The sequence below is a fragment of the Gopherus flavomarginatus genome, chromosome 24 (genome assembly GCF_025201925.1).
Source record: "Gopherus flavomarginatus isolate rGopFla2 chromosome 24, rGopFla2.mat.asm, whole genome shotgun sequence".
Taxonomy (NCBI): domain Eukaryota; kingdom Metazoa; phylum Chordata; order Testudines; family Testudinidae; genus Gopherus; species Gopherus flavomarginatus.
The window spans coordinates 10,817,792-10,877,702 of NC_066640.1; the positions used below are offsets into that span (position 1 = coordinate 10,817,792).

Below are 59,911 nucleotides of genomic sequence, written 5' to 3' on the forward strand. Positions count from 1 at the left end.
GGTGATTGTAGTGGGATGATGCAGGTTGTAGCATGGGGGATGGCTGTAGTGGGGTGTTGCAGGGTGAAGCAAGGGGATGACTGTAGTGGGGAGGTGCAGGGTGTAGCATGGGGGATGGCTGTAGTGGGGAGATGCAGGGTGTAGTGTGGAGGATGGCTGTAGTGGGGTAGTGCATAGTGTAGCACGGGGGATGGCTGTAGTGGGGACATGCAGGGTATAGCTCGGGGGATGGCTGTAGTGGGGTGATGCAGGGTGTAGCAAGGGGGATGGCTGTAGTAGGGTGATGCAGGGTATAGCTCGTGGGATGACTGTAGTGGGGTGATGCAGGGTGTAGCACGAGGGATGGCTGTAGTGGGGTGATGCAGGGTGTAGCACGGGGGATGGCTGTAGTGGGGTGATGCAGGGTGTAGCAAGGGGGATGACTGTAGTGGGGAGATACACGATGTAGCATGGGGGATGGCTGTAGTGGGGTGATGCAAGGTATAGCAAGAGGAATGACTGTAGTGGGGTGATACAGGGTGTAGCATGGGGGTCTATGCATGAGCATGCATTTGGGCTCATGGCTGGTGCTGTGTGTAACTGTATCTGTGTGTGACGTAGGGGGCAGTGTAATATATGGGGGTGTGTGTATGGCAGGTCGGCAGCTTCTCTCCTTGCCACACAGGTGGCAGCGTGCGTGTGAAATGCAGCTTATCCCAGATCCACAGAATCGGTGCTGCGGCCCCAGCTTTGGAACAGTCTCTAGGAGGAACCCTTCAGTGGGCCAGACACCCAAAGAGTGTCCCTATTCCTCCAGGGTAAGTCATGCGGCTTCACCACCTCCTTGGACTGGACCTCTGGGCCTTCGGCGCCCCTGCTTCCCACCATGAGCTCTGTTCAGCCAGCCCGACTGGGACAGATTTGTCCACTCGTCAGGGATTAAAGCAGCTTGCCCAGCATTCACAGGGGCTTGCTAGTCACCTGGAACCCAGCATGGGAGGTCCTTAGGGTAGCACAGAGAACTGAAGGTTAAAGCATGGTCCATTCTGATGGGCCCAGAGCCCAGCCAAGCTGTACTGAACCCCTTGGTTCCATCTCTGTCCATCTGACCTTCGCACTCAAGGGAGAGCCCTGGCTCCTTCCAGAAATCAGATCTTACCCCTCACCGCAACCTGCCAGTCCTTTGATCTCCCTCTCCCTCTGGGTCCTTGGTTGCTAGGTGCCAATGTCCTAGCATTTGGATTTGCCACTGGCTTCTCAGCTACTCCGCTGGTATGGACACTAAGGCCCAGGGAGCTAGGCGACACCCACATCTATGTCTCCTAACCTTCCCTGAGAGCAAACAGTCCCCTGCCACCCACTGGGTAACAATGCCGCCTAGAGGGGAAACTGAGGCATGCACAGGACACACAAAACTATTCCCACTTTGTCACACAGCTTCCAGTCTGGTTTTGAAGAGTCCTGTGGCACCTTATAGACTAACAGACGTTTTGGAGCATGAGCTTTCGTGGGTGAATACCCACTTCGTTGGATGCATCCTTTCGAAGTGGGTATTCACCCACGAAAGCTCATGCTCCAAAACGTCTGTTAGTCTATAAGGTACCACAGGACTCTTTGCTGCTTTTACAGATCCAGACCAACACGGCTACCCCTCTGATACTTGACAGTCTGGTTTTGTGTCTCTGTGTGATGCGAGGGCCAGGCAGACTGGTGTCTAGGTCCTGCGGTGGTGGGTGAGCTAGCCGTGCCCTGAGATACCTGCCCACGTGGTCCTGGGATCCTGCTGTGTGTCAAGTCATTTTCAGTCTTCCCTGTCCAGCAATGGCCACTCCCTAGGGCTTCTCACATGCTGCTACAACTTGGCTTCCTTTCTCTTGGCTGAAAGACCCCTGAGCTTCCATGCCTGGGCCTCTATCCCAGGACAGGAGCTGAAATTCTCAAGTCGCTTTCCCCACTGCTCTGTCCAGACCTCTCAGAAGCTCAGACTCTTTCCACAAACAAAACCTGAGCTAGGAGGCTCAGTGACTAAGAGTTTGATTCCCAATTACTCCTGCACCTGGGGAGCAAGGATGGGCTGGGGACAGTTTAAAGTGTCTTTAAGTCACCTTTGCTCTTCCCTTATTCGGGGGCTGTTCAGAAACCTGCCCGGCCGCCAGTCACCACAGGGCTGATCTAACTCATGGTCTGCTTCCCTGGCCTCTCTGTGGGTTCTGGGAAGCAGAGAATAGGGAAATATGCTTTGGTCAAGCCCCTGGAGCAGTCCCTCCACCAGGGCCTGAGAGCTGGGCCAGTGTAGATCCCTTGCGCCTGTTCTGCACCAATTGGGAAGGCTATTTCCATCCACTTCAAGACCATAGGCGTAGTGTAATCACTCCTATTGTTTCCTACCCGGCCCTCAGTCTAAATGAGAGCAACCCCTGGGCTGCTCTAATCTACCCTCTGCTTTCTTCGTCTCCCTACGGCTAGCAAGAATTTCGAGTCTTTCAGATGAGATGTAAAAACTAAGATCCTGACCACATAACTCCATTCTGGATCCTGCCTACTTAAAATTAGACAGGCCCAGCCAACCTTCAGAGTGTTCAAAATCAGGCTCTGGCTCTGAATAGTCCAGCTTGATCCCCTGATCTCTAACTACCCACCCTCACCATGGCAGCTTTTAATTCCTTCCTTGTTCTAATTCTCAGTGGGAGGCGGTGATAGGGAATTGCTACATCCCACCATGAAAGCAGCTGTATGTCAATGGTGGGAGTGAGGCAATTCCTATGTATGCTTTGACTGTTTAGTATTGTTGATACTAAACTGTGTTAACCCAGACAAAATTCTGTAACAAACAAACGAGAAGACTATAGCGTTCAGGAAACAGACCAGGCATTGTGCAGGTATATACAGTGATCGATCCAGTTTGATACCTCACCCTGCCTATCCCTGGCCATCTAGAGAAAGGGAAAATTGGCTGACTAGTTCTTAAAATGTCTGTAACCCTTAAGGACCATTTACACATTGCACCATAAAGAAAGCTATTCATCTCGATTCCCTTCCAACCCAGGCCGGGTGGGGAATCTGCAGCAGAAGGTAGGGCTGTGAGATCAGGCTGTGAGATGCAGGCAGATTCCCCTGGGAGCTATCAAGTGGATGATTAACGCCCATCGTTCAGCATTCGACCCCAAAATGGCAGCAATCCTCCATAAAATGCACTTTTCTTCTGAACTGGAGCCACTCAGCACACATGCAAAGATGGGCAAAGGATTCATATAAAACTCCAGGTGTCGGAAGACGAAATCGTCTCACAGTGTCACCTTTTCCTCAAGCCTTAGCTGTTTCCTAGGTCCTCTGATTAACTCTGAGTACTACAGCACCAGCAGGCAGTGCCTAAGGATCTGCAAGTGGCTTCCATTATGAAACCTGGGTTTTATGGGTCAGGGTCTCAGCTGCAAAAGTTGATGTGATGGTGAATGAAGTCCCAGCCCCCAGCCGATCTGGCTGGTTTTAAGTCATCGAGGGCATCAAACAAGGGGAAGGTCAATACAGGGTGTGTATCTATCTATGAAAGTGCAGACCATATTGGCTCTGTGTGTGTCAGAGAGGGTTAGTTTCTTAGCGTGAAATGGCTGCTAATCCTGTTCGCTCTGCAGAGCAGAGAGAGAGAGGCAGTGAACAGTGATCTGCACTAGGACAGAGGACTCTTGGGCTGTCACAAACTTCCTGTGTGACCATGGGCAAGTCATTTCCATTTCCTGCCCTATGCCTCAGTTTCCCCATCTGTAAAATGGGAAGAGTGATGCTGACCTTTTGTAAAGCACTTTGAGATGACAGATGAGCACTTTATCGGGGCTGAAAAACATTATTTTTTTGCTTCATGCACCATCAAGAAAACTTGTCACCTAAATTCTGGCTGCAGAATCATCTGTTCCTCATGGCAGTGAGGTCAAACACTGCAGAGTCTCCAGTTTTCAGGCTGAGTTTGCAGAGGGTAAAGTTAATTTAGGGTTGACAAATGGAGAAAAATTGGTCTGAAACAGCCTAGAGAGACCATGTGGGACTCCCACAGCAGGGCAGTGTTCAGAGAGTCACTTTTATAATGTTCTGGGCTTGTGGATTTCAAAACTGGGTTTGTTTATTGTTTTAAATGGCAAAGTTAAGATGATACCAACTCTTTGGCGATTAAGTGACCTGCCCAAGGAGACTGTGACAGAGCCAGGAACTGAATCCAGATTTCCTGCATCCCAGTCCAGTGTTTTAGCTGAAAGACCAGATAGGGAACTATTACTCACGCAGAGTAAGTACATTTCCCTGTAAGTACTTTTCCTCTGAATATTTCCAACACTTAGACCCTGGGCACAGAATGCACAGCCTCCGGCCCCTGCAGCTCCTTGGCAGGCCTCCTCTACTGCTATGATGTAGCTGTCGTTTTAAACAAACATTAAGGAGAGAAAGTCAATCATAGTCGCTGCGAGGTATGGCATGAATGGGCCTAGGCTAATGCACTTTGTTGAGGCACAGACAGCAATTCCATAATCCCCCAGCCTGCCACTGAGACCCCTGCAACTCATAGCAGGCGTGTGGTGGGAGGTGTCATCCTTAGCACCCCTGGACCTGGTCATCTGTGCCTCCACAGGGGTTTAGGACTCATGCACAACATCTCAGCTGCTCGCCGGGAGTGGGGAGGGGGCTGTGCTGCATTGCTAAGACCCAGCAGCAAGAGGGGACTCCGGGGGGGACTGAAGGCTCAAACCTGAATTCTTTTTCCCAGCAGAACTTCTGCATCTCACATTTCCCTCCCCCCTTTTCTCTCTTCTATCCCCTCTGCCCATCCCTCCTGTGTTGCCTTCCTCTTCCCCTGCCCTCATTTCACTGTCACAAGCTGCTTTGTTATCCTCCTGGGTCCCTCCTCTCTCCTTACTTTCTCCCTCCAGCTTTCCCTTTCTCTTTGCCTTTCCATTGCCCCCCCTTCCCCTTTCTCCTGTCTCTGTCTCTCTCTACGTTCCTTTCTTCAGTGTTATCCCCTTCTTCTGCCTTACTCCAACCCCCCTCCACCCCTCCTGCCTCCTTCCCTCTCTCCCCATCCTTCCCCAACCATCCCTCCTGCCTCCTTCTCCTCTTCTCCCAGTATCTCTCTCCCCCTCCATCTCTCCTGCCTCCTCCGCTCTCTCCCCACCCTTCCCCCTCCACCCCTCCTGCCTCCTTCCCTCTCTCCCCATCCTTCCCCCTCCACCCCTCCTGCCTCCTTCCCTCTCTCCCCATCCTTCCCCAACCATCCCTCCTGCCTCCTTCTCCTCTTCTCCCAGTATCTCTCTCCCCCTCCATCTCTCCTGCCTCCTCCCCTCTCTCCCCACCCTTCCCCCTCCACCCCTCCTGCCTCCTTCCCTCTCTCCCCATCCTTCCCCCTCCACCCCTCCTGCCTTCTTCCCTCTCTCCCCATCCTTCCCCCTCCACCCCTCCTGCCTCCTTCCCTCTCTCCCCATCCTTCCCCCTCCATCCCTCCTGCCTCCTTCCCCCTCTCCCCATCCTTCCCCCTCCATCCCTCCTGCCTCCTTCCCCTCTTCTCCCAGTCTCTCTCTCTCCCTCCACCTCTCCTGCCTCCTTCCCTCTCTCCCCACCCTTACCCCTCCTGCCTCCTTCTCTCCTGCCTCATTCCCCTCTTCTCCCAGTCTCTCTCTCTCTCTTCATTCCTTCTCTCATTCTCTCTCTCCCTCCATCCCTCTTGCCTCCTTCCCCTCTTCTCCTTGTCTCTCTCTCTCCCTCCATCTGTCCTGCCTCATTCCCTCTCTCCCCTTCCTTCCCCCCTCCATCCCTCCTGCCTCATTCCCCTCTTCTCCCAGTCTCTCTCTCTCTTCATTCCTTCTCTCATTCTCTCTCTCCCTCCATCCCTCTTGTCTCCTTCCCCTCTTCTCCTTGTCTCTCTCCCTCCCTCCATCTGTCCTGCCTCATTCCCTCTCTCCCCTTCCTTCCCCCCTCCATCCCTCCTGCCTCCTTCCCCTCTTCTTTTTGTCTCTCTCTCCCCTGCCTCCTTCCTCTCTTCTCCCAGTCTCTGTCTCTCCGTCCATCTCTCCTGCCTCCTTCCCCTCTTCTCCTTGTCTCTTTCTCTCCCTGCCCCCTTCCTCCAGCCGCCCCCCGCCCCCCGGTTCTCCAGGCTCGCTCGCTCTCCCCGCCCCTCTCCCCGCCCCCCGGCCGGGCTGGGCTCGCCGCTCGCCGGCTGCGGCTCTCGGGCGGGCCGGCGAGGGAGGCTGTGGCTGCAGCATGCGGACGGGCAGCGGCGGGGAGGCGGCGGCCGGCGGCGGCGGCGGCGGGGGGGCGCCGGGCCCGGAGGAGCGGCCGGGCCAAGGGGCCAAGCGCGGGCAGCGGCAGCTGCGGGGCGGCAGCATGAGCGGGCGGGCCGGGAAGGGCTCCCCGAACGGGGAGTGCCGGCGGGGGGAGCCGGAGGCCGAGCCCCAGCCCCCCCGGGAGCCCAAGGTCTCCTTCTCGTGCAGCGGGGCCGAGCCCGAGGGCGGCTCCCCCGGGGGGCCGGACGGGGCCGGCGGGGAGGAGGGCGGCGAGCCCCGCGGCAGCCAGGCGAGCTTCATGCAGCGCCAGCTCGGGGCCATGCTCCAGCCCGGGGTCAACAAGTTCTCGCTGCGGATGTTCGGCTCCCAGAAGGCGGTGGAGCGGGAGCAGGAGCGGGTCAAGTCGGCGGGGGCCTGGATCATCCACCCCTACAGCGACTTCAGGTGCGGGACCCCGGGGGGGCAGATCACCCCTGCAGCGACCTCAAAGACGGGGGGAGCCCTGGATGGGGGGAGAGTGAGGGGCAGAGAGCCCGGGATGGGGGGGGGAAGAGAGGGGCAAGGACCCCGGGGGTGGGAGCCCCGGGATGGGGGGAGAAGAGAGGGACAGAGAGCCTGGGTGGGGGGAGCCCCGGAATGGGGGGGAGTGAGGGGCAGGGAGCCCGGGATGGGAGGGGGAAGAGAGGGGCAGGGAGCCCAGAAGGGGTGTGGGCCTGGGATGAGGGGGGAAAGAGAGGGACAGGGAGCCCAGGATGGGGGGGGGGTGAGCCCAGGATGGGGTGACAGAAAGAGAGGGGCAGGGAGCCCCAGGGGGGAGTGTGAGCCCGGGATTGGTGGGGAGAGAGAGGGGCAGAGAGCCCAGGTTGGAGGAAGGAGCAGGACCATCCACTCTTACAGCGACTTCAGGTTCTGGGGGAGCCAGAGGGTCAGGGGAACCTATTTCATATCCTCCCCCCGATCCCACTGACCAGCCCCTCCGGGGTGGAGAGGAAGCTAAGCGCCAGGGGGAGAGGCCAGGGCTGGCTGGGAGGCCGGGCGATGCTTTGTCAAGAGGGCACCTTGAGCTGTCTCTGGAGGGTGGAGGGGCTGAGCGGAGCCCGGGCTCTGCTTTACACCTTCCCCTCCCGTCTGGCCATGGGGGCGCGGGAGCTGATCCCCAGCTGAAGCCGCAGCCCCATCTGAGCGGGCACCAGGCCTCCAGCTTCCCTTGGGGACAGGGAGTGAGGAATCCAAGCTGGGTGCCTTTGACAAGGGCATCCCTCAGCCCTTCCCCAGGGCTGGGCTTCTCCACCACCTAGGAGGCCTCTGAACCTCTTAGCCCTCCCGCCTGTGACCAAATGGGAAGCCATCACAGTGACCCAGCAGTGTTCAGAGACCCGGCTTTGTCCAGGGGTCGCTCCCAGAGAGGCAGAAATGGGAAGGCAGCTGCAAGGAGCAGGAATAAAATATGGCCCAGGCCAGTGGGCAATGGTGCCCCGCTCCTCTCAGTCTAACATTCCACAGCTGGTGCAGGGGAACGGCACTTCCCTGCCATCAGCACTGGGCTGGCCACGTAAACAGAACGGTGGAAGGTCGGGTGGGCATAACAGCGGCCGAGGATCTGGTCTCTCCCCTTATTTAAACATCAGTGATGCAGCAGCTTTGTGTGTGTGTCTCTCCCCTCCTGCACTGCAGGGTGTTTTAATGAGGCCAGATTGTGTTCCTAGCTTTAATTCCCCAGGTTGGATGAAGCCAGGTCCTCGGTGCTGAGGCTTCCTAGCAAGATTTTCATCCAGCACCGTGGGACTAGGGCCCCTTGGGACTCACAAAGCAGAAAGCAAGCTACTGCAACAGTGTGTGTCGTTTCCATCTGGCGCGTCATACGGTATTCTGTCCCCCTGGCCCCAACCTCCTCTGCCAAGGCCCCGGGAGAGCTTTGTCTGGTCCCAGTGTTTGCAGAGTTAAATTCAAACTGCCGGGGGGAGGCGTATGAGCTGATCAAATATTGTACAGCTATGTGGGGTTTTGTGGGTGTTGTTATTGGGGGCTGAAAAATTGCACATGACCCACACTCTCCAAGGCAAAAGACTGTGCAGGGGATGCGGCTGTCACGAGACATCTGGGTGCTCAAGCCAGCTTGGGTACCATTTTCTTCCTCCTTCCCTTGCTGTTCCTGCTCTACCTGAGTCTCTCTCCAGCAGCATTTTGCAAGTAGCAATGCAGGCTGTCTCCACCCCTGGAGAGTAGGAGATGCAGAGCACCCATGCGGCAGACAGAAAGTCTTGCAGTTAGTTCCAGCCCCTCTGTCGTGGTAGCGACTTAACCTTGTTTCCTGAACCAATGGGTTGTTTTATTCCCTTGATGGTTTTGCTGCTGCTTTCTGTCGGTTTATATGGGCATTTCATGAGAGGATTGAACTGAATTCCAAAGCTGTGTGTGGGGCTGTGACGAAGTGGGAATGTACTTACTGTTTTCTTTGGATACTGAGTGGGGAGTATTGACCTGGGAAGGTTGCAGGGGAGTTTTGCTGGGACTGGCTGCATTGGGGATGGCAGACTTGCCTTGAGGGAGGATACCTGAGCACGTAACATGAGAACCCAGGGCAGGGGTTGGCGGTCAGGTTACACCTCTGCCCAGGAAACTGGACAAAGGCTGGAGGAGGAGCCGGGGGGAGGCTGAGTGAGACGGCTGGAGGGAGTTTCAGTTTGGAGCTGGCTGGGAAAAGGGAAGGGAGCCCAGATGAGGGTCTTGCCTCCCAACAGAGCTCTGGCCTCCCTGCCCCTCCATTGACCTAAGCTAACCGGGGCGGCAGTGTCCTGTTGTCTGTACCTGCAAGACCAGGCTTGGACTGTATTCCAGTTGTCTAAATAAACCTTCTTATTTACTGGCTGGCGGAGAGTCATGGTGAGTCGCAGGAAGCCAGGGGTGCAGGGCCCTGTCTCCCCCACACTCCAGGACAGGGAATTTTGGAGGATTTTACTTATTTATATCCAAACAGCACCTACAAGAGCAGGGCCCCGTGGTACTAGGGGCTGTACAAATATGTAGTGAGAGATTGTCCTTGCCCCCAAAGACAGGGCAGACAAAGAGTGGGAGACGAATCCGGGGGAAATGGTTTGGCTGAGGTCACACAGCAGGTCAGTGTCAGAACAAGGGATGGAACCTGGGTCTCCTGACTCCCAGTCCAGTGCCCTGTCTCCATTGGATCGGGCTGTGTTTATTGTCTGGTAGGTAACCTCTGGTTACATGCTTGTGGTAGCGCGTGTCAGTGTTTCTGTCGTGTTTCCCCAGTTCAGAAGACTCTAGCTCCTGTCCGCTGACTGCGATTCCTTACAAGAATTCTCCAGCAGGGTCTCATCCAGTGGATCCCCTTCCCCCACTCCCCATGGAGTGGGTCCCTCTCAGGGAAGGAGTCGTATATGCTGCAGGGCTGAAACGTGCCCGAGATACTCAGAGGAAAGGCTCCCTGATATATGGCCTTCACTAATCCCAGTCTAACAACCTGTAGGGTCATTAATCTTTTTCTATGAGTCTCTGATGTAGCGAGCTCTACCTTTCCCCTCCTTGTCAATTACCACCACACATCATTTGTCCTGAGGCATTAATGCAGAATAAGCAGCTAGCATAAAGAGCGTGATTCGCATCAGTGTAGAATGAAGGATCAGTTCCATAGAAATCAGTTCAGTCCCAGTAGTTTCAGGTCAGAATCTGCCCCTGAATGTCTCTCTCCCCTGCCCTCCCGCCCCATTCCATTTGTCGTAGCTTTGTTCTAACGTTATCTGGGGTGGTGCGTTTAAATGGTATTAAAGCATAACTTGCATTGACATCTCTTTGTTTCATCTTGACATCGTAGTGTCATCTCCATTGTCTGTCCTGACCTTGTCATAATGAGATCACTGTGGCAATGCTCGGGCTGTGTTTAAGAGAATTAGGAATTACCAGTGCCATGAAGAACACGCTTGCTCCCCACAGGCTATTTCTCGCAGACGGACACTGGGGCCATTTCAAAGCATTTCTTTTAAATTGTGTTTTAACAAGAGACAAGAACAGACAGTGCCTTGCACGTTTGCGGCGCTTTTGGTCAAGTCTCTGCAAACGCTATCCATTGTGCATCTCCGCTCCCCTGTGAAACATCTCCTCCTCCTCTATCCCATTTTACGGCAGACAAGTCACTGAAGTCCCCGATTCTGCAATGGGCTCTGTGTCTGCAAATCCATGTGCTGGTTACAGAAACTGCTGAGGCCAGTGGAGTTCTGCCTGAGTACCAGGCTCTGCTCTTTCAGAGCTCCTGGCAGAACTGAGGACTAAGAGATTTGCCCAAGATTACGCAGTGAGTCAGTGTTAGAACTGGGAATAAAAATCCATGTGGTGGTTGTTGTGATGTGCTTCAATCACAAGGTCGTCTGGTAGGCAGCAGCGAGGGCAAAGAACTAGGAGGCGTGAGCCCTGGGTTCTGTTCCCAATCCTGCCACCAAACTGCTGTGTGACCATGGGCACGTCACTTCCTCTCTGTGTTTTTTCCCCCTCCCATCCTTTGTCTGTTTTGTTTATTTAGGCTAGAAACCCTTTGCGGACAGGGACTCATTTGTTAGTATCGCTTGGGGCATTTAGGTGCAGAATAAAAAGAATTAATAACAAATCCATCCTGTTACATTCACAGATTTAATACCTACACCCAGAGAGCAAAATCCAGAAAGAATTTATCTTAGAAATCATATCAAGGTGCATACGGATTTGGCTTTATTTGATTTCCACTCTCCACGTAAATGCTTATGCTAAATGATATTTCTCATCCCAAAAATCTGATCAGGCTAATGCAATATGTTTCCAGCAATGTTTTCCTTGCAAGATCCATTTTCTCATTTTGAGATAAAATCATGCCCATCTGCATATGTGACATCACTTCATAATCGCATCCATTTGGAGAATGTATCTCATCACAGGCAGAGCACTATAATTATTCATGCAAAATGCAAGGGGGAGATATGCTCCGGGAGCTAAAGGTCCTATTTACACAAATATTGAATTACTAGGAGGCAACAGGGTGGCTGTTTCCTATCACTAGTTGCAAATCTGATAAAAACCTTGTAAATTACATGCTGAAACATACAATGCAGAATTGACCCACCCAGTGATGAGCTGTCTTGTGTTACCCTCTCCATGTATTTCCTGTTCCTGTGCCTTTTTTTAAATGTCTAGTTTGCGCTTTTATCCCCAGTTGAAGCTAAACTGTAAAGTTAAGATGAGGGAGAACTCATGGGTTCTATTCCCAGTTCTGCAGTGGCTTTGGGCAAATTGTGTAATTTCTCTAAGCCCCAGCTTATCCCTCTGTAAAATTGAGACATAGGAGGGTGAAGAGATGTAATACACCAAAACATGTTTGTGAAATGCTTTGAGATCTGTGGATATAAAACACTAGAATAGCACAGAGTTTGTTATAAAAGAGTTTTACATCCAGCTGATAGTAACAAACATACTGGGCAGACACAGGGTCTATCTAGTACAGAATCTTGTTTCTGACGGGCTAGTGCCTGGTGCTACAGAGGAAGGTGCAGGAAACCCCACAGTAGACAGATGTGGAATAATCTGTCACCACGTTAGGATGCGTCCTGATTTCTAGTAGATAGAGCTTGGTTTAAACCCTGAAGCATGCACGCAACCTGGGAATGTTAGAAACGAGAGCAAACACACTTTGCATGAGTCAGTTCATTGCGGCTGCAAATGCGTGTGTGTCTCTCTGTGTATTTGCTTTGGGACTGTCAGGTACAGAGAAACTCAGAGTTCAGGCTGAGGATCAAAACATGCCTAAGGAATGACTGGGACTGCTGTAAGCTGACTCAAAGGCACCATTTCCCTGCAACTGCAGATGGGAAATAAACCTGGGCAAGCCGCAGGTTTTTATTTCCGGTGAGGTCCTGCTGGTGGAGCAATAGCTGCTGAGCTCCCAGGCAGGGATATGTCAAAGCAAGTGTTATGGCAGGTGTGTGTTTTAGATAAACAAGTTTGTGCCAATTAGCTGAAACCTTTGTACCCATGGCAAGTTGCCCATGTGGCTTTTGGTGCTGCAGAGCGTGCAGCTGCTCTTCTGGTAATTTTACCAGAATTTGTATTGCTTCCCTGGGATGTCTGGCCTATTGTTTCTGGTGGTGCCTTTTTAAAATGACACCGTAGCTACATATTTATATGATGCCTTCTCTCTGTGCGCTAAGAGACCGCTCTGATGAACTGGTTATTACTGAGATCCGTGGTGATTCCCCCTTGCTATGGAATTAATGCAAAGTGGTCATATTTGGTAGATGGGAGACAGACTTTGTAGTTTGTTCATCAGCAACTGCTGCTTTGGGGGCAAGTTTTAAGGGTTTGGGAATCTTTTTGGATGACGGCTAAGAACGCTGCAAAGCAATCCCCCAAAGGATCCCTACAGGAAATTGGTGGCCAATGAAATGGCACACACAGCTGTGTTGGTATCCTTGCATACTTGACTCTTTGAGATTGAGTTCAATAATGTAGGTCTCACGGGATCTTAAATACTCGGGCCAGCTTTTCAAACCTGATTTTTACAGTTAGGCTCCCAAACCCACTTAAATAAGTGCCCAATTCTTTTTTTCAAAAGTGGTGCTGGCCCACTGCTCCTGTTAACTTCCGTTGGGTATGTGAGTGTGCAGCTTTTCTGAAAAACAGGCTGTTTATACGTAGGTGCCTCAATATTGATTTAGGAGCCTCACCTTAGACAACTCGGTATGACACTTTTGGCCTTAGGGCCTGATCTAAAAGGTGCTGAGCACCCACAAAGCCAGTGGGTGGCAGTGTAGGATGTGGGTGCTCAGCATCCCTGAAAATCAGGACCTTGCTCTTTATGTCTTTAAATCCTTATTTCTCCCAACGACTATTAACCTTCAAACAGCATCATGACTAATTAAATGTTGAATTGGTTAATGGTGGGGGGATGCCGGTTCCTTCCCTGCTATTATACGAGTCATGTGTTTCTTGTTTACTCTCTTCACTCGCCCTAAAATTTCTGCTTTCCGCACTCTGGTAACGAAGCATATTCTAGGCTGGGCTGGAAAAATATTTGATGGTTGCACTGTTTCATTTTCTCTGGCATTCTGCTGCTGGGGATCAGTTCACAAATGTTGTCTGCGCTGAATCTCTGACCATGGTGAGCTATCTGTGGTGCTGAATTCAAATGAGCTCGAGATTTCTGCCTAGGAGGAATCATATCGTAGAATCATAGGACTGGAAGGGACCTCGAGATGTCATCTAATCCAGTCCCCTACGCTCGTGGCAGGACTAAGTATTATCTAGACCATCTCTAACAGGTGTTTGTCTAACCTGCTCTTTAAAATCTCCACTGATGGAGATTCCACAACCTCCCTTGGCAATTTATTCCAGTGCTTAACCACCCTGACAGGATGTTTTTCCTAATGTCCAATCTAAACCATTCGTGCTGCAGTTTAAACCCATTGCTTCTTGACCTATTCTCAGAGGTTAAGAAGAACAGTTTTTCCCCTCCTCCTTGTAACAACAGTTTTCAAGCACATAAAAAGTTATCATGTCCCCTCTGAGCCTTCTCTTTTCCAGACTACACAACCCCAATTTTTTTCAATCTTCCCCCATAGATCATGTTTTCTAGACCTTTAATCATTTTTGTTGCTCTTCTCTGGACTTTCTCCAATTTGTCCCCATCTTTCCTGAAATGTGGCACCCAGAACCAGACACAATACTCCAGTTGAGGCCTAATCAGCACAGAGTTGAGCAGAAGAATGACTTCTTGTGTCTTGCTTGCAGCACTCCTGCTAATACATCCTAGAAGTAGTATTTGTAGGAGGAATGGGGTTGATCTGATTGTTTGCCCTGTTGTTGCATCTGCAGTTTTGAAATTCCAGTGGCAAAATTTAAAAGGATTAGTGCAGACGTCTGCAGCAGGCTTCTGTGCTGAGGGAGTTTAGAACTCTCAAGCCTCTGGGACACGTTCTCAGGAAATGCAGGAAATGGTGGTAAGGGAGTTGCACTGGCATTGGCAGTGCTGTTATTATTTATGTTTTGTATTGAGGTCGTGCCACTGGCATGGGCCAGAGGTTGTGCAAACACACAAAAAAAATCACAGACCGTGTCCCACAGAATTTACAATCCATTGTCGTCTTAATCTTGTATTCTCTCCTGATCGTTGGGTTCCTGTTAGGTCAGGGAGCAGAGTACCTTATGGAAGAGGTGCCCAGAATTAACACGCTCAGATCCCACCTTTAATTGCTTTTAAAGCTATATTTTAAGTAACGTGGAATGGATCCCTTCTTCCACGCACTCACTGTCCCCTGAGGAATACTTACTAAGTTGGCGTTACCCATCTCTGCTGCGTGACTACACAGGATAGCTCATATGAAAACACAGTAGGTGATCAGGGATGCTTTGTCAGTCTCAGTGGGCCATATTTGGCCCCTGATTCCCATGGGGTTGTAATGGGATTCAGGTCAGAGTAGACTTTTGCCCAGTGTGTCTATATTTATTCGCTCAGTTTTTCACAGCCCTTGGCAATCTGGCCCTGAGCTATGTTGGGGGATCTGCCCCTCTGTTCCCCCCCCATCAAACGGCACGATATTTCGTTCCTTCCCAGGGTGCTGTTACACTCAGTGAATTCTCTGTAAAGCACTTAAAGATTGGCTCTGCTGTATTACTATGGGAGTTCTGTTCCTGGCCAGTAATGCAGGATGTTGCCCCCTCCATCTCTATTTCTTCCTTAGTCTAACAGCCGTTTCGTTCACCCTAGTCTTTCCAGCTCTCAGCTGGACCTACCAAGTGCCAGCCTGGAGCCACTGCACCTCCGTAAACACTCAGTCTGCAAGAGCTTTTCCATTGCCTCCACTGCTCGCCTCGCGGCTTGGCAGCAGCAGCAGCAGAGCTTGCCCTGGATCGCCCAGGCCAGCGAACGCTGGGGGGGCCTCTTGGTGTTGTGTGACCGGGGCTGGCTGCAGGCGACGCTGAGCATTGGCCTGTGATGGTGCCAGTCAAGCGTGCCAAGAGGCACGCAGGTGCAAATCTTGCATGCAGACCCCGTAGCGCAGGCAAGGACAGAAAGTTTTGCTTCGGCTGGGCCTCTGGAATCCTGAGCAGTTGCTGCAAACTCGCCGGGCAGAGCTACCCTCGAGAGTCTTAGGAGTGTTTTGGGATCTAGCCTGTAGAATCTGGGGCAAGATGGCTTGTGCAGTTGTTAATGGATTTGGGGGCCTTTCTCCTCCATCAATCTCCCCCTACTCCAGTGTTCCCTGAACTCTAAGACCCCACCCTGAGACCTTGAAGAGGAAGGTCTTGTGGTTAAGGTGCGACACGGGAACTTGGAAGACCTGGGTTCGATTTCCTCTCTCTGCCTCAAGTGTCTGTAGGTAGAATGGGAATAATACCTGAGTCACGGGACTAGCTTGACTAATACAGGTGAGGCACTCGGATTACTGTGATGTCTGGGTAGGTGGAATCCCCACCACCTACTTGCTCCCTTAAGAGGTCCCGGTGGAGCTCTCTTGTCCCCCGTCGCTGCCTCCTTGACTGGCCAGAGGGGGACCTGAGACACAGCGATTAGGTGACTTGCTCAAGGTCATACAGGAAGGCTGTGGCGGAGCCGGGAATAGAACCCAGACCCTCAATACACAGCCACTAGACCATACTGCCTGCCTCTCCTCTCAGCGCATGTTTCCTCTGCATCCTGGGAGGATAATTGAAGGGTACCTTGGAGACGCACCCTGCGCTGTGCTCTGAAGTCATAATTGTGCAGTTGTGACATCACTAGCTGTTGCCATGGAAATGTCTCAGGTGCACGCTGTCACTGGAGAAAGGTCAGGAGGCTGGCTGCAAAGGGAGAGCTGCGTTTCCTTTTGAAAGATGCAGGTTTAATTCCATTCATGTGCCAGCCTTTATGGAGGGGAAAGGAGAGCCAGCACCTCACCCCCACGCACAAATATATACTAGCCCCTTAGCCAGGAGTGACCATGTATATCTGTCTGCTCCCCCTCTCCGGGTGTTCTGTGGCTTGCACCTGCTTTTGCTTCGGTCCTGCAGCTTTGAGACCTTTTGTGCGACAAGGTGCCCCCAGGAACTGGACGAATAAATTGCCATCCTTAGAGTAAGCGATGAAATACCCGCTGTCTCCCATGTAGAAATGAGGCTCTTCAGAGCAGCAGCCTCACCCGTGCTGGCAAAAAACACATCCCGGCCCCGTGCCATTATCTTATCGAGCAGGGTATCTGGTGCACGAGGACGAGAGGCTGGGAATTAGCTGCCCCAGCCAATTGCTGAGAGACACCCGGAGGTTAGACAGAGGGACCACGGGAGGATGCAAGGGGCCCACTGGCTGTGTTCCTGGGGACCGAGAGCATCGGGCTGTTAAACCTGCAGCGTTCTCTCCGTGTCCCCCCACCCCGCACACCTGCGCAGACACATGCCTGCTCTGCTGCAAGGACTTGGTGCGCTCCCAGGGAGGGTGAGCACCATGCTAACGAGGAGACAGGAGCAGCGTGCTGATGTTCGGATGGGGCCGTGGGGCTCAGCTTCGACCTTGCAGGGGCTTGGGAAAGGTCCTTGCTGGCCCTGAAGGTGCAGGGAAGGGCCAGGGGAATGGGGGATGGGTGGAAAACACTGAGGAGGTGAGAGTAGAACCCCCAAACCTTAATCTGCCCCCCTCCCTCCGTCTAACGGAGGTTACAGGAAGCTTTGGCTTAAGCTGCAGTTGTACGTGATTCAAACCCAGCCTGTCTCTGGAGGCAGTCCCTGAGAGAGAGCCAGGCTTCCTTCCCTTCTCCGCCACGTCCCCCCTTCCACGTGGAGCCTCTGGGGAGATGGGGTTTCTGGAGTCAGTGCTCTGTCCCTTCCCGGACCAGCTTTCCACCTCTTGGCCCTGAATGGGTCCGGGTCAGAGGGCTCCGATCTGGCAGGAAGCTGTTTGTTCTCAGAAGGGAAGCGCTCTCAAGGGGTTAGAGCAGGAAGCTGGGAGTCAGGACTGCTGGGTTCTGTTCCCAGCTCCAGTGCTGCCTTCTCGGCATGACCAGGAAGGACGAGGGAGCCGTGCGAAGCTCAGGAAGTTGGGTGGCCAGTAGGCCCCAGGTTGCTGAAATGGGGTCCATGCCCCTTGTCCCTGTGGTGCCTCTCCCAGCCTGGCTGTTTGTCCCACGCAATGAGGCTTTGCCGATCCCTCCAGCTGATGGATCTCGCTACATTTCCTGCTGCTCCATCACCCTTCCATCCCCTTAGCCCCCGTTTTATGGTCCAGCCCGATGCTGATCCAGCACCTTGAATGTGCACAAACCTAGAGTTAGAAAATCCCCTGCCCTGCAGAGCGTGGGGCCCTGCAGACACCCCCACCATGGGTGCCCTCATCCAGCCATTGGACTTCATGTCTTTGCAGTCAGGCCCTATTCCAGACAGGCACAGAACCTCACAAGGAGGAGGGTGAAGGAAGGGAGGAGAAAGGGGGCAAGTTCCAGAGAGCTGGGTTTGGGGGAGGAGGAACGGGACACAAGGGAAAGCTTTTCCCGGCAGGTATAGGCGAAGGGGGGAGGGAAGTGGACAAGGGCTTGTCTGGCATCAAGGCACCACATGGCATGTTGCCCATTGTACCTAAACGCTGCTGCCACGCCGCCCCTCCAGAGCAGAGCTGGCAAATCGACCCGTGACGTGGTCACTCCACCCTGTGCTGCTCGGAGCCCCTCACGGAACTCGATTTCTGCAGGGCTTGGGAGCTCCCTTCACACGGGAGGTGCCTTCTCCCCTGGCAAGGCAGAGCTCCCGCTGCTTCTCCCCTTGCACGGCCTCCCACCCCAGCTTCCCAGGAGGGTCACGCCTGCAGGAGGCCGTTGTGAGGATGAGCAGGGGCGGGAGCACAGTAAACCAAGAGGGAACCCGGAGGGCTTGTCAGTGATGCCTCCATCTGCTCTGCCTCTCCAGGTTCTACTGGGACTTCACGATGCTTCTCTTCATGGTGGGCAACCTCATCATCATCCCGGTGGGCATCACCTTCTTTAAGGAGGAGACCACGGCCCCCTGGATTGTCTTCAACGTGGTCTCTGACACGTTCTTCCTCATGGACCTGGTGCTGAACTTCCGCACCGGGATAATCATCGAGGACAACACGGATATCATCCTGGACCCGGAGAGGATTAAGAAGAAGTACCTGAAGACCTGGTTCGTGGTGGATTTTGTCTCCTCCATCCCTGTGGATTATATTTTTCTCATCGTGGAGAAGGGCATCGATTCGGAGGTGTACAAAACGGCCCGGGCCCTCCGCATTGTCCGCTTCACCAAGATCCTCAGCCTGCTGCGTCTGCTGCGCCTTTCCCGGCTCATCCGCTACATCCACCAGTGGGAAGAGGTAAGGGGCATCTCTCGGCCCGATGGCCTTTGGGCATCTGCCTGCCTCTGAGGCCGGCTGGGCTGCGTTCCCTTCCTCCGTCAGAGCACAGGCAGCTTCTTGTGGCCCTCTCGCCCAGAGTCCAAAGGGCTGAGATGGATGAATTCAGGCCCCACAGCTCGAGGAGATGGCTAAGAGATGGCGGGTTATGGCTCAGTAGCCAAAGGTGCTGGTTGCTTAGGACTCCAGCCAAAGAGTCCTGTGCCATCGGCCCCTCTGCAAAGCAGGTTCTTGCTCCCAAACGTGCAGTGGGTTTTGCTGATATGGGCCCCTGCCCGCTAGGAATGGATGAGACCTGGCAAACTTGTTTCACGCAGGCCACCAAATCACCATCAGATGGTGATGACTGGCTGCCGCTAGTACAGCTGTGCTGGCCTGGATTTTCCTGTCATTCTGGTAATAATGGGATCGAGTCTAACGTGTTGTCTCTCTGGCTCAGAGTGCTTTACAATCCTAAGCTAAGTCTCCTGGAATCCCTAGTGGTTCCCCCATAGCTTGGGAAACAGAGGCACATGCACTGAATGACTTGGTCTGACGTAGTCAGAGCTGGGAATAGAACCCAGGGATCCTGACTGCCAGTCTCCTGCTCTAACCGCTAGTGCTCACTCCCACCATCTTTCAGCTTGTGGATTATTGTTAAGGCCCCTCCCACCCCACCCATGTATTACCCCTGCATCTCCTCCTGCACCCCAGAGACGGCATGGTTGGGGACACCGGTCTATGCAGGGTGCCAGCCTGGCCACTGAGTCAGGGTGTCACCCCACGAACCCTCCCCTGCAGCTCCCTGCTACCTCTGTGCCAGCCCCTCCCCAGCTTGAGAGGCTGGTGACGGAGGGGGCGGTTAGGGTGTGTATCGTCACCCCCACTTCCCCACCCCGGCCTGAACGTCGCCGAGCTGACAGACCCTTTGTTGTGCTCGCCAGCTGAGCAGGAGGCTAAGTCTATAGGCATCCGCCTGTGTGGATCCGTATCTGTGTCCGGAGCGGGAGGGAGTTGGGCCGTGGTTAACTGAGACGTAGGTTGCAACTGCGTGTGTGTGTTTTTGGGGGTGGTGTCTTTTGAGACTTCCTTTGAAATGGACAGGCCGGTCCTTCCAATGGAGGGCAGCCCCAGGTCAGCCCTGGGAGGGGATCGCATCCTGCAGCCCGGGTCATGGATCAGGACTCTGTTGCGCTAGGCGCTGTACAGACGGAACCAAAGGCCAGTCGCTGGCCCAGAGAACTGTCAGTCTAATATGAAGATGTCTGCCGTGCGTGTGTGGATTCAGTGTGCTGTGTGCGCACACAGGGAGACACAAGTGCCTCCAAGATTGTGTGTCTGATAAGTGTGCGCTGTCCATTTGTGTGTCTAGAGACATGAATGGATGTCAGTGCGTGTGTCTAGGCACGGGTGTTTGTGTGTGCACATTCACACCCTCATGCGCGGAGACAGCATGGACTAGTGAATTGGGGCCCGGAGCACCACTGCCACCGACTCGACTTTGAGCAAATCCCTTCCCACCCCCTGCCTCAGTTTCCCCTTCTGTGAAACAGGCTGTCTCACAAGGCCTGTTGGGAGGATTTGTTGTCATGTTTTCTTGCCTCCACGGCACTTAAGCACACGCAAAGTGCTGTGTAAGTGCTAAGGAACGTGCTACGGGGCAAGTGAGGGTTGGACGTGTAGCTGTGTGGGCAGGGGTGTCGCGGTAAAAATAGAAGTGGGTAAACTACACTAAACCCCAGAGTCCCCATATGAGAAGTAGGAAAATTCCCTTACTCTCAACTATGCAGCATGGTGTGTGTGTGTGGGGGGGAGTGTTATGTACACCCGGGGCTGAGATGTGCCTCTGCCTGCATGTGCCATGTGTGTAGCGATTGCCTGTGTGTGTGGTGTGTGTACCCAGTTGCCAGTGTGTGTGCCGGTTGTTGGTGTGTGTGCGCCAGTTACCTCTGTGTGGGGTGTCTGTGCCAGTTGCCGGTGTGTGTACCAGTTGTCTTTGTGATTGTGTGTACTGATTGCCTTTGTGTATGGTGTGTGTACTGTTTGGTGTGTGTAGCAGTAGCCTCTGTGTGTGGGGCCAGGTGTGTGTTGTCAGATGCTACCGGTGCGGTGCTCTGCTGTCTCCTTGTTGGTATCACTCGGCTGCATGCGTGTGTTCCCTCTGTGTGCTGCCCCAGCTCTGCGCAGATAGCTGACACAGCAGACCTGAAGAGAAACCCCAATGACCAGAGTCTAGTAAGGTACGAAGGCACGTCGGCCAGGTTTATTGCCGTATTGGACACAATAATAGTTCCCTCCAGATCGTTACTCTATAGAGCATACTACGAGTATGTGCCCCCGGTCAATGGACTCGGCTCAGTCAGTGGCGGGACTTTCCACTGCCCCCTAGGCCGGACCAAGACATCGCCCCAGGGATGCCTTCTTATACACAGGTACAAACAAGTTACACATCACTCCTGACGTATGAGGTGCAACCCCTCTACGTAGTAAGGTGCCGCCTCTCACCTTGTACATGTTGGTTTGAACAAAACAACTCTATCCATCATTTTACCCTTTTGCCCCTGTCATTGGGATGAATCAGTCTGTTCCTTGTTATCTGTGTGGAGTATACAAGGATGTGAATGTTCTGATATCTGGGGTCCAGTACCTTTTAGGTACGTATCTTCTTGCAGCATCAGCCCTTTCCTTGCCAGCTTCTGTGAGCAGGGCCTGCCTCTGGCTCACAGCTTAACTTCGCTTTATGTTAGCAAAGTCTTGACCATTACTTTAGTTCAGACCTCAGGCCTCATACCAGGCCTTTGATGCCAAGGTTTATATCTCAGGGCTTCTACTTACTACAGTGTGTGCCAGTTGCTGGTGTGTGTGGCATGTGCTGTTGCTGGTGTGTGTAGCAGTAGCCTGTGTGTGCGTGGCGGGGTGTGTACCAGTTGCCAGCATATGTGGTGTGTGCTGTTGCTAGTGTGTGTAGTGGTAGCCTGTGTGTGCGTGGCAGGGTGTGTACCAGTTGCCAGCATGTGTGGTGTGTGCTGTTGCTGGTGTGTGTAGCAGTAGCCTGTGTGTGAGTGGCGGGGTGTGTACCAGTTGCCAGCATGTGTGGTGTGTGCTGTTGCTGGTGTGTGTAGTGGTAGCCTGTGTGTGTGTGGCGGGGTGTGTACCAGTTGCCGGCATGTGTGGTGTGTGCAGTTGCTGGTGTGTGTAGTGGTAGCCTCTGTGTGTGTGATGGGATGTGTACCAGTTGCTGGTGTGTGCAGTGGTAGCCTCTGTGTGCGTGGCGGGGTGTGTACCAGTTGCTGGTGTGTGTCAGTTGGAGTTTCCTGACTGCTCTGCTGGCTCGGGCGTTGCTGGGGCTGTGTTGGGAGCTGTCTGTGGCAGGGGGAGCAGGGCCCGTCACCCGCTGCCCCCGAGCTGCCACAGGAGCGAGATAGGCCATGAACTGCCTGCGTCTCTCGCTGTCTGCTGCTCTCTCTGGGGAGCCAGCGGGCGAGGGCACACTGGGTGCGAAGGCAGCACCAGCACCCATCTCCTCGCAGGTAACGGCTCTGGGTGGCGGAGGGCATGAGATTAACTAATGGCTCTGCTGCCCAGGCAGTGCTGAGAGGAACTGCAGTGCGGAGGCTGAGCACAGTGACAGCTCGGGAGGTCACGGAGAAGGGAGTCAGACCCCTCTGGGCTCTTCCCGGCCGCTCCTCTCCTCCGCAGTCCAGCCTGGCGAGGTTGGAGGGGCTCTGGGCTGGAGTTTTGCAGCTGGAAACTCCAGGGCCTGAGGCTGCGTCTAGCACAGAGAAGCCGACCAGGCTGAGCTTTGAAGGTCACAGCCAGCCAGGGCTGCAAGCCTCCAGCCTTGGCCTATCTAAGTAGGGGCCAACTGATGGGGTAGCGCCACCCAGTGGGTGCCCTTCACTCTGCCCCTGCTGGCTGGTTGTGTTGGCAGAGGGAGGGGGTGCTAATAAACGGGTTGGACTTGGGAGTTCCTGGGTCTGATGTCTGAGAGTTGGGCCCTGACCCTCCTGCTGACAGGGACTGACTGAAATGAAGTGCTGAGCCGACCCCCCTTGCTTCACCCCACAAATCTCCGTGCACGGGGGCAGGGGCCTGGGAGAGGCGGCTGCTTTGTCCCTAATTTCCCTCATCTCCTCCCGTGTGAAGATGGCCTCTCCAAACCATCCCCATCTGCCTCGCTGCTAGCAGGAAGGGGAGTGAGCAACCCAGACTCCTCAGCAGGGGCCTGCCTCAGTCGCCCCTGACTCTCCTTTCTCTTCCGGGCTCCCTGCCCGGCTTCTGATTGCCTTGTGGAGAGACAAGTTTGCTGGGTCTCATCCCAGACTTTAGGAGGAGTTTTCCCATGACCCAGAGCCCGCCACCCGCTCTCAGCTCTGCTCCACGGATGCCCGATGCTTGGCTCTGGGAAGGGAGCTTTGGCAAAGTCCTACAGATGGTCCCACCTATGCTATGCCTGGCTATCTTCTGCCTAGGTGACCCCAAATGGTCCCCGCACACACACCCATGACCCTCCCACACACACAGCCTCACTGAGACTGGCTGTCAGTGGCCGATTTGCCTGGCCCAGACATTTAAACTCCATCAGAGCAGCGGGTGTGTCTGTGCACATCCAGCTGTGTTTTCACACACATCCGTCTGCCTCCAACTGGGGTCAGTGCTTATGCTCCATGTTCACGGTGGCATCTGAATTGGGGATTTCCTGTCAATGGGATCTGGGTCTAAAGGGAGTTGGAATGGGGGCCAGTGGGGGCCCATGGTCAGAGACCAGAGCAAGGAGCTGCCAGGTTCTAAACCTGACTCTTACCCAACTCCTGGGCCAAACTGCATCAGCTGCACCTCTTTTCTGTGCCTCAGTTTCCCTACCTGTAATATAGGGATGGCCGTTACCTAATCCTTAAACCCTGTCTGGGTGTCTATGGGGACAAGGAATCGGGCACTTAGATTCCTTCCCTGACACATTGCAGAGCAGAGGCTGACACTTCAGCACAGTGATGGAGCCTTTGAATCTGAGGGAACTTTGGAATGATTGGGGCTGCAGAGACCATCTTGCTTTGATGTCGCATGTGATGTCACAAGCGTGATATCACAGGCTGTGGGTGTGACAATGCCAGGAGCAGGGCAGTCTCACATGCTCCTTGCCCGGAGGGAAGTCACTGGCTTCCCAGCGACTTATGCACACTCCAGGCTTGGTGATCCCTTGCTGGGGTTGGGCAGGGATTGGGATCCAAGTAGCACCCCTGCCCTAAGGGGAGGTTGGGATTTGGGGAGTCACACCTAGCTCTGGGTGGGCTTCTGGGTTTGCTTTCTGCTGATCCTGGCCCATACGCGGGGCCCTGAGTCGGGTCGCTGCTGGAACGCTCCTCAGGGAACCCAAAAAGCCCATGTGGCCCTGGCAAGCAGCTGCCGCCTGCTACAGGTTTCTGTGCTGCGAGGAATCCCGCCAGGGAAGCGCTGCTCATGCTGGATCAGAGCTGACAGCCCGTTTGCCGTGGAGCCATCAGCGAGGAGGGTGGCCCTGCACTGTGACCTAACTCAGTATGGGGAGAGCACAACGCTGTCGTTCCCTTGTCTCTATTGGATGCGGGAGGCTCCTTCAGCGTAGACACAGGGTCTGTGGGACCCCTTGGTGCCCAGAGCTCCGAGGAGCTGCTTCCCTGCACCTGACTGGCAGGGGAGCTGACGCTGACCCATTCGGGGCTGGAGAGTGGATTCAGATTCTTGCTTTGGGCCGTCATCCCGTCTCTCCCATCCTGCTCCTCCGCCTGAGTCCCTGCGTGGGGGTTCAGGGGAGTGAAGTACAGGGGCTCTCCACCTTTCCAGACGCCTGCCCCCCTTTCAGGAGTCTGATTCGTCTTTCACCTCACTTCAAAACGACTTGCTGACAAAATCAGCCATAAAAATACAAAAATGTCACAACAAATTGTTACTGGAAAATGGCCGGCTTTCTCATTTCTGCTGTCTAATTATAAAATCAATCGATTGGGATATAAACACCGGACTTCCCTTTCTGTGTACAGGATACAGAGCGGTGTGAACAAGTCATTGGTTGAAATTTTAATTTGTGCTGACTTTGTTAGTGCTTTTTATGTAGCCTGTTGCAAGACTAGCCAAATCTCTGGCTGAGTGGATGTACCCCCTGGAAGATCTCTGCACACCGCCTGGGGTATGCGTACCCCTGGTTGAGAACCATTGGGTAGTACACAGGAATGTACTCCCACCTCCTGGATCCCCATTCCTTAACCTGCCAGGAGCACGACAGCAGGAAACCAGCCTCGGCCGGCAGCGCTAGCTGCTCCATTCGCTCTTCTCCGTCTGTAATTCCTGCCACTCCTGTCAGTGTCATGCATGGATGCAGCAGCCCTGCCTGTGGCCAGCTCCCTCCCTGGCAAATAGCTCCTATTAATAACCATGGCAGCCGTTCGGAATAAACGGTTTAATTTCGTGCCGCCTGCTTCCTTCCGCAAAACAGGCCCGGCGGCAGCACTGAAATGCCTCTGGAATAACACCATGCCTAAAAAGGGGGAGTCGGCATGTTGGGGCTGGAATGTGCTGGATGGGTGAGCGTTGGCCTGGCCTCGTCCTGTGGTCAGCTGTGGGCATTGCATAGAAAAGGGAGGGGATGTCTGCACTGTAAAAAAAAAACAAAAAAAAAACCCCACCCTGGGCCAGCAAGTCTCGGAGCTGAGGGTCAAGTAATGTGGGTTTGTGCTAGGAGGCTACAAATAGGGTAGCCGGTTCCAGGCTCGGAGACCTTCCCCCACCACCTGATTTCAGAGCCCAGGCTCCAACCCGAGCGGGAACGTCTACACTCCTCTTTTCATCCCTGTAGTGTGAGCCCTGCGAGTCCGAGTCAGTTGACCCAGGCTCTGAGACACGCTGCCACGTGTATGTATGGGGGGGGGGGGGCGGCGTTACCTGCAATGTACCCATGTCCTTCGGCAGAGAAGTCAATCCCCTGCGTGCTGTGTGACCATGGTCTGCCCAAGTGTGTCCGTCCCACCGTTCTGAAAGCTGAGCCTTGACAACCGGAGAATGACCCCTCCCCACTCCATGCTGTGTTAAAGGCCTTCATTCATTGCTCTCCCCTTGTATCTCATCCTTCCTCTCCTTGGATGACCCAGTGTCGTCATGACGTGTTGACATTGACAGGATCGTCATCACCCCTGGAAACAAATAGGACCATTCCCACCTCAGAGCAATTGTTTCAGGCTCTCTGCAGACTCAGGCAGATGCTGCTGCATTGGTCCCCTGTGGGTCGTGTTTGCAAGGTTTGCTGTAACAAGCAGAAACTTGGAGTTTTTTACTGAAAGTTTAGATGATGGGCAACAATTGAGAGGTTTGTCCTTGCCCCCAGCCCTCCCGTTTAAACACACACCCACTAGGACCTGCCCGCCTACCCCAGGCCCTGCTTTGGACACTCAGAGGTATCTCTGCATCCCATGTTGTCAGAGACCCCCTGGATTGTCAGTGCAGCTTCCACCAGTCCTGCCAGCATGTGGGCGGGTTCAGATACCACAGTGATGGGCAGTGATATAAAAACCTAGATAGAAAATGTACCTCCTCTGGCTTCTCCCGGAGGTGCCCTTGGGGGGTAGGGCCAGCACCAGTTTCAGAGTGGTCTGTGTGCCACAGTGCCCGGCTGTGCCCAGGCCTGCCAGGCGACTGCCCTGGAGGCGGGCGTCTCCCGCTGTTAATATTTCATACGTGGCTGTTAAAAGCCTGTACCAAGCAGCTGGTGGGCGATCGCAGAGCCAGCTGAGGAGGGGTGGCTCCAGAGTCCAGCCCTGCAGTGGGATGGGGGTGCCAGGCTCGCTCACTAGCAATATCTCTGTGTGTGTGTGTGTGTGTGTGTGTGTGTGTGTGTGTGTGTGTGTGTGTGTGTGTGTGTGTGTGTGTGTGTGTGTGTGTGTGTGTGTGTGTGTGTGTGTGTGTGTGTGTGTGTGTGTGTGTGTGTGTGTGTGTGTGTGTGTGTGTGTGTGTGTGTGTGTGTATAAAAGGGCTGCCTTGGTCTGGGCATTAAACTAGGTAGAGGCGAGTGAGAGGATTTGAATCGCATTTAATAATATCTCCCTCCTGGTGTCTTTGAAATAATTCAAGATCCTGGGTGCAGGGCACAGCTGGGTTGGGAAGTGATGCAAAAATCCCCTGCACCTGGGTGTGCTATGGAAAAGCCTAAGCTTAGATCTCATTAGCAGGATCCTCCTTGCGGATCCTGGAGACGGGGGAGTTTTACCCTCAAGCTGCGAGGAGACAGTGCTATGAAACACCCATTCCCCCCACACATACATACACACACACACACACGTGTGTTCCTGCTCGTTTGTTGTCTTCTGGCTCCTATCTTCCAAGTTTGAAAACCTGCATGTCAATATGTACTGTCTCGTATGGCTATGGACAGTCCTGTCCCGTATCCTGATTCAGGCAGGGGCGGTGCTGGATCCAGCAGAGGAAGCATATGGGAATTGCTAGGATGCACCTAGTGCTCTGGAGGAACAGGGGTAAGTGTTCACAGCACCAGCCCAAGAGTTCTGGCTTCTATTCTCAGCTCAGCCCCGATGCGCTGCGTGATCTCAGATGCGTTGCATCCTCTGCTCTGCACCCCCTCTGTAGTACAAGGAGGAGGAAGAGGATGGTCTGGTGACTACAGCACAAGGTTGGTAGGCAGGACTCCTGGGTTCCATTCCCAGCTGACTTTCTGCCAGTTGCCACTGACTCACTATGTAACCTTGGGCATGTCCTTGCTCCATATCTCAGTTTCCAGATCTGTGGAACAGGGCTAAAATTGGGGGAGGAGTATTGGGAAGCTTAATTGCGCCCTGTTTGTCAATTGCTTTGAGATCCTCAGCGTGTCTCATGTTTTCACTTCACTGGGGTGCTCTGACCCCTGGGGCCAGGGCTGGGCGTGGCACTCCCAATGCGTCTCTGTCCTGTCCGCTCCGCTCGGCAGGAGGGAGTTCAGTCACTGGTGGGAAAGGGCTGCTGCTGGAGCTGGCGACGGCTGGATCCACTGCCCCTGCCCGGCCCCCCGTGTTTGATAGGGGAGCTAAGCTGAGCTGCTCCTGAGAGCGAAACGCAAAGCAGCTTGGCTGAGAGAACCCCAGATCTGTTCGTTCTCATGCCTCAGACAAGAGGCGCCTCATGTCTTAAACCTAGGCATGGGCAGGAGAGAGGAAGGGCTGCTCAGGCCAGCCCCTGGGAGACCCGTGTCCAAGTCTCTGCTCTGCCCCAGGCTTCCTTGGGCAAGTCACTGAAGGCCGAGTGCTCCAAAGTTGCTAGGTGCCTAAATCTCTTTGCAGGTCTGAGCCCCCATCTGTGAAATGGGGTTAACAGCCATTCCCTACTCATGGGGCTGAGAGGATCCATGTGTTAACAAGTGTGAGGTGCACCCGAGATGCAACCCTTGGGTGTGAGACCCAAGCCAGTCTGAGGTTCTGATCCATGTGGCCAGACACCTGTGTGGAGCCGGCTGGGGGCCTCAGTCGTACCCAGTGATTGCCCCAGACAGCGTGGCCCAGGTTTTATCCTCTGAGCTCCGCAAGATGCAGGCTGTTTGAAACCCCTGTGCCTGCACCATGCGAAAGGTTGGTCCCCTCCTTTCCTCTTCTATCCTGCTCAGGTCTCCTCCCAAAGTGACTCGCCACGTGGCTGGCTGCTGCCCCGTCAGCCGGCTCCCAACTGCTCTTTAGCGAACGGCAAGCTCAAGTGTGCCCATTCATGTGGGCGTGGGTCCGTTTGTCGCCCTCATTGACAAAATTGTGCTAATTACCTTTCCACGTGCTTGGTAAATGCGACCTCCTTCTCGCAGAGCCCCGGCAAGGCAGGAGATGCTGTTATCCCTGTGAGAGAGGGGGGGAAACTGAGGCAGGCTAGTGGCCGCACTCCGGAAAGTGGTATATGGTTTTAGGGCCTGACTTGAGGGGCTGATTTTCAGGGCACCTGCAACTCCTAGCGACTTCTACTGCAGCAGGGGCAGCTGAGCTCAATGCCTTAAAATCAGGCCCTCGCTCGAGCTGGATTCCCAAATGAAAGGTGGTGGTGGAAAGCGGTGGCTGAAATGCTGTGCCCCAGGTCTCCAAAGTGTATGTGTGTGGGGCACTGTTGCATTACAACGGGGGATCCCAACACCCCAGGGTCTGCTCACACTGCTGGCCTCTACCTCGCACTCAGGTTAAAAGTTGTGTGCAGCCTGCCTCCCGGAGGGTGGTCGGTAATGCTGCGGGCTCTTCATTTCTAGGTAGACTCTGAGCCATTAACCATTCCTAATGGGGCAGTAACATAAGATCTGTCAGTGGAAGGTGCAGATTTCGGATGATCTCAGGTTAGGTTGACAGTTACGGTGCTCAGGGGTGAGAAAAATCCATCACTTGCGGAGGTTGTGTGGTTATAGCATGACATTCTTTATCACTATCGGTTGCGTCTACACTACTGGGTTATGCCAGCATAGCAAAGAGCTGCTTTCTTGTCTCCTGAGACCTGCTACAATGAGCCTCAGCCCCCCGCCCTGCGGCTCACCTGATATGGGAGGGGAAGTTCAGTCCCCAGGCTTTTTCCACCCTGTTCCAATGATCTGGCAGAGGGAGCTTTGCTGTGGGATTAACTTGATGGGAATTGTACCCAGCTTGCTAACCACAGTCCGTGGGGGCTCCTAACTTCCCTGAGGGGGGAAATCTGGCTCTGAATTTTGCACCATCTCTGCTGTCAATGAGGCTGGTACTCAGATGGCATCATTTTCTCCCCCCACCCCATCTACCCTGATTTCAGGGTGGCTGTGAGCACCGTTCCTTGGCTGCAGGGGTGGGGGAATGAGAGGAAAGGGTTGGCCTGGTGTTTGGGTGAATGGGCTCCTCTGATTTGGGGAGGGCCAAGACTGACACCGCCTGGTGCCAGGCCTCAGGGGTGAAAAGTGTGTTAGAATGGGATTGGGAGTGGGGGGAGATCCAAGTGCTGTTCAGTTTGGGGGAGTTCTGGGTGGTCATGGAGGGGAGTAAATCCATCCCTGGTGTAACTCAAATGGAGTCATTGGAGTAGTTGTTAGTAGTACAGCAGCAATGTGACTCCCCGGACTGGGGCACCTGGATTCTATTCCTGCTGGCTGACCTTTGGCGAGTCATGTCTCCCTGTGCCTCAGTTTCTCCATCCATACAATGGGAATAACGACCCTCCTTTGTAAAGTGCTGTGAGATCTTTGGGTGGGAAGTGTAAGGTGGTGTCATTATTGAGGCCCGGTACAAACATACAGGGAGATATGATGCTTGCAGCCTAGTGTTACCCCAGAGACCAATGTATTTAATCCTGTGCTGCCCGCACACCTTTAATCCATCAGGAACCCAGGGTACTGGAAGGGGAAATGGCCACAAGAGAGAACACTTCTTCCATAAACCCTGCGATTCATCCCTTCTAGGCAGCCGAGTTTACAGGCTAGAGAGAGAGGCAGGGTGGCCTAGTGACTGAAACTCAGGACACCTGGGCTCTGTTTCAGGGTCTGCCACTGGGCAGCCTGGTGGCCTTGGGCAAGTCCCTTCCTGCTCTGTGCCTCCGTTTCCCCATCTGTAAAATGAGGATAATGATAACGCCCGGACTTTGAGGTCTGCTGAGGAGAGCTGGGGATCGTTGTTATTAAAGCTTTGCTGGATCGGAGCCCAAGAACAGGAAGAATAAATGCAAAGAACATGTAGCAAGACTTTGGCAGTGTAGAAAAAGGAGGCAGGGGAAGCCCAGGTCCCTAAAATAACTGCAGGCTCCTGCCAGGAATAGAGACAGTTTTCAAACGAACAGATGTCAGTGAAAAGATGGGCCTCCCCCAATGGCCGGTGGCTGGAGAGTTACTGCTCTTATTCATGAAAAGAAGATTCCAGCGATGGGCCCATCCTGTATAGTAACAATGCCAGTCATGTCAAAGGAATCTGTTGCCCCATCAGCCCAAACGGTTCGCCAATATTCCCATAATGAAAAGTCTCCGGTGTCTTTAATGTCCATGCAGAAACTCTGCACTTTAAAGTCTCAGGTTCAAGATCTGCTCACGGCGTGCTGCACGGAAGTTAATTTATTCCCCTTCAAAATGTGCCTGGCTCGGTTAACCCAGCTGGGATTTGAACCCCTGGTTCCTGAGCATCTAGGAATTTCAAAGCGGATGCTGCTTTTGCAAAGCAGACCTGTCTCGGCTCATTAGCATCGTGAGCAGCTGTGAATCAGAACCCACATGAAATGGTAGTAACAAGCAAGAGGCGAGGGGTGTGTGTGTCTGTGTTTGTCAGAGACCAGCATTGATAGTGGGCATATGGAGACAGTACAAATTGTCACTGAGGGCAGCTAAATAGTCCCTAGTTCTTTAGCTGGGTGGCTGCAGGCTAGCAAGGCACCCGCTTGCCCATGTTGTGTGACCCCCTGATTCTGGTCCTGCGTGTGAGGAGGGGTCGGGGAGAGGGAGAGAAGGGGCAGAAGAAAAGCAGTCCCCTCGGTTAACATGCAGCAGGTGATTCCTGAGCCTCAGCTCCCTAATGCCAGACAGCTGGGCCTGGAGCTGTGCAGAGCTTTGCTGCTGGTGCCCTGCGGAGCTTTCCCGGTTTCGGTTGCAAGCTCCCAGCTCAGCCCAGGTTCAGGAACCCTTGGCGAACACAAGATTTGGCTTGGAATCTGGTGACACATGAGGGTGATGAGCCCGACACTCTGGAACGGGGGTTGCAAATCTTCCAGGTCAGAGTGGAGTGAAAGGCCCCAATCAAACCCTGCAACTCACCTCCGCTAGGGAAGCTGCTACCATGCGCCTGGTACAGGGCATTGCTTTGCAGCTGCCCTGGAGGTGGGCTGGTGCAGGCTGGGACAGCAGTGGGAGGACTGGCTGGTCCTGGGCACCGTGGTCTAACACCGTGTGTTTCCCCCGGCAGATCTTCCACATGACCTACGACCTGGCCAGCGCGGTGATGAGGATCATTAACCTCATCGGCATGATGCTGCTGCTGTGTCACTGGGACGGCTGCCTCCAGTTCCTCGTGCCCATGCTCCAGGACTTCCCCAGCAACTGCTGGGTCTCCCTCAACGGCATGGTGGTGAGTGCCGGGGGAGAGCCGCCTCCTGCTCAGGGGGATGAGCGACCAGAGCTAGAACATGGCGCTGAGGTCCCTTTCCCGGCCAGGGCAGGCTGGTTCCCCTGGGGCTGGGCTGGTCTAGTTCAAAGTATCCCGAGCAAACGGGGCTCCCAGCACAACCCATAGGAGATGATTCCCCCAGCCTTATGCCTTTAGCCTAAAATTTCCTGTGGTCGATTTCATCCCTTGACTTCTGGCCAGCACCCCCCAGTGGCTCCTCTCCCTGCCTGGGGTTTAATCCCGCCCATGGGTGTAGATGGGTATGTCCTGCCCCCCTCGCTTAGCCAGCCTAGGTCTGTCGAGTCCTGCAGCCCCTGCAAACCTCTTCATTGTGTCCAAAGCCTTTTTATCCTGAGCTCCCTCCACTTTCATCCCTTGTTCTGGCGCTGAGGGGCTCTGCGCACAGGCGTCTGGGTGCTCTTGGGCTCCATTAGGCAGCCCTGGGTGGAGTCGCATCAGCTCCAAGGGCTGCTGGGAGCAGGGTCTTCTGAAGCCAAGACCCATTCAGAACCCCTCTCCTCCCTGCTAAGGTGATGGGCAGAGACTCACCTTCTGCCATCCCTGCCCCCTTCTGACAACTCCGCATGGCAGAGTCTCAAACCTCCCGGAGGATGCTCCCTCCCCACTGCTGTGGTGGCAGCTCCCGGAGCACCACAGGAGTCCTGGCTGCGATCTGTGGGGCAGGTGACGGTTAGCTGGGACCCACCCCCAGCCAGCAGGTGCAGCGGGGAGCGGAGCCCGTCTCCTGGCTGAGCTGTGCTGAGGGAGGCAGGAGGCTTCGTCTCACTGGGATCTCATGGACACAGGAGCAGGACTTGTTCCTCTCTTTTTCTGGTGCGTCATTAGCCGGAGGGGCTGGAAGCCAAATCAGTGGTATGAGGCCGGGCACTGTCTCGCTGGCAGAGAGCTCTGGCTCGGAAGTACACGGCCCCCTTCCTCCTTCAGTGGAGCTGAGCAATAGCAGGCAGAGCAGAGATGTTGTGGCATCTCTCTGCTTCCTCCCCTTCCCCCCCCTGCCACTTTCTCCTCCATTTCTCATTTAGCAACAAAACTGCTATTAATAAATAATGGGACATGCTTTTAATTGCACTATCGCAGCCCTGCAGCAGCGTCATGAACAGAGCTCCCCCTCCCTCCTCACAATCCCTTTCCTCTCTTTCCATCTACCTGCTTTCAGCAGCCTGCAGCTCCTTATCTCTCTGTCTCCTTGTGTTTTCCTTTCTCCCTCTAGGTCTTTCTCCCCTGTCCTCTCTTGCCTTCCTCTTTTTCTGACTGTTTCCTTCCCTTTCTTCCTCCCCTCTCTGTTTACCTCCTCTTCTTTCATTCCTCCATGACTTCCTGTTACCTTCTCTCTCCCCTCCACCTCCCATGTTCCTTGCAATGACTGAGACACAAGAAAAGCTTTTCCAACCCAAGCAGGAGTTCGAGGGAGGGGAAGGTGTTTCCTTAGCAGGATCCATGACCTTAAGGATCGACCTGAAACTGAAACCCAATAGCACAACAAGCCCTCTGTGTGACTTGGGGCGTATCACGTATGTGAGTGTCATGCCCTGTCTGTGGTATTGAGAGGGGTACATGCCTCTGTGTGTGTTGTGCAGTGGGATTGTGATGCAGGGCTCTGGTAGCTATTGAAAGGGTTCGGGGCTCCTGCTTCCTCTACCACCCCGGGCCCTTTAAATAGCCCCTGGAGCCTGCTGGAGCCCTGGGGTAGCGGCAGCAGGGCTGTGGTGGCTATTGAAAGGGTTCGGGGCTCCTGCTGCCTCTACCACCCCGGGCCCTTTAAATAGCCACCGGAATCCTGCCGCCGCTACCCCAGGCCTTCAGCATCAGGGCTCCAGAGACGATTTAAAGGACACTGAAGGGTAGTGGCAGCAGGAGCCCCGGGCCCTGCTGCTGGAGCCCTGGGGCTCCGTCAGCAATTTAAAGGGCCCGAGGCTCTGCTGCGGTAGCAGCAGCTAGAGTCCTGGACCCTTTAAATCCCCCCATTTAAATTGCTCCCGAACCCCAGGGCTCCCAGCCACCTCTGCAGCTGGGAGCTCAGGGGATGATTTAAAGGGCATGGGGCTCCCAGCTGCTGCTACCACAGCCTTAGCCCCGGTCCCTTTAAATCCTGATTTAAAGGGCCTGGGGATTTAAGGGCTCCGCCTCTTCCGGTGGAGGCCACGCCCCTTCTCCGGATTCCGGAGTACTGGCAAGTTCTTTAAGTTACTTTCACCCCTGGCTCAGACACTATGTTCATGGGCACAGGATAAGACTCTAGTGAGAACAGAATAGACTACGCAAGGCGAGGTAAGGCTGGCTCCGGGTTCCAGGTTCCATTCAGTGAATGGGATGAAGTGCAGTCTGGGGGCTGGGAGTCAGGACTCCTGGGTTCTTTTTCGAGCTCTGTCACTGACTTGCTGTGTCACCTTGGGCAAGTCGCGTGTCCTCTCTGTGGCAACGTGTAATCACAGAGAAAAGGAATATAGTGCTTTCCTGTCTTCAAGGGGATCTCTCTATCCTTCACGGACCCATCACAGATGTAGGTACCGGCAGCAGTCGTTTGGTGCAAGGCTTTAATTCCATGTACGTCTCCTCGTAGAGGAGTGCACTTATTGAGCATCGCACCGCTCTGTGAAGCAGGTCAGGTGTTCTGCCTGTTTTACCGAGAGGGAAACTGAGGCACAGAGCTGGGTGTGGAACTCAGGAATGGCTGCCTCCCAAACCTGTTCTCTGACCATTACAATACACCTTCCCCAGAGCAGCATTACTGGGTCCGCTTACGGGTGTCCATGCGCGTTCCCCTTTCCTCACACACCAGTAGCTTTTCATTTCTTGCCTTCTCTGTCTGTCTCCTGCCACACAAGCTGAGTATCCCAGCACAAATACTTTAATAAACTCGGTTCTTTCCAGACTGTCTGAGCTCATTTCCTTCACTCCTCCCTCCCAACCAAACTGGCTTCTGTTAGCTCCTCATCCATCAGTAGGATTTGGCAGAGTCCCAGCTGACTGACAGATGATCTAAACCTGCCTTTGTCACCTTGGCCTGGTTCTGGGAACCAAGTAACAGGCAGAGTAAAGACACAATGCTCCCAAGCCAGGGGTGGATCTACATGGGGGAGACAGAGAGACAGGAGATTGGGAACCGGACCCTGAACAAAAGGTTTCGGGTTTGTTAAAGGCCTCTGGAAAAATGTACTGAGTGTCTCTTTTGCAAGCAGGACTGTGCATTTGGACCAGGATGCCTGCCCATTGAGAGCACTGCCTATGGCTAAGATGCGGCTCCGCCAGCTGCTGATGCAAAGCAGTGCCCCCTGCTGGGGAGTTCCATTGGCACCCGGGGACACGGGCGTTCTCCTTCCAAGCTCTTGTCTTTATTTTGAACCTAAACATGTGACCTCTGAGGCTTGGTCAGTTGCATTTTGAAACGAATCATTGCTCTCAGGGATGCACGTGTGGCAGTGCAATGCACAGATCTGTCTGCGTGTGAATGTGGATGCTCATAGGATTCCACCCTGCTGCCTGGACACAAACACTGGGACGTATGCAGAGATGCTGCCCCGCCCCTGGGGAGGTAGAGCATGTGCATGGTAATTTGGGGGTGTCCGTGTATGCATGTGGTAACAGTTGTGTGCATGTGTGGTGACTAAGCTGTGTATGCCAGTGCTAATTGTGTGAGAGTTGTTATTGCAACCTGTGTATAGATAGTGGTGTGTGTGTGGTTATAGTAAAAGTGGGAGTTAAAGCTGCAGAGTGTGTGCGGATGGTGAGTGTGTGAGGGAGTTGTGATGGCAGTGCGGGTGTGTGTGTGTGTGTTCCCCAGCCAATCTGGAAGGGTCAGGAATGATCAGTGTGTTATTCCATTAACTGAGGAGGAGAATCCCGCCCCTCCCATGCAGCTGGGGCTGGGGTTAGCACCTGGGGTCTGATCTTGCCATCTCGCGAGATGCTCTTCATGAGAGTCGTGCCTGAGGCATGACAGCAGGATCAGGACCTGGAGTGGAATTCACAAAGGTATTTCAGTGCTTAAATTGCATTGAGATCAGTGGGCATTAGGCACCTAATGACCTTTGTGGATCCCCCTCATAGTGGTGCCTTGACTTTGGGCTGCTCACCCTCTCTGCCCAGTCCTCCTCTCTATGCTCTGTCCCATTCCTCGGTCACCCAGAATAGTACAAGGCCCCATCTGTTTGTTCAAGCCTTTGGCTGACGTGGAATTGGGCTATTCTAGGCTGAAGCGTCATTTTCCAAAAGCTCCTGTTTGCTATTGAGCATTGTTGACGGGTCGTTAATAAATTATGGATTATGTTTTAATTTTTGTAAAATGAGGTCAGGGATCCAGGCTTTTTCATAAACCCGTAAAAACAATCAGATAACTCAAATGGGGTGGGGGAGGGACCGATTGTCTTTGTTGCCTTTGATACTCTGAAAGGAGTGTAGAGAGGCGGCATTGTCTATGGGCACCGCCAGAAATACACCTCCAACTGCCTGTGTTTATTTCTTCGTGATGCTGTGTCAAAAATCATGTCTCCCGACGCCCCAGCAAGACTCTAGTGGAGTGGCTGTGTTTTAAAAGCTGGTCCCGAGGAAAATCGGAGCTGGATTTGAGGAGACACACACACAGCAGTTGTCTTTTATCAGCTTCTCTCTCTCTCACACACACACACACACAGCAGTTGTCTTTTATCAGCTTCTCTTTCTCTCTCACTCACACACACACACAGAGCAGTTGTCTTTTGTCAGCTTCTCTCTCTCTCTCTCTCTCTCTCACACACACACACACACACACACACACACACACACACACACACACACACACACACACAGCAGCTGTCTTTTGTCAGCCTCTCTCTCTCTCTCTCACACACACACAGAGCAGTTGTCTTTTATCAGCTTCTCTCTCTCGCACACACAGAGCAGTTGTCTTTTATCAGCTTCTCTCTCTCACACACGCGCTCACACACACGCGCACGCACACACACACACAGAGCAGCTGTCTTTTATCAGCTGGTCTTCGGGTCTCACACACACACAGCAGTTGTCTTTTATCTGCTGCTCTCCAGGAAGCTGCGAGTTGGGTCTGAGCAGCTCCTTCCGCACACAACCACCCACGTGCGCGCACACACTGAGTGATGCATTTGATGCGAGTTATTTGTCGCTGCTGATGTCTTTGCAGAACAACTCGTGGAGCGAGCTGTACTCCTTTGCCTTGTTCATGTCAATGAGCCACATGCTGTGCATCGGGTATGGGAAGCAGGCCCCTGAGAGCATGACGGATATCTGGCTTACCATGCTCAGCATGATCGTCGGCGCTACCTGCTATGCCATGTTCATTGGCCACGCCACCGCCCTCATCCAGTCGTTGGACTCCTCCCGGCGCCAGTACCAGGAAAAGGTAAGGAAGAGCAGCATGTCCTGCGAGTGGGGGGTTGTGGCTTGCATTTGAGTGGGAAGCCGGGAAGAGTTTTGACACTGGAGATAGTGCAGGCCTGCGGGCTGCTGGGAAGCTACATGACTGCCCCAGGTGCTTTGGCTGGGGATACTGGGACCATCGGAGGAGGATTCATGTTGATCGCAGAAGAAGTGCTCTGCTGGGCCCGATCCTGTGAAGTGCTGCTGAGCAGCTCCTGAGCTGGCTTCAAGGGGAGTCCAGGTTGTTCAGCATTGGCCCCAAAAGCACCTGTTGGGGAGTGGGGGATGCTGTACCCTGGGGGCACTATACACCTATGGAAATGGCCCATCAAGGCCCTGCTCACTTGATCCCAAGTCCTGGGAATTCTGAGAGAACATGGATGTTAGCCCACGTGCCTGGGCTGAATTCCTGCTTGGATGATTACCTTCTGCCCCCCGAAATCCCCCTCTGCAGTTTCAGCTGGGAACAGTTTTTTTCCCCGTGATTTCCAGCCCTGACCTAAGCAGATGTTCAGTGCAGCTGTTAAACAGCTGCCCCATTCCACCCCAGAGGTGGCTGCATTGCATGGGGAGGTGAACTGAATCCTAGGTGTCCTTCGTTCACCATTTTGGGATACAGGATATTATGTGTTTTATTGCTGTGACAGCAATATCTGCATGGAAGCAAATGGGGGCTTGGTCCTATCGCGCTGTGGATAGACTTTGATTCTCTTCAAGTCCACTGTAAATGAGTTCCAGGGAGCGACCCTTGTCTTCAGAGGACTTGCCAAGTGAGGGTTTTTATGACACTTAGACAACACCCTGCCTGAGGTAGAACTGAGTACCTTGGACAGGGAGACTTTTAAATCAGTGAGTCCAGGACCATGGACAGAGATAGTGTCTCCAGTAGAATCAAGCACTCAAGGGGGATTCAGACCTGCACACGGAGCCACAAGCCCCAGCCGTCTTCAGAATCATGACCCCGAATGCAGGAACTGAGCTGTTATATTAAGGGGGAACCAGCCCCCTTATATTAACGGGGAGCCAAGAGGCGTGTTGGAACAGCGCAATTGACCAGACACCCGAGGGACGTGACTCTTTTAAGGAGCACAGAGCAGGTGCATCTCCCATTATCTTTAAAACACAGGCATAACCCATGGAGACTTCAGATCCCATTGTGCAATGGGGCATCCTGATCAAAGCCAGGGTCCATGCAAGGTCTGGGCAGCCATGGGGTCTGTGCGCTGTACTGTCGTATTACAGGAGTGGGTGGAGCAGGCTGTGTGCCGGGTTGAAGGCAGCCTGGTGTTAGAGAGAAGGATTAACAGGGCCTAAGATTTAGGCAAATGGTTCAGGCAGGAGAATTTTGGCTGCATGGCATTTTTGGGGACAGATCATGGCTTTGGAAACTTGCATCCCCCTTTGCTCTGGCTGTAGCAGGGGACTGGCCCATCCTGGCAGGAGAGGCAGGAGGTCTGTGAGCCGACTAATCATCCTGCTGCTAACCCTGGAGTTTACATCCTCACCAGATTGCTGTTTCCCTTCATTAGCCAGTATCCCGGGGGAGCCCGCGCCGCCAGAACGCGGCCTGCTGCATATGTGCCTCCCCGGGGAGCATTCGGGGAGCTCATCAAGACAGGCCTAGAATCCTGAGGGCTCTCGTGGGGCTGTGTCTGTGTGGCAATCGCTCCTCCACCAGCCAGGGATGCAGCTGCTCCTCAGGTCCTGGGGTGGGGGAGAGATTCTCCCTGCCCGCCCCACATTGCTCAGGCAGATGGACCGCCCTGCTCACAGCTCAGACCCCTCCCTCATTGGGATGGCTCGCGTTTGTATGGCGAGCGCCCCAGGAGCCATGAGGATCTGGCCCACTGAGAGACCGTCTTCCGCACCCTCATTTCTATTGCGTTCTCCCCTCTCCTCATCCAGCTCCAGGGCACCCTGTCCCCTCCCCAGTGCCCGTCTCTCTGGCAATGGCTCGGTTTGGATGCCTTCCCCGCCCCCGAGGGGACTGGGTCGATGCAGGCGTTTGCAGTCACAGCTCAGGATGGAACCGGGCTGTTTATAGATGCTGAGACAAAGCAGGGATGTCCTTGGTGCGCGGCAGAGCTAGGAGGTTAGGAGAAGGAGGCGGCTTTGCTCTGCCGTCAGAGCGACGTGTTCAGGGGCGCGGGGCTGTGGGCACAGCTCGGCTTTTCTGAATAAACAGTCCCCCCACCTGTTCCTCCCCAGAGTGTCCATGCAGAAAGGAGTGTGCTCTGGTGACTCAGGCATGGAGCTGGGAGTCAGGACTCCTGGGTTCTGTTTCGTGCTCTGGGATGGGAGCGAGGTCTAGTGGTTCAAATGGGGAACTGGCAGTCAGGACTCCTGGGTTCCCTTCCAGCTGTGTCACTGAGTGACCTGGGGGCAATTCAGAGGCTTAATTTATGCGTGTAGACCTTCGGATAAGGCCATCCACTCCACCACCAGCAGGACCCCCGCGGGTTTGCATTTCCTCCTCCTGTTGGTCCAGAACAGAGCTGAGAACAGGTCCCGGGAATGGTGGCTGATCCGGGTCCCTTTGCTCTAACCGCATCCTTCTACAGAGCTGGAAATGTAAGCCAACAATTTCAGCTCCTACCCTACTCTAACCAGTAGGCACCACTCCCTCCCAGAGCTGGGAAGAGAACCCAGGAGCCCTGACTCTCAACCCTTCTGTTCTAACCATTAATAATGCTGCCTTTTGTGTGTATAAAGTGATGACAGGGAGTTGAATCCCTGTGCCCCTGCAGCTCCATTCCAGGCATCCCCTTCTCTCTGACCCCATCTGTCCTTCGCGGGACCCCAGCTCTGCAGCAATGGGATTACGCGGCATCAAACCAATCCTGTTGTTGCACAGAACGATCATTAGGCAGATTGAACTTTGCCACTCAGGCCCAGAGCAAACAGGCCCCAGGGGCTGTGCCAGGGGCTCAGTGTAGGAGCAGTCGGGGGGGGGGGAGGTTGGGTACCCCCAGGAGGGAGAAACTCAGTATCCCAGCAGAGTCCCAGGCAGCCCAGTTATTGCACTGGTAGCAGGGCTGGTACCTCCAAGGCTCCAGTTCAACACCGGCGTCCTGACCAAGCTCCCTCGCTGCATGGGTGTCTCCTGTAGGGAGAGACGGGGCGTCCGGGGCTGCTAGTGACTGGAGCAGCTGCCAAAGGGAGCAGGATGCAAGGCTGGTGTGGCTGGCTGCTGCTGTGCTCTTCCCTGCAAGGTGACCTCCTCGCTCCACCCCTGGAGCCGGGAAAGTGACACTGGCAAATTGCGGCAATGGAGTGAGGCTGCCCAGGGAGCTGCTCTGTGCCAAGCGCCAGGCAGCAGCCAAGGGGCCTGGCCGGAGCCTGGCAGGGAGGGGAGTGAACTCATAGGCAGCAGTTAGAGACCTGCAGCGTGGGATGGCAACAGAGCTCAGCTGTGGATACAAACTCCTCCTATCACCCCCCACCTTCCCCCCATGCTCCCTTGCACTCCCCCAGCAGTTGGCCAGTCTCCTGCTCCCCACATCTATCCACCTTCCTTCCCCTGCCATATCCTCCCCCTTCCTCACCAGCGGGAGGCAGGACACCTGGGTTCCATTCCTGGCTGTACCACTGACTCACTGTCCAACCGTGGGGTTCTCTGTGCCTTCATTTCCCCCATCCCTACAATGGGCGTCACAGTGCCAGCCCATAACAGAAAGAGGGGCCAAGCTGGGAGATTGAGGTGCAGCTCCAAGTTGGGATTCAAAGCTCAAAAAGCCTGAGGGGAGATATTCAGAAATGCGGGGGGAAGGGGGAGTCCAGGCCTTGTATTCCCAGTTCGTTGGGACCCTGGTGTTGGGCAAATAATCAGATTCTTGTGAAAGTGACCCCTGCTCTGGGGCTGAGGTGGGAAAGAGTCAAAGAAATTGGCACACAGCAGCTGAGAATGAGAACTCCTGCTTTATCACAGCCAAGGCTTACTTTGTGCTAGAACTGGCCAAGGCTGAGCCCCGGCGCCCCTGGGCCCGGCGGCTCGTAGCCCCGGCGCCCCTGGGCCCGGCGACTCGTAGCCCCGGCGCCCCTAGGCCCGGCGACTCGTAGCCCCGGCGCCCCTGGGCCCGGCGACTCGTAGCCCCAGCACCTCAGTTTGCTGCATAGGATGTGAAAGCAAAAAACATTTCTTGAGCCCTGGCACCTCTTTCCTTGCAAATGAAGCCCTGATCAGGTAGCCTTACCCGGCTGGAACCCCCAGAACCACCTTCCTGATCCAGAACAACCTGCTGCTCTAGATGTAAAACATCTCGCTGAGCTAGAACGACCTGCTGAGCTAGAGCTAGAATGACCGGCTGATTGAGCACATCAGCCTCGATCAAGACCCCTTGATTCTCCGAGCGGATTCCAACTTTGCCCCCCTCCAGCCCCTTGCCCTTTCCCTTCCTCAGCTGCCCGCCCCTCGCTTTCTGGCATCCATAGCTTTCCAGCTATCTACGGTCCCCTTCGATGCTGTTCATTGGGGGGGCTCAGGTGGGAGCCGTTGCTGTGTCTCTGATGAAGGTGAACTGGTGAAAAGCAGCAACTTCCCCCCTGCCACTGGGCTGAGAACTCGTGTGCTGGGGACTTTGACAGGTCATGGGGGGGTAGAAGAGCCAGACGGTGTCAGGCTAGCAGAGAGACCTGCCAACGGCTGGCTGAAGTCCTTGGAGCGGGAGCCTGTCACTGGCTGGGAGTGAGCAGGGATGGGCAAAGACGAGTGGCTCTGTCTGTAGTTCTCTCGGGGGGGGAATGTCTGAGCGTAGCTGTTGGGATGGGGCTCAGGGCTGGAGCTGACAGCAAAGGGATCAGGGCCCCAAGGACACCCAGCAGCGCAAACAGAGCTCCCCGGGTGCCAGTGGTTTGGTGCCCATGGGTGACACTGCAATGTGGGCTCAAGTAGGGATTGGCCTGAGCTGCACCTGGGTTTGCGGGGCAGGGACGGCGGGTGGTGCTGGGGTGGGGGATGAGATCTGAGATCGCACCAATCTCTGTTAAAGGCCCCAGATGACAGAGCTCCCACCCACACTGTTTGACCCCGAGCCCCATCTCCAGACCCCGCCAGGCTGCTGGGCCATCCCGCTAGAGCCCCGCTCTCTGTGATGGGCCGACCCAGAACCAAACGCTTGGGGGTGGGATGTTTGGGCTCTGCCCGGGCTGCACTCGATGCCTGCGATGGGTTTTGTTCCCCCCGGCAGTACAAGCAAGTGGAGCAGTACATGTCCTTCCACAAACTGCCCGCCGACTTCCGGCAGAAGATCCACGACTACTATGAACACCGCTACCAGGGCAAGATGTTCGACGAGGACAGCATCCTGGGCGAGCTGAACGAGCCCCTGCGGGAGGTGAGGAGCCCTCCCTGGGGAGCTGGCGGATGCCTCCGGGGTGCAGGTGTCATCCCTAGAGCGAGGCAGGGGCTGTCCTACCCCAAGAGCCAGGCTGGGGGGAGGAGCCCGAGGGAAACGAGGGTCCCCCTTCTCCCCGCCTGCCTCTTCCTCCCGCTCACCCCCTTCCTCTCCTTCCCCGTAGGAGATTGTAAACTTCAACTGCCGCAAGCTGGTGGCCTCCATGCCCCTCTTTGCCAACGCAGACCCCAACTTCGTCACCGCCATGCTCACCAAGCTGAAGTTCGAGGTCTTCCAGCCGGGCGACTACATCATCCGCGAAGGCACCATTGGCAAGAAGATGTACTTCATCCAGCACGGCGTGGTGAGCGTCCTCACCAAGGGCAACAAGGAGATGAAGCTCTCAGATGGTTCCTACTTCGGAGGTGAGTGCCCATGGAGGCCCCCAGCTGGCATTGCCCATCGAGCCATGCTTGCCTTAGTCCATGGGCACAGTTGCGGGGGCATGGTAAGCGTCGGGCTGGCACTGCCGTTCTCCAGGCTGGATGTTGCGTCCCTGGTAAGTGGGAGCAACCTTCTGTGCAAGTCCCGCTAGGACAGCACTTGGTTCCCATGGGAGGAGGCTGTGGGCTAGTGTTTAAAGCTGTGACCAGGATTCAAAGCTCCTGGCTTCTATTCCTGGCTGGGCCATAGATTGGCCAGGTCGCTCCTTCTCTGTGCCTGTCCCCTGTCTCTCCCGGGCTGTGTTAGCGTGTGACGTCTCCTGATGGCGGGCACTAGCGCGGGCATGGTTTTATTGTAACGTCTGGGTCCCTCCTCCCGCCAGAAATCTGTTTGCTGACGAGGGGCCGCCGTACGGCCAGCGTCCGGGCCGACACCTACTGCCGTCTCTACTCGCTCTCGGTGGATAACTTCAACGAGGTGCTGGAGGAGCACCCCATGATGAGACGGGCCTTCGAGACCGTCGCCATCGACCGCCTCGACCGCATAGGTACCGGGGGGCAGGGATGCTGCTCTGATCCACGAGCTAGGGACACGATGGGGGGACACTCCCGGGGCCCATCCCCTCTCACGCTGGCTCGCAGAGGCCCCGCGCGATCACTGCTGGGCTCAGGCCTCCCATGGAAAGGGGACCCACCTGGGGACAGCCTCTGGGATGACTCCTGAGGCCAAATTGCTGCTGAGAAGGTGAATTTCAGGAGCTCTGCAGAAGTTTGGCTGCCCTGTAACCAGAAAGTACCGGGCAGCAGCTGAAGTGGGAAGAAACAGTGATAGCGTCAGAGGAGCAAAGATAACGGGAGGCGTTGGGAGTGGACAGAGGACACTAGATGTTAACAGGGCGAGTGTGGGTCTAAGCTGGCGTGCGGGCTGCAGGGGGCAGCCCTTGCTCTCTGTGCTGGGTTCTCTCCCCCGGGACAGGATGAGTGGTTACCTCCCTGGATCTCAGTCACGCGTTGGACCTCAGGGCCTCGTCCCCATTTTAAAAGGGCCCCACGAGGTTTCCCATGTGCCCCACAAATCCTGCCGTGAATGGCCAGTTAGATTCGCTCCCTCTCCTGTGTGCTGAGATGGGGTCGGTCAGCTCCTCGCAGAGGCTGGGCTTGGAGAGCCTCCGATTTCCCTCCCGCCTCCTTCCCCTCTTTGGGACCCCAGGGACAGCCCCACATCCTCCTGCAGAGCTGGCAGCCTGGGCAGCTCGGGCATTGGTGGCTCTTGGTACCCGAGGACAAAGGAGGCAGGGAGCGGCCAAGCTGCAGCCATGCACACCTGCTCATCAGTTTCCTTTTCGCTCGACCAAATCCCTCTTCAATCTCCTGCCCCATTCCTCTCTGTGCTGCCCTTCCCATGAGAGTCCTGGCTCACCGAGACTCCCCCATGCTCCGTCACACGGGGGGCCCCTTCCCTGCAGCCAGCTGCTGCCAATCTGAGCAGCAGCAGGAGGGAGCGGGACATTTTCCCTTTACCGGGGGCTGTGCCGATCAGCTAGCGAGGGAGCCAGAGGCCGCGAGAGGCTGTCAGTGAAGGCTGATTTATGGTCACTGGGGCATTTAAAACCTAGGCGGTAAGGAACAGGCCTGCAGTGTCCAGGGAGGACGAGCCGAGCACGTATAGGCCAGAGCTGGGTAAATAATGATTCTTTTGTTCAGTGACAGTTCTGACATTTCGGTCCATCGAAAAGGTTCATTTTGGGTCTGTGCCCAGAGCAGGGATTTGAACCTGGCTCTCGCACATCCCCGACGGGTTCCCTCACTCCTCGGCTTAAGGCTATTGGGAGAGGGGAGGGGGAGCAGCTGCAACCGCACCCACCCTGCTCCACCCTTTTGTCATTGGCATTTTTCATCGAATAAACTGTCTGAAAATTATTTTGCCACATCGGGTGCCAGGACTGCAGCATCTGCCGTCGCTGGGGAGCTGCTAAAGTTACAATGCTTTGAACACATCACGGGGAGGAGAAGGTCTGGACACAGGGAGGCACGTGGCACTGCCAGCTGCCCCATCGTGCTGGCTACAGCAATGTGTGCGATGCATAGAGGGGGATCGGTGCCATGCCAGGGCGGGATAAAGGGCCGGGCTGGGGGGCCACATGCAGGAGGACAATGATAGGGATGTGACTAACCCCCCCTTTTTTTCCCTTCCCCACTCCCCAGGGAAGAAGAATTCCATCCTGCTGCACAAAGTCCAGCACGACCTGAACTCCGGGGTCTTCAACAACCAGGAGAACGAGATCATCCAGGAGATCGTCAAGTACGACCGGGAGATGGTGCAGCAGGCGGAGCTGCAGCAGCACACGGCCATATACACGCCCGTCCAGCCCCAGGTGACCTCGGCCATCGCCACCCTGCAGCAGGCGGTCGCCATGAGCTTCTGCCCCCAGATGGCCAGCCCCCTGGTGAGCTCCGTGGCCCTCGGTTCGCCCAGGATGATGCGGCGCCTGCAGTACGCCCAGGGCGTCCCTGGTCCCTTCTCCGTCTCCCCGGTGCTGCTCCAGAACATGTCCCTGCAGCAGCAGCAGCAGCCGCCGCCCCGGCCCACCTCCACTGGCACCTTCGGCTCAGTGGTGTCCAGCCCTCCGACCCAAAGCCCCCGAGCCAGCCGGACGTTCCCTGACGCCGCCCGGGGTCAGTCGGGCTCCCAGTTGTCCCTGACTCAGCAGACGGCTCCTGGCTCGCCCCAGCGGCTGGCCGTCCACAAAAGCACACAGGCCCTGCACACGAGCAGCTTGAGCGAGGAGTCGAGGCCTTTGTCAGCCTCGCAGCCCTCCCTGCCTCACGGGATCTCGCAGACCATGACCCAGAGCCCTCCGCCCTCGGCCCACGAGTCCAGCACCTCCGTCGCCGGGGTCCAGGCTTCGGCCTCCCCTGGCTCGGGCCCCCAGGCCGGGCTCAGAGGGGCAGTGCCGCCCCGCATGGCCCTATCCCACCAGATGTCCACGGGCTCTGTCTACGTGGGGGCAGCCGGCAGCCAGCAGGACTCAAGCGGCGCCCGGAAGGATTCGGTGATCAGTGCCCCTGACACGGACCCAGCCAAATCCAGGCTCTCTTCCAACTTGTGACCTTTGCTCCTTGCCCGCTGATCCCGGGCAGGGGGGTAACGGTGGGGCTGCCAAGCAGCAGCAGTTTCCATCGTCTCCACTCTCCCGCCTGCTTGTTTCCAGCTGGCGAAGGCCCCACCCTGGCTCTCTCCCTAGGGGAGTGGAAATCAAAGGGATAATGAGCCCCAGAGCCAACTGTGGGGGTCGCCACCTGCATCCGGGGCCTCTGACCCAGCGGGGGCCCTGCCCCCTTCTGTACAGAGCACAGCAGCTGGGCGTCGCTTCCACACGCTTTGCCCAGAGAAGCCAAGGTAGGAGGGGCGTGGACAGAGGCCCCTGCCGTTCCTTGGGCTGGGGGAGGTCCAGTCGAGCCCCCCACACGCCCCGATGAATCATCTATGACCAAAGTCCAGACCCATCGCCCGCTGCCACCGCCCTTGTGAAGAGCATCGTCCATCCAAACCCACTGATTGCACCATAGAAGCCATAACTAGTTAATCTTGATTATGAAATCTGTATATTATATATATATATATGAATATAGATGTGTGCGCAGGCCCCCCCTCGTAGGGCCGCCCCTGGGAGCCCACACGCACCATATAGCCAGGCTCCGTGACAGCGCAGGGCTCTGTGGAACGGGTCACCCACCCCGGGGCCTGCCAGACCCCACCAAGTTCCCCACTCAACGTGTTCTGGCGCCTGGCACCGGCCAGTGCCCAACGCACACCCAAGCCCTGTGCCACACGCGGGGATTGGGGGCGGGTGCCTTGGCCGAGAGGCTCTGTCTGCAAAGGCCTGTGAGGACGGGTGGTTCCTCGGGCTGCCGTGTCCTCTGCCCTTGCTGGACTAGTCTTTGGGGCTGGATGCTTCTGGCCCCCACCCACCTCATCCTGTCGCCCCTGCCTTGTACCCTGGCTCCTCTCTTCTCTCCCTCCCCCGGCTCGTCACCTGGTCCCCACCCCGGCTCTCTGCTCCCCCCCTCAGCGCCTCGCCTTTCCCCGCACCCCCGCTTCCCCCAGCTCCTTGCCTCGTCCCTGCCCCCCCGTTCCACCCCAGCACGTCGTCTCATCTCCACCCCCACTCTCTGCTCCCCCCCAGCTCCTCGCCTCATCCCCGTGCCCCCCTGCTCCCCCCCAGCACTTCACCTCGTCCCCACTCCCCTCTCTGCTCTCCCCCAAGCGCCTCACCTCATCTCCCCCCACTTGGCATCAGAGGCAGAGAGGAGGGGATCTCGTTCCCCCAGGAGCTAGTGCAATCCCTAACCCCACTTCCAGCCTGGGTCCCCCCCGGGTCCCATCAGCCCCCCCCCCATGCCTTTGCCTCCACCTCCCTACTGTGTTCCAAGGAGCAGCCTCCAGGCTCTGCTACCTAGCCTGGGGAGGGGAGGCCCCGTTCCCATCTCGCTCGCTGAGTCTTTTCTATGTTTTAAATAGAAAAAATCAACGTCAAGCTGCTCAACACCCCTCCCCTTTCCCTTCTTCTCCCATCCTCGCCCCACATAATTTCACGGGCAGAGTGAGGGACCAGGCGTTCGAGTCCCTGGCTCTGGCCCAACTCGCTGTGTGGCTTTGGGCAAGTCTCCTCACCTCTCTGTGCCTCGGTTTCCCCATCTGTAAAATGGAGATCATAATACTTACGTCACAGCACAAGGGATTGGGAACTAAAGTGCTTTGAGACCTTGCAACAGAGATGGGCAAAGTATTATTAATTATTAGCATCCCTGCACTCTGCTGTCCCCTCTCCTCACCTTCCCAGGGCACAGCTGCTTGGCGCCTCCATCCTAGCTGGCTCCTGCAGTCAACAGGACGCGCACTGAGGACAGTTGAAAGCCTGGAGCCAGCCCTCATGGGCACCAACACCCCCTCTCCCATGGGAGGGTCCAGGGTCCTAGGGAAAACTTGCCCTGATCTCTCTCTATCAATGGGCCCCACACGCCCCCTCCAGGATGCTGGCACTGCAGCCGTCATAGACGGGCAAGCCATGTGCTCAGCCCCTGGCAGGATCTGCATCTGGATCCCTTCCTTGCTGTCCCTGCAGTGCCATCAATTCACATACCAGCCTCTGTCAGAGGTAAGTGAGCCCTGGGCAGGAGGGGGTCGGGGATGCGAAGAGGGGAAGGTTGCCTCTGGGAACTCCTGGCAGAGCAGAGGGGTGGCTGGGCACCATCTCCGGGGGTGGCTGCCCCCTTTTGACATTGCCACTTTGCAACCTGGGTGGCTGTTTGTTTTTCAAGTGCAATATTGAAACGGAAAGCGCTGGGCTCGGCAAACGTGGTCCGTTCCCTCCTGCCACCCTCATCACTGCAATAAGCCAGCAGACACAAATACTACTCAGCCCCTAGCATGGCCCCTGGCCTGCAGGATGCTGGGGCTGTGTGTGGGGTGCAGGAGCAAAGCCCCTTTCAGCGGGGGCTCCTGCTTTGTCCTCCAAAAGCTAATTCCCGAGCGAGCTTCCGTGGTGCTAGGGGGAGCAAAATCCCTGTTAGCTTAGTAAGAAAGGAAATGAGGCTAGGGTTTTGTTGTTGATGAATCCAGAGCACGTTGGCAGTGGGCTCCCACCTCCCCTCAGTCCCTCAGTTGGGGGGCTACACCAGCCAAGGGGACAGCATTAGAGGCAAGGTCAAATGACCGCCCCCACCCGCCCTCCACAGCCAAACACCCAACTTGGGAGAACTTGGGTCTGAACTTGTCAGCTTGGGCCCCTCGCTGTAGCTGAAGAGCAAGGAGTGTGTGTGGGGGGGGGGGGGGGGGGGGGGATTGCCACGTCTTGCCAGGACCAGCTGCCCCTACCCTTCCAGCTGCCTCGCAGTGTTTAGTGCCACCCAGTGTCTGTGGTGTCTGCATGTGTCTGTCTGTGTCTCGCCATTGGGCCTGCTGGTTGCGTCTTTCGTCCCATGTGCGTCTGCAGATGTGGGGAGGTGCCTCACTTTCCGCCTCTGGAAGGCAGGGGTTGGGGGGGAGCAGAAGCTGGCTGAGGGCCGGAATTAGCCCTGGGTGTGTGTGGGGGTGTCTCTCCCTCCTGCTCTCCATGTACAGGACTGGAATACAGCTGCCACAGCCTGGGGCTGATAGCGGGAAGATCTCACACTCACTGATTTCCCCCCGTGAGAGGGAGCAGGGCTGCTCCTTTCCCTAGCCTAGCCTCCCTAGCAGAGACAGAACTGACCGCGCAGGTTCACTCATGGAGGTGTGGGCTCAATCAGCCTATATCTAGCTCCCAACAGCAGAGGCACCAGGTCTTGCCCCACCCACTCCCCTGCTGCCAGGGCCCCTAAACGTGTTCTGCCACCCTGGTGCTGGGCTCAGCGGCACCGCTGCGGTAGGGGCCAGCCTGCCAAAGCCAGCTCAGTCTGGGGGAGAAGGGGCTCGCGCCACCCAATCTCTTGGGTTACCTGGATTCCTCCCAGGTAAGGCGCTGTGGGGAGGGAAGCTGCAGAATGGAGAGCGAACAGGGACTGGTGCAGCTGCACAGGGACTTGCTGCCGGGTTGCCCAGTAACCAGCCCAGCTCTCCCCTCCTTAGAGCCAGGGGGTACCCATCCGACTGCATTTTGTGAAGGCTCCTCACGGTACATGTTCCCCGAAATCTCAGACTCAGGTCAGTTCACCTGAGCAGAAGCAGGTGCTAATTTTTCTCCCCTTAAAGGGGATCTGAAGAGCACAGTCCCGGGAGGTTTCTTAACATCGGGGGCAAAGGGCTGGGATTGACTTTGGCATTGCAGGAAGAGTGTCTGGTTTTCTAGTCCAGCAGGAGTTGAGCTTTGAGGAAGGGGACGGTCCTTTTAGTGCTTTTCTCACCTTTGATTTGAATTTGTTGCACGGGTACGTTGGTGCTTTGTGCGTGAATTTTTTATGCACAGTTCCCTTAGGACGACACTGTGTGTGTGTGTGAGGGGGGGGGCACAGATGGCCATTTTAAGCGTTTTCAAAAGCAAAAGCTGGCGTGGCAGGCTCCAGCCCGCAGGGGCTGTGACCTCCTGGCAGAGGCTTGGTGGAAAGCAAGCCCTGTCCTGGCACTGACGAGATGGGGGATGGAGCAAAAAGCTGGGGCTGGGCGGCAGCACAACCCCTGGGCCTGGTGAGTAGTATTTGTGTCACGCCTGGCCGGCGATGAGGGGTTCTTGCTTTAATCCTCGACGTCTGATCCGCAGCGGACAAGGCAAGGAGCGGACCAACGGGTTTCTTATTATCGATACTAATTCCTAATATCCTGATGACGCTAATGTGTAGCCGGTACTTTTTCTAAGGCAGAGGCAGGTGTGCTGTGTATGCTAACACCTGTATTCCTAGCATCCTTGCGCCTTTCATGGTGAATGTATAACCGATAACGGACCGCGGGGTGACAAAAGCCACTCCAAGCGCCCCATAGCTAAGGAGACGGCAGGCTTGTGGCACTGGCGGCTGTTTCCGGTGGAGAATCCACCTTTTTTTCATCCAGACCATCCTGTGCAATAAACTTGACAGCACTGGCAGAGCTACGCCAGAGTCCGTCTCTTCTCACTGCCGCCCGTCACCTTCGCATGGGCCTTCTCCTCCCTGGCCTCTCCTTGACTCCACTCCAGCCGGCTGCCCCTGCTTCTCTCTATCTTCTACCCCCTTTCCAATCCCTCTCCTCCCCCAGGCCTGCTGCAACACTTCCTACCCTGCCCACCTCCAAGTGCAGCTCAAAGCCATTGCTCCCAGCCCAGCAGGGTGCTCTGGCTCTGCAGAGGAGCAGCCCCAATTACGCTTTTCCAGGCAGGAGGTGCTGCATGGAGCAGGGAAAGAGCTCCTAGCTACTCCTGGCCTGGCCCCTCTCAGGCACCGGCCCGGTAGGCTATGCTCTCAGAAGCCAGGGCCAGCTGGGACCGTCTCTCCAGCTCTTTTGCCAAGTGGAGATGTTAAACAGACTCTGTTTGAGGATTTTTGAATCTAAAGAAAGCCCCAGAATGGCTCGTGCAGCCGTGGTACGTAGCGCTGGTGCTGCTCTTTGCACCGAGCAGCTGTGCCTGTTGCAACATCGACTTTTGGTTTAGTCCCCACTGGTCCAAGACCTCCTTTATCCTCCACCTACGCAGGCCAGTCTCACCCCCTCCTGTAGACCGCAGCTCCTAGCTGCCAAGGCCAGGGGTGATGCCCAGGCTGACTCCTCCATAGCCCAGGCCAGACACGCATCCTATGACCCGGGCACCTACTTGCCGGGGTGCAGGAACTGTTTGTATCATAGGGGTGCTGACCCAAACTGTAAACTCAGCCGAGAATGGCAGCCACACCCCTTCTTCCGAGCAGCCTCTTGGCACGTTGGGGGAGTAACGCCAACCAGCACGAAGGCAGTGGTCAGCTGGCCGGGGAGTCCATGGCATCGCCAGGGCAAAGGAAAGTTGAACCTTAACTCCTGGACGTGCATCTCCAAAGACAAATGCACCCGTCTCCAGTGGGGACCCCAGCAAGGCGAGCCCATTTCCCCCCACCCCCTTGAGAAAAGTTGGGGGACTAGTCTGACCCTCCTCCCATCTTGTTCAATTTGGTTCTTCCAGCAGGACAGGAAAAAAAACAAAAACCGAGAAGCAGCTGCAATCTCTGGCCTGAGGAAGTGAAGGGTGATTAATGTGACTCTTGCTCCTAATGGCTTCATGGGCTTATTAACACCCACTTGCTTTGGTGGGTCCTTTATCCTCTCCCCACACGCACAGCTCTGCTCCCCCCAGCTTTTAGCAGGCTGCGTTATTTCTGCCAGGGAAGGTAATTAATATCCAGGCCCGTGCACACTGTGACACTCGGCTCTCCCCCCTCCTCCCAGCCCGCGGGATCTATGCAGGTCTGTGGTTTAATAGCCCCCTCCCTCATCCGAGTCCAGCCAGCTGCAGAAGCAGCATCAGTGCGCAGAACTTGCCAGAGGCCGCAGCAGCTTCCATGCGGCTCAGCTGCAAGGTCGTTCCAAGGGCAGCTCTGTGCTGCGCAGAATGCGAACACCTCTCCTGCCACATGGGGCATGCAGCCAGGGAGACAACAGCACTGTGGAACAAGCCCCCCCACCCCCCAACACTCACAAAGTGCTAGGAAATGGGACCCCGGCTTCAGAAGCAGCTCAGGCCTTTGGTTGATCACCTGAAGGGCCAGCCCCGCCCTGGCGGAGGAGTCAGCATCCTTCTGGGCTGCAGAAGAGACACCGTCTCACAGCTTCCCGGCCCACAGTGGTGAAGCAAACAAGGCTGTTCCATGCTGGGGGGGGGGGGTTTGGCTCACTGTAACCCCCCAGCCATCATGTTGCCTGTCACACAACGTCCTCCCCTTCTCCAGCACCTGCCGTAGAAGGCCAACACCTTTCCCCGGCGTTAATGACAGTTCACAAGGTTTTTAGCCCAATGTTGCAGATGGAGAAACTGAGGCAGAGAGCCTCATAGAAATGGAGGCGTGAAAGGCACCTCAGTAGGTCATCCTGCACCAAGGCAGGATGAAGGAGGGGACGTGTCTTGCTCGAGGGCTCCAAATTAGGACACAGAGCTGGGAATAGAAAACTAGCCCCATTATTCCCCCACCCCCGGTGCAGGGAAGAGAACACAGGAGTCCAGAGGCCCAAGTCGCCTCCCTGCTCTAACTACTAGACCACATTCACCCAGTGTCAGGAACAGAACCCAGGAGTCCTGACTCCCACTTCTTCCTCCTTTCCTGCTCATCTAGGCTGACCTCCTGCATGACCTGGGCCAGAGACCGGCCCACACACAACACCTGGAGCAGAGCGTTTAGACAAACAGTCAATCTTGAGCTGAAAAGTAGCAGAGATGGCGAAGCTGCCCCACCCCATGGTCCCAGGGGTTAATTACTCTCATCCTTAAACATTTATTTCCAGTCTTGGTTCCCCCACCCCACCCCCAGGCCTCACACATTTCCCATAGCAGGAAGGGGCACGGCAGTGCCCAGCTCTGCACCCCAGCCCATGAGTAGCTAGTGAGGGCAGGGGCAGCACTTCAGAGGAAAGGAACCATCACAGCAGCAGCAGCAGCAGCGGGGCCCGACAGCTGACACCGTCTGGGGCTTTGGAAAAAAATAACCAGAAAACCACTGCCAGTGCCCGCTCCCGAACAGGCGCGCCACTGCGCTCGACCGGGCTAGGGCAGGCGAACCATTAGCATAAGACCAGCCGGACTAATGGCGCCTGGAATGTACTTTGTTTGGTTATTTGGCAAGCCCAGGTTCATTCAATTATTCATGACGCGTCACCACATCCCGAGCAAACCACCTGGTTCAGGCACTGTGGGCTCAGCACTGGGGAGGCCCTGGCCGCTGCGAGCTGAGACCTGACAAATCCAGGCTCTCCCCAAGAGCAATGGAGGCTAGTCTGTTACCCTGTCCCTGAACCTCTGTGCTCCCCATCTTTTGGAGCTGGGCAGGTCTCCACCCAGCCCCTAGCGTAAACCAGAGCAGCCTTGGGGCTGCTGCCATCTGCGGCCTATATTCCCCTGGGAAGCAGAGAATAACCACAGCACACAGCCTCTGCCCATGCACTCAACACACCCGCTACACCAGAGGCTGGGAGTAGGGCCAGCACCTGTTGTGGGTCAGCTGGGGATGACCTCTGGGCATGAGATCATCTCAGGGGGTCATTTCCACCCCCTTTAAGGGCCCTTGCTGCTACCAGAGCAATGCAAAAGGGGCTGGCCTGAAGACCACACAGTCTCTCCTGTTTGCTGGTCAGTCTGTGTGTGAATTAGGGGGCGCAGGGATCAGCGAGGTTCCACTCTGCCTCCCAGAGGACAGTGGCTGGGGGGAAGAGAAAAGATTCATTGGTACCTGGCACCGAGAGGCTAATGCTATGGGTGGGGAATTGCTCCCAGCGCAGGAGCGTGGCAGGGGAAAGCATGACTCAGTAGCACTGCGGCGTTGATCCTGGGTGGGTAGGTAGACTGGTGTGACTCACAGGTACCCGCTCAGCTCAGAAGAGATTTCACTGGGGGCGTTTTCCTTTCAAGAGGCAGTTCCAGCCAGAAAAGTGACAAATATAAAACCATCTCACCGTCTTACTCCACAGCCTCACCTCCTATCCAGTGGGCTGTATTGATACACCCATCCCCCTTCCTCATGCAGCTCAGAGCTCTGGCCTGGCTGCAGATCTTAGAAGCAGAACACGATGGCCACAGCCAGACTGTCAGATCCCAGCTGGAATCTGAACTAGAACAACCAGCTTTGAAATGAAGCTGCCAGCTACCGAGGCACTTAGAGGAGCCAGGGTCAATTCCTCCACTCTCATACTGACTCCTTGGGCAAGTCACTGGGCTGCTTTGTGCCTCAGTTTCCCCACCTGTAACATGGAGACAGGGATACTTACCTGTGTGGCAAGGGAACAATTCTGGTGGGGACCATAGGGTAATTAACAACAAATTAGAGTCCTAGTCATTGCTACACCCAAAACTTGTCTCCCTTCAGCACCCCATAACTGGGGGGCGGGGACAAAAGTAAGACGGAGTTTCACTAGTCACTTTCCTTCCCACTGCAGCAGAATCTTGCTCAGCTCATCGTCTCCCTCCCTCAACCTGTGTGAGCTATGGCTGAACAAGAGCGCACGACAGGGAGGTTTCATCTCCCTTCCTGTGACAAAACATGCTACAAAACACTTGCCGGGAGACGCAGAAGGATCGTAAATAATTAAAACTTAACTTCATTTGTCAGATACAGGAACGCCGAGCATTTCAGGAAGGCGGCGACCTTGCTCCCATTGTCTCATCAGCTCACAGGTTCAGTCATTTGCACCAGATCCTCTCGCACCCCTGGGGCTGCTGCAGAAAAAGGAGGCACTAGAGAGCCAGTCATGATCCCAGGAGGGTGATGCATGGGGGTTGGAAGGGCACCGCCCTTGCCAAGCACAGAGCTTGTTCTAAGAGGCCTTTGCTCCTGCTGCTTACCCGGGTGCTGATCTGGCCCCTAGCATCACAGGGGTGAGCTGTGCACAGTCAGTGACACCCACCCACCCACCCCCCAGAAGAAGGGAGGTGGCATGGACAGGGCCCTACCAAAGTCACGGCCATGAAAAACATGTCATGGACCATGAAATCTGGTCTTTCGTGTGCTTTTACCCTCTACTATACAGAGGTCACGAGACCAGCCTCTCTCAGATTGGGGGTCCTGACCCAAAAGGGCATTGTGTGTGTGTGGGGGTGTCATAAGGTTATTTTAGGGGGGCTGCAGTATTGCCACCCTTACTTATGTGCTGACTTCAAAGCTGGGCAGCTGGAGAGTGGCAGCGGCTGGCTGGGAGCCCAGCCCTGATGGCAGCGCCACCATCAGCAGCAGCAGCGCGGAAGTAAGGGTAGCAGTACCACGACCCCCCCATCCCCCCAATTCTTTTTTTGGGTCAGGACCCCTATAATTACAACACCATGAAATTTCAGATATAAATTACATGATTTCAGCTATTTATGACTTTTAAAATCCTGTGGCCGTGACATTGACCACAATGGCCTGTGAATTTGGCAGGGCCCTGTGGGAGATGAAGTGACGCACCCAAAGTGACATGGAGGGCATGTCTTCACTGCAGCTGAAGACTAAGGGGCTGTCTCATTGCAGGGCACATGTCCAGGGGATTGGGCTGGAGCACAGGCGGTAGGACCCCGGGTGGTGAGAGGGTCCCGAGCCCGGAAGTCTACACCACAATGAAACAGCCGTAGCCTGAGTCCTGCGAGCTGGTGAACCGGCTCTCAGCAATGGGACCTTTCCCTTAGCCAGCTCCCACCTCCCCGCTTGCGATGCTGCCATGCATTCGCTATTTCCCCTCCTTCAGCCCTGATCCATTCCCAGCAGAGCCCCCAGTGCACTCAAGCCTGGGATTCCTAAGACCAAGGCTCCGGCTGCCCACGGCCCCTGCCCCCAATCACCGTCATGTCCTGGCTGAACCCCGGCTGGACTAATGATGCTCTGCAGCCCTAGACATCTCCCTGCTGTGCTGTCAATCAGAGGAGTGATCCTTCCCTCACAGCCTAATGTTGCTGCATCCCACCCCAGCATGGGCTGCAATTTACTCACAGTGGAGTCCTTCTTACAGAGTCAGTCCATGGAGCATTTCTGAGCCTCCAAGACAGATACAATTAAACCCAAGACTTCAACTGCCCCTCCCCAGCCTGCACAATTCACAGCCTCATGATAAGGGCTGCTGGGCTTGGAATCAGAACCAACTGCTTCAAAGGAAAAAAAACCTCGCACGACGGTTTGGGGTGTCTGTTCAGCACAAACCAGAGGGGAAAGCGCCACCTCCCGCGGCACCTGGCTGTTCCTTGGAGGTCTCCCATCCAGTCTCCTCACCGCCCCCATCCTGGGGAGGTTGAGCTCAGTGCAGTCTGACTACAGCATGACAGGCCTCCACTTTCAACCCGTCCCTCTGCCGGGCCTCTGATGAGCCTAGATCCCTGGCCCTTGGCTTGGTTTTGGGATCAGCCCTGGAAAAGGCCCATTTCCAAGGTGCAAAGAGCAATGAGGCTGCTAAGCTAGGAGGGAGAGCGTGAGAAAGTCTTCGCCTCCCCTGCAGCGCACACTCCCCTCGCCCCGTACAGCTTCCTGCCTCCAGGCCTGATCCAAAGCTCACCAGCGCCAGCTGGAGACTTTCCAATGACTTCCCAGGGCTTTGGGGTCTAAGCCCCTGGTTGCTCTTGACTGGGGATGTCTAGTCCCCGCTGCTCACCAAGGTAGGTGGTGCGACATGGGGCCTAAGGAGCCCACCAGCTCACTGCAGCCCAGAGCATCAAAGCCACGTCCCACAGCAGCCATGACTGCCCCCGGCCAGGTTCACGCAGCTGGCTGAGAAGCGATACCCTCCGCATCCCACTACCATGGCCCCAGGGAGGGATCCGTGCCAGCCGCAAACAGGCCCAAGCAGGGCTGAGGGCAGCAAAGGGCTTGCGTCACTCAGCTGGGGAGGGCGGCCAGCCAGATACAGAAATACCCTTAGGAGAGGCGATGCACTCAGTCACACACCCTTTGAGGGGGAGAGCCATTCAGGAGCTGGTCCCCCACCAGTATCTTTAGCCTTTCTCCATAGAACGGAAGGGGAGAGGCCCCCCACGACTACCCTCCAGCCGGGCTCTCCTGCCACCTCCATGCTGGCATCTGTGTTTGCCCTTCATTTCCTCATGCAGTCCCCTCCACCCCCAAGATTCATGCTGAGTGCACCCAGCACAGTCATCGGCGGCTCCCTTTCACTGCAGCCTGCTGAGATGCCGATCTCCGGCTGCTGGCTGCAGTCTGCAGGGCGCCAGCCAAAGAACAAACAGAACAGCCCTCCATCACTCCGATCTCCACGCACGGCTGCTTGCGCAGCTGAGGAGCAGACTGTGATTCCCAGACACTCAGCTTCTCGCCTGTAAGCATCAAGCTGGCAACCTGCTCCCCTCCCCGGGCAAGGGCAAGGGCAAGGAGCGGCTGCATTCTACAGCTTGGTTTCTCACCAGCCTCTGCCAGGCCTGCAGACTCAGTGCACCCACTGCTGGTCATGATGGGAGAGGTTAACACGCTGATTACGAGAGAGGAACTGTCCTCTGGAGCAGACCAGGAATCACAGATTATTATGGTTGGAAGGGACCTCAGGTCATCTGCTGCTCAAAAGGGGGACCCATCCCCATATGGCCCCCTCAAGGATTGAGCTCACAACCCTGGGTTTAGCAGGCCAATGCTCAAACCACAGAGCTATCGAGCCAAAAATGGCCAAGATTAGCTGATTCAGAGGCAGGTGCAAGTAGTAGCCAGTTACAGAATAATCAGCCCCCAGGATCCTCCTGACCCACTGTTAGAGGTAGGCTTAAGCCCTGAAGCATGAGTGCTTACATCCCCTTCCAGAACACTCACTACTGTCTCTGTGCACAGTCTTGTTCTCTCAAGGGCTGATCCCTTTTTCAAATCCCAAAAAGCAGGACCCATCCCTCATTAACCCCCCTAGAAGCCTAGGCAGAATCTAAGGCCAATTGGAAGTGGAGCTGCTGGTGTTATTAGCAACAGGTGCAAATCTCTTAATTAGCTCAAAACCGCACACCTGTAAAGCCAGACTTGAAGGGCATTAAAAGGCAGATGGCTTGTGGCTTTTGGAGGAAAAGGAGAAAAAAAAACAAAGTAACTCCAGGTCGATTAAGAGCAAGGAAATTAAGCAGCAGCCAAGCTAGGGTCTGTCAGCGAGCTGCCTGCACCAGACCAGCGGTGACAAGGGCAGGGTGCCCCTGGAAAAGGGACATGCGGGGACTGGGACCTTGTGAAACATCATTGACCAACTCAGCTCATCAGAGGCCCGGCAGAGGGACGGGTTGAAAGTGGAGGCCTGTCATGCTGCTGTCAGACTGCGCTGAGTTCAACCTCCCCAGGATGGGGGCGCAAGGGGACTGGAAGGGGACCTCCAAGGAAGAGCCAGGTGCCGCGGGAGGTGGCGCATTCCCCTCTGGTTTGTGCTGAACCGACACCCCAAACCGTCGGCAGATACTGGAGGCAACAGGCCTCAATCTCAGAGTCTGAAGCCACTCAGGCTGCAGGTGTAATGACCCTTTAAGGCCCCCTGAGGTTGCTGGGGTAAGCGGGAAGAGGCCTTGGTGTAACTGAGGATCAGGCCCAAAGCCCATATTCACGTCTAGCCACAAGGTACCTTCCGCGGCAGCAGAAAGGGGTCTCGGCTGGGTTCCTTACCCCTGCTGAGTCAGTCACTGCTTGGTAAAGGCAGCCCCTAGGCGTACACACCCCTGCAGTAGATCGGGGGCGGCCAACCTGCGGCTCTTCAGATTTAACATACGGCTCCCTGTACCGGCACCGACTCGGGGGCTGGAGCTACAGGCGCCAACTTTGCAATGTGCCCGGGGGGGCTCACTGCTCAGCCCCTGGCTCTGCCATAGCCCTGCCCCCTCCCCTGAGCCTGCCATGCTCTTCCCCCTCCCACACACCGGGTAACAGCTGATGGGGAGGGAGGGGGAGGCACTGAACGGAGGGGCTGCTGCTGGGGGGGAGGTGGTGGGAGTGGGGCATTGGAGCTGATGCTGATGTATTATTACGGCTCTTTGACAACGTACAGTGATAAATTCTGGCTCCTTCTCAGGCTCAGGCTGGCCACCCCTGCAGTAGACGGTACACCTGCCACACAATGCTGTCTGCAGAGCAGCCCAGCGATAGGGTAGCAGACTGGGAGTCAGGAGCCCTGGGTTCTATATTTCTGCCACTGATCTCCCTGCTCTGTGCCTCAGTTTCCCCTGCCACCCTTTCTCTCTTCCACTGACCCTGTCAGCTCCTCAGTGCAGGGACGTGCTCTCACTGTGCAGCACTGGGTCCAACCAGCCCTGAACTCAGCGGGGGCCTCTAGACGCCACCAGAATACAACCACACTTGCTAAAAAAGCAGCCCCGACAGGAGATGATTCAAAGGGCTTTAATGTACGGTGCTCCACCCGCTCCACCGGAGACCGTGCAGCCGAATCTTCAATATCCCAGAAAACGAGACCCCGCTGGAAAGCACCCAGTAAAGGACTCCGCGTACCGGGGAGAGAGGGTGAATCAGTACGAGAGGCTCCTCTGGACTCCAGTAGTGACTGGCTTCCCCCAGTGCAGAATAACCACTACCCTGGGGAGGCGCGTCTCCCCCCTTCACTCTGCTAGAGAAAAGGAACAGAAACAGAGTGAGGGGCTGAGTGCCACACCGCAGGCAACCCCAGCCAAGTCCTACGCAGCTGCAGAGACCAGGGACGGGCAGGTTCTCACTCCCCAGGCAAGTGGTTATTCAGCAGTTTATTGGCCAAGAATCCTAAAGCACTCTGGGGCCTTTGGTTGTAGGATGCTGCTGTCCCTGGAGGAGTTCTCTGGCTCGCTCGGCTAGCCCGCAAAGGCACCATTAGAGCTACTGGCGCAGGAGTCCACTGAAGAGAGGTGTCTCACCGGGATCCTAGACCCACGGCCCCCTTCACTCCGCAGACCGAGAGCGCTTCGGCCTGGCGTGGGTGGGGGTGACCTAGATGGTGTTCAAAGCCAGGCCTGGAGAGCTCCATCTGCAGGATGCC

At 55.6% G+C, this 59,911-nt stretch overlaps 1 protein-coding gene across 1 annotated transcript; it reads left to right on the plus strand.

Annotated features, from left to right (window-relative positions):
* The first annotated feature begins 6,522 nt into the window (after positions 1–6,522).
* HCN2 (hyperpolarization activated cyclic nucleotide gated potassium and sodium channel 2) lies at positions 6,523–46,903 on the plus strand. The gene is made up of 8 exons (XM_050934130.1): positions 6,523–6,683; positions 18,147–18,570; positions 31,473–31,634; positions 36,829–37,047; positions 42,251–42,397; positions 42,582–42,822; positions 43,224–43,388; positions 45,046–46,903. Exons 1-8 carry the CDS (start codon positions 6,538–6,540, stop codon positions 45,948–45,950), a joined length of 2,409 nt encoding a protein of 802 aa, XP_050790087.1. The 5' UTR covers positions 6,523–6,537; the 3' UTR covers positions 45,951–46,903.
* The last annotated feature ends 13,008 nt before the right edge of the window (positions 46,904–59,911 follow it).

What these genes read in the sequence shown, in the direction of transcription:
- HCN2 (XM_050934130.1), top strand. Translation starts at nt 6,538, where the DNA reads ATGCAGCGCCAGCTCGGGGCCATGCTCCAGCCCGGGGTCAACAAGTTC. An exon ending in GGCGCCAGTACCAGGAAAAG is followed by an intron (nt 37,048 to 42,250) that starts GTAAGGAAGAGC and finishes TCCCCCCGGCAG; the next exon opens with TACAAGCAAGTGGAGCAGTA. An exon ending in TGAACGAGCCCCTGCGGGAG is followed by an intron (nt 42,398 to 42,581) that starts GTGAGGAGCCCT and finishes CCTTCCCCGTAG; the next exon opens with GAGATTGTAAACTTCAACTG.